Source organism: Lissotriton helveticus, chromosome 7 (assembly GCF_964261635.1).
Source record: "Lissotriton helveticus chromosome 7, aLisHel1.1, whole genome shotgun sequence".
Taxonomy (NCBI): domain Eukaryota; kingdom Metazoa; phylum Chordata; class Amphibia; order Caudata; family Salamandridae; genus Lissotriton; species Lissotriton helveticus.
This window is the reverse complement of record NC_136068.1, coordinates 297,143,771-297,215,859: the sequence shown is the minus strand read 5'-3', so window position 1 is coordinate 297,215,859 and position 72,089 is coordinate 297,143,771.

Here is a 72,089-nt window from a genome sequence, read left to right as displayed (position 1 = left end):
TATTCAACATGAGGCACGATCCAATTGACATTTTGAATCATTTTTGGTAAAGTCCAAAAAATCAATTTTCGGACTAAAAACGATGACCGCGGAGCTGTCGAACGTTCCCAAACGGGTCAATTCTGATGAAATTGTAACATTTAATCTTTTGACTGCAAATTACTGTTGGATGTGAATTATTACTCTTTCAACTAAAATAAGTGTGTTTAAAGTCATTTCTGTGCCTGAAATTGGTCAAAATTGAAGCTTCTGAGTAAGCAAAACTCTGTAAAAATGGCAATTTTGGTCACTGTGAGGGTTTAAAAAGTGGTTATTCAACATGAGGCACGATCCAATTGACATTTTGAATCATTTTTGGTAAAGTCCAAAAAATCAATTTTCGGACAAAAAACGATGACCGCGGAGCTGTCGAACGTTCCCAAAATGGTCAATTCTGATGAAATTTTAACATTTAATCTTTTGACTGCAAATTACTGTTGGATATGAATTATTACTTTTTCAACTAAAATAAGTGTGTTTAAAGTAATTTCTCTGCCTGAAATTGGTCAAAATTGAAGCTTCTGAGTAAGCAAAACTCTGTAAAAATGGCAATTTTGGTCACTGTGAGGGTTTAAAAAGTGATTATTCAACATGAGGCACGACCCAATTGACATTTTGAATCATTTTTGGTAAAGTCCAAAAAATCAATTTTCGGACAAAAAACGATGACCGCGGAGCTGTCGAATGTTCCCAAAATGGTCAATTCTGATGAAATTTTAACATTTAATCTTTTGACTGCATAATTACTGTTGGATGTGAATTATTACTTTTTCAACTAAAATAAGTGTGTTTAAAGTCATTTCTGTGCCTGAAATTGGTCAAAATTGAAGCTTCTGAGTAAGCAAAACTCTGTAAAAATGGCAATTTTGGTCACTGTGAGGGATTAAAAAGTGGTTATTCAACATGAGGCACGATCCAATTGACATTTTGAATCATTTTTGGTAAAGTCCAAAAAATCAATTTTCGGACAAAAAACGATGACCGCGGAGCTGTCGAACGTTCCCAAAATGGTCAATTCTGATGAAATTTTAACATTTAATCTTTTGACTGCAAATTACTGTTGGATATGAATTATTACTTTTTCAACTAAAATAAGTGTGTTTAAAGTAATTTCTCTGCCTGAAATTGGTCAAAATTGAAGCTTCTGAGTAAGCAAAACTCTGTAAAAATGGCAATTTTGGTCACTGTGAGGGTTTAAAAAGTGATTATTCAACATGAGGCACGACCCAATTGACATTTTGAATCATTTTTGGTAAAGTCCAAAAAATCAATTTTCAGACAAAAAACGATGACCGCGGAGCTGTCGAACGTTCCCAAAATGGTCAATTCTGAGGAAATTTTAACATTTAATCTTTTGACTGCAAATTACTGTTGGATATGAATTATTACTTTTTCAACTAAAATAAGTGTGTTTAAAGTCATTTCTCTGCCTGAAATTGGTCAAAATTGAAGCTTCTGAGTAAGCAAAACTCTGTAAAAATGGCAATTTTGGTCACTGTGAGGGTTTAAAAAGTGGTTATTCAACATGAGGCACGATCCAATTGACATTTTGAATCATTTTTGGTAAAGTCCAAAAAATCAATTTTCGGACAAAAAACGATGACCGCGGAGCTGTCGAATGTTCCCAAAATGGTCAATTCTGAGGAAATTTTAACATTTAATCTTTTGACTGCAAATTACTGTTGGATATGAATTATTACTTTTTATCTAAAATAAGTGTGTTTAAAGTAATTTCTCTGCCTGAAATTGGTCAAAATTGAAGCTTCTGAGTAAGCAAAACTCTGTAAAAATGGCAATTTTGGTCACTGTGAGGGTTTAAAAAGTGGTTATTCAACATGAGGCACGATCCAATTGACATTTTGAATCATTTTTGGTAAAGTCCAAAAAATCAATTTTCGGACAAAAAACGATGACCGCGGAGCTGTCGAACGTTCCCAAAATGGTCAATTCTGATGAAATTTTAACATTTAATCTTTTGACTGCATAATTACTGTTGGATGTGAATTATTACTTTTTCAACTAAAATAAGTGTGTTTAAAGTCATTTCTGTGCCTGAAATTGGTCAAAATTGAAGCTTCTGAGTAAGCAAAACTCTGTAAAAATGGCAATTTTGGTCACTGTGAGGGTTTAAAAAGTGGTTATTCAACATGAGGCACGATCCAATTGACATTTTGAATCATTTTTGGTAAAGTCCAAAAAATCAATTTTCGGACTAAAAACGATGACCGCGGAGCTGTCGAACGTTCCCAAACGGGTCAATTCTGATGAAATTTTAACATTTAATCTTTTGACTGCAAATTACTGTTGGATGTGAATTATTACTCTTTCAACTAAAATAAGTGTGTTTAAAGTCATTTCTGTGCCTGAAATTGGTCAAAATTGAAGCTTCTGAGTAAGCAAAACTCTGTAAAAATGGCAATTTTGGTCACTGTGAGGGTTTAAAAAGTGGTTATTCAACATGAGGCACGATCCAATTGACATTTTGAATCATTTTTGGTAAAGTCCAAAAAATCAATTTTCGGACAAAAAACGATGACCGCGGAGCTGTCGAACGTTCCCAAAATGGTCAATTCTGATGAAATTTTAACATTTAATCTTTTGACTGCAAATTACTGTTGGATATGAATTATTACTTTTTCAACTAAAATAAGTGTGTTTAAAGTAATTTCTCTGCCTGAAATTGGTCAAAATTGAAGCTTCTGAGTAAGCAAAACTCTGTAAAAATGGCAATTTTGGTCACTGTGAGGGTTTAAAAAGTGATTATTCAACATGAGGCACGACCCAATTGACATTTTGAATCATTTTTGGTAAAGTCCAAAAAATCAATTTTCGGACAAAAAACGATGACCGCGGAGCTGTCGAATGTTCCCAAAATGGTCAATTCTGATGAAATTTTAACATTTAATCTTTTGACTGCATAATTACTGTTGGATGTGAATTATTACTTTTTCAACTAAAATAAGTGTGTTTAAAGTCATTTCTGTGCCTGAAATTGGTCAAAATTGAAGCTTCTGAGTAAGCAAAACTCTGTAAAAATGGCAATTTTGGTCACTGTGAGGGATTAAAAAGTGGTTATTCAACATGAGGCACGATCCAATTGACATTTTGAATCATTTTTGGTAAAGTCCAAAAAATCAATTTTCGGACAAAAAACGATGACCGCGGAGCTGTCGAACGTTCCCAAAATGGTCAATTCTGATGAAATTTTAACATTTAATCTTTTGACTGCAAATTACTGTTGGATATGAATTATTACTTTTTCAACTAAAATAAGTGTGTTTAAAGTAATTTCTCTGCCTGAAATTGGTCAAAATTGAAGCTTCTGAGTAAGCAAAACTCTGTAAAAATGGCAATTTTGGTCACTGTGAGGGTTTAAAAAGTGATTATTCAACATGAGGCACGACCCAATTGACATTTTGAATCATTTTTGGTAAAGTCCAAAAAATCAATTTTCGGACAAAAAACGATGACCGCGGAGCTGTCGAATGTTCCCAAAATGGTCAATTCTGATGAAATTTTAACATTTAATCTTTTGACTGCATAATTACTGTTGGATGTGAATTATTACTTTTTCAACTAAAATAAGTGTGTTTAAAGTCATTTCTGTGCCTGAAATTGGTCAAAATTGAAGCTTCTGAGTAAGCAAAACTCTGTAAAAATGGCAATTTTGGTCACTGTGAGGGTTTAAAAAGTGGTTATTCAACATGAGGCACGATCCAATTGACATTTTGAATCATTTTTGGAAAAGTCCAAAAAATCAATTTTCAGACAAAAAACGATGACCGCGGAGCTGTCGAACGTTCCCAAAATGGTCAATTCTGAGGAAATTTTAACATTTAATCTTTTGACTGCAAATTACTGTTGGATATGAATTATTACTTTTTCAACTAAAATAAGTGTGTTTAAAGTAATTTCTCTGCCTGAAATTGGTCAAAATTGAAGCTTCTGAGTAAGCAAAACTCTGTAAAAATGGCAATTTTGGTCACTGTGAGGGTTTAAAAAGTGGTTATTCAACATGAGGCACGATCCAATTGACATTTTGAATCATTTTTGGTAAAGTCCAAAAAATCAATTTTCGGACAAAAAACGATGACCGCGGAGCTGTCGAACGTTCCCAAAATGGTCAATTCTGATGAAATTTTAACATTTAATCTTTTGACTGCATAATTACTGTTGGATGTGAATGATTACTTTTTCAACTAAAATAAGTGTGTTTAAAGTCATTTCTGTGCCTGAAATTGGTCAAAATTGAAGCTTCTGAGTAAGCAAAACTCTGTAAAAATGGCAATTTTGGTCACTGTGAGGGTTTAAAAAGTGGTTATTCAACATGAGGCACGATCCAATTGACATTTTGAATCATTTTTGGTAAAGTCCAAAAAATCAATTTTCGGACAAAAAACGATGACCGCGGAGCTGTCGAACGTTCCCAAACGGGTCAATTCTGATGAAATTTTAACATTTAATCTTTTGACTGCAAATTACTGTTGGATATGAATTATTACTTTTTCAACTAAAATAAGTGTGTTTAAAGTCATTTCTCTGCCTGAAATTGGTCAAAATTGAAGCTTCTGAGTAAGCAAAACTCTGTAAAAATGTCCATTTTGGTCACTGTGAGGGTTTAAAAAGTGGTTATTCAACATGAGGCACGATCCAATTGACATTTTGAATCATTTTTGGTAAAGTCCAAAAAATCAATTTTCGGACGAAAAACGATGACCACGGAGTTGTCGAACGTTCCCAAAATGGTCAATTCTGATGAAATTTTAACATTTAATCTTTTGACTGCAAATTACTGTTGGATGTGAATTATTACTTTTTCAACTAAAATAAGTGTCTTTAAAGTCATTTCTGTGCCTGAAATTGGTCAAAATTGAAGCTTCTGAGTAAGCAAAACTCTGTAAAAATGGCAATTTTGGTCACTGTGAGGGTTTAAAAAGTGGTTATTCAACATGAGGCACGATCCAATTGACATTTTGAATCATTTTTGGTAAAGTCCAAAAAATCAATTTTCGGACTAAAAACGATGACCGCGGAGCTGTCGAACGTTCCCAAAATGGTCAATTCTGATGAAATTTTAACATTTAATCTTTTGACTGCAAATTACTGTTGGATGTGAATTATTACCTTTTCAACTAAAATAAGTGTGTTTAAAGTCATTTCTCTGCCTGAAATTGGTCAAAATTGAAGCTTCTGAGTAAGCAAAACTCTGTAAAAATGTCAATTTTGGTCACTGTGAGGGTTTAAAAAGTGGTTATTCAACATGAGGCACGATCCAATTGACATTTTGAATCATTTTTGGTAAAGTCCCAAAAATCAATTTTCGGACAAAAAACGATGACCGCGGAGCTGTCGAACGTTCCCAAAATGGTCAATTCTGATGAAATTTTAACATTTAATCTTTTGACTGCAAATTACTGTTGGATATGAATTATTACTTTTTCAACTAAAATAAGTGTGTTTAAAGTCATTTCTCTGCCTGAAATTGGTCAAAATTGAAGCTTCTGAGTAAGCAAAACTCTGTAAAAATGTCCATTTTGGTCACTGTGAGGGTTTAAAAAGTGGTTATTCAACATGAGGCACGATCCAATTGACATTTTGAATCATTTTTGGTAAAGTCCAAAAAATCAATTTTCGGACGAAAAACGATGACCACGGAGTTGTCGAACGTTCCCAAAATGGTCAATTCTGATGAAATTTTAACATTTAATCTTTTGACTGCAAATTACTGTTGGATGTGAATTATTACTTTTTCAACTAAAATAAGTGTCTTTAAAGTCATTTCTGTGCCTGAAATTGGTCAAAATTGAAGCTTCTGAGTAAGCAAAACTCTGTAAAAATGGCAATTTTGGTCACTGTGAGGGTTTAAAAAGTGGTTATTCAACATGAGGCACGATCCAATTGACATTTTGAATCATTTTTGGTAAAGTCCAAAAAATCAATTTTCGGACTAAAAACGATGACCGCGGAGCTGTCGAACGTTCCCAAAATGGTCAATTCTGATGAAATTTTAACATTTAATCTTTTGACTGCAAATTACTGTTGGATGTGAATTATTACCTTTTCAACTAAAATAAGTGTGTTTAAAGTCATTTCTCTGCCTGAAATTGGTCAAAATTGAAGCTTCTGAGTAAGCAAAACTCTGTAAAAATGTCAATTTTGGTCACTGTGAGGGTTTAAAAAGTGGTTATTCAACATGAGGCACGATCCAATTGACATTTTGAATAATTTTTGGTAAAGTCCCAAAAATCAATTTTCGGACAAAAAACGATGACCGCGGAGCTGTCGAACGTTCCCAAAATGGTCAATTCTGATGAAATTTTAACATTTAATCTTTTGACTGCAAATTACTGTTGGATATGAATTATTACTTTTTCAACTAAAATAAGTGTGTTTAAAGTAATTTCTCTGCCTGAAATTGGTCAAAATTGAAGCTTCTGAGTAAGCAAAACTCTGTAAAAATGTCAATTTTGGTCACTGTGAGGGTTTAAAAAGTGGTTATTCAACATGAGGCACGATCCAATTGACATTTTGAATCATTTTTGGTAAAGTCCAAAAATTCAATTTTCGGACGAAAAACGATGACCGCGGAGCTGTCGAACGTTCCCAAAATGGTCAATTCTGATGAAATTTTAACATTTAATCTTTTGACTGCATAATTACTGTTGGATGTGAATTATTACTTTTTCAACTAAAATAAGTGTGTTTAAAGTCATTTCTGTGCCTGAAATTGGTCAAAATTGAAGCTTCTGAGTAAGCAAAACTCTGTAAAAATGGCAATTTTGGTCACTGTGAGGGTTTAAAAAGTGGTTATTCAACATGAGGCACGATCCAATTGACATTTTGAATCATTTTTGGTAAAGTCCAAAAAATCAATTTTCGGACAAAAAACGATGACCGCGGAGCTGTCGAACGTTCCCAAAATGGTCAATTCTGAGGAAATTTTAACATTTAATCTTTTGACTGCAAATTACTGTTGGATATGAATTATTACTTTTTCAACTAAAATAAGTGTGTTTAAAGTAATTTCTCTGCCTGAAATTGGTCAAAATTGAAGCTTCTGAGTAAGCAAAACTCGGTAAAAATGGCAATTTTGGTCACTGTGAGGGTTTAAAAAGTGGTTATTCAACATGAGGCACGATCCAATTGACATTTTGAATCATTTTTGGTAAAGTCCAAAAAATCAATTTTCGGACAAAAAACGATGTCCGCGGAGCTGTCGAACGTTCCCAAAATGGTCAATTCTGATGAAATTTTAACATTTAATCTTTTGACTGCATAATTACTGTTGGATGTGAATTATTACTTTTTCAACTAAAATAAGTGTGTTTAAAGTCATTTCTGTGCCTGAAATTGGTCAAAATTGAAGCTTCTGAGTAAGCAAAACTCTGTAAAAATGGCAATTTTGGTCACTGTGAGGGTTTAAAAAGTGGTTATTCAACATGAGGCACGATCCAATTGACATTTTGAATAATTTTTGGTAAAGTCCAAAATATCCATTTTCGGACAAAAAACGATGACCGCGGAGCTGTCGAACGTTCCCAAACGGGTCAATTCTGATGAAATTTTAACATTTAATCTTTTGACTGCAAATTACTGTTGGATATGAATTATTACTTTTTCAACTAAAATAAGTGTGTTTAAAGTCATTTCTCTGCCTGAAATTGGTCAAAATTGAAGCTTCTGAGTAAGCAAAACTCTGTAAAAATGTCCATTTTGGTCACTGTGAGGGTTTAAAAAGTGGTTATTCAACATGAGGCACGATCCAATTGACATTTTGAATCATTTTTGGTAAAGTCCAAAAAATCAATTTTCGGACGAAAAACGATGACCACGGAGTTGTCGAACGTTCCCAAAATGGTCAATTCTGATGAAATTTTAACATTTAATCTTTTGACTGCAAATTACTGTTGGATGTGAATTATTACTTTTTCAACTAAAATAAGTGTCTTTAAAGTCATTTCTGTGCCTGAAATTGGTCAAAATTGAAGCTTCTGAGTAAGCAAAACTCTGTAAAAATGGCAATTTTGGTCACTGTGAGGGTTTAAAAAGTGGTTATTCAACATGAGGCACGATCCAATTGACATTTTGAATCATTTTTGGTAAAGTCCAAAAAATCAATTTTCGGACTAAAAACGATGACCGCGGAGCTGTCGAACGTTCCCAAAATGGTCAATTCTGATGAAATTTTAACATTTAATCTTTTGACTGCAAATTACTGTTGGATGTGAATTATTACCTTTTCAACTAAAATAAGTGTGTTTAAAGTCATTTCTCTGCCTGAAATTGGTCAAAATTGAAGCTTCTGAGTAAGCAAAACTCTGTAAAAATGTCAATTTTGGTCACTGTGAGGGTTTAAAAAGTGGTTATTCAACATGAGGCACGATCCAATTGACATTTTGAATCATTTTTGGTAAAGTCCCAAAAATCAATTTTCGGACAAAAAACGATGACCGCGGAGCTGTCGAACGTTCCCAAAATGGTCAATTCTGATGAAATTTTAACATTTAATCTTTTGACTGCAAATTACTGTTGGATATGAATTATTACTTTTTCAACTAAAATAAGTGTGTTTAAAGTCATTTCTCTGCCTGAAATTGGTCAAAATTGAAGCTTCTGAGTAAGCAAAACTCTGTAAAAATGTCCATTTTGGTCACTGTGAGGGTTTAAAAAGTGGTTATTCAACATGAGGCACGATCCAATTGACATTTTGAATCATTTTTGGTAAAGTCCAAAAAATCAATTTTCGGACGAAAAACGATGACCACGGAGTTGTCGAACGTTCCCAAAATGGTCAATTCTGATGAAATTTTAACATTTAATCTTTTGACTGCAAATTACTGTTGGATGTGAATTATTACTTTTTCAACTAAAATAAGTGTCTTTAAAGTCATTTCTGTGCCTGAAATTGGTCAAAATTGAAGCTTCTGAGTAAGCAAAACTCTGTAAAAATGGCAATTTTGGTCACTGTGAGGGTTTAAAAAGTGGTTATTCAACATGAGGCACGATCCAATTGACATTTTGAATCATTTTTGGTAAAGTCCAAAAAATCAATTTTCGGACTAAAAACGATGACTGCGGAGCTGTCGAACGTTCCCAAAATGGTCAATTCTGATGAAATTTTAACATTTAATCTTTTGACTGCAAATTACTGTTGGATGTGAATTATTACCTTTTCAACTAAAATAAGTGTGTTTAAAGTCATTTCTCTGCCTGAAATTGGTCAAAATTGAAGCTTCTGAGTAAGCAAAACTCTGTAAAAATGTCAATTTTGGTCACTGTGAGGGTTTAAAAAGTGGTTATTCAACATGAGGCACGATCCAATTGACATTTTGAATAATTTTTGGTAAAGTCCCAAAAATCAATTTTCGGACAAAAAACGATGACCGCGGAGCTGTCGAACGTTCCCAAAATGGTCAATTCTGATGAAATTTTAACATTTAATCTTTTGACTGCAAATTACTGTTGGATATGAATTATTACTTTTTCAACTAAAATAAGTGTGTTTAAAGTAATTTCTCTGCCTGAAATTGGTCAAAATTGAAGCTTCTGAGTAAGCAAAACTCTGTAAAAATGTCAATTTTGGTCACTGTGAGGGTTTAAAAAGTGGTTATTCAACATGAGGCACGATCCAATTGACATTTTGAATCATTTTTGGTAAAGTCCAAAAATTCAATTTTCGGACGAAAAACGATGACCGCGGAGCTGTCGAACGTTCCCAAAATGGTCAATTCTGATGAAATTTTAACATTTAATCTTTTGACTGCATAATTACTGTTGGATGTGAATTATTACTTTTTCAACTAAAATAAGTGTGTTTAAAGTCATTTCTGTGCCTGAAATTGGTCAAAATTGAAGCTTCTGAGTAAGCAAAACTCTGTAAAAATGGCAATTTTGGTCACTGTGAGGGTTTAAAAAGTGGTTATTCAACATGAGGCACGATCCAATTGACATTTTGAATCATTTTTGGTAAAGTCCAAAAAATCAATTTTCGGACAAAAAACGATGACCGCGGAGCTGTCGAACGTTCCCAAAATGGTCAATTCTGAGGAAATTTTAACATTTAATCTTTTGACTGCAAATTACTGTTGGATATGAATTATTACTTTTTCAACTAAAATAAGTGTGTTTAAAGTAATTTCTCTGCCTGAAATTGGTCAAAATTGAAGCTTCTGAGTAAGCAAAACTCGGTAAAAATGGCAATTTTGGTCACTGTGAGGGTTTAAAAAGTGGTTATTCAACATGAGGCACGATCCAATTGACATTTTGAATCATTTTTGGTAAAGTCCAAAAAATCAATTTTCGGACAAAAAACGATGTCCGCGGAGCTGTCGAACGTTCCCAAAATGGTCAATTCTGATGAAATTTTAACATTTAATCTTTTGACTGCATAATTACTGTTGGATGTGAATTATTACTTTTTCAACTAAAATAAGTGTGTTTAAAGTCATTTCTGTGCCTGAAATTGGTCAAAATTGAAGCTTCTGAGTAAGCAAAACTCTGTAAAAATGGCAATTTTGGTCACTGTGAGGGTTTAAAAAGTGGTTATTCAACATGAGGCACGATCCAATTGACATTTTGAATAATTTTTGGTAAAGTCCAAAATATCCATTTTCGGACAAAAAACGATGACCGCGGAGCTGTCAAACGTTCCCAAACGGGTCATATCTGATGAAATTTTAACATTTAATCTTTTGACTGCAAATTACTGTTCGATATGAATTATTACTTTTTCAACTAAAATAAGTGTGTTTAAAGTCATTTCTCTGCCTGAAATTGGTCAAAATTGAAGCTTCTGAGTAAGCAAAACTCTGTAAAAATGGCAATTTTGGTCACTGTGAGGGTTTAAAAAGTGGTTATTCAACATGAGGCACGATCCAATTGACATTTTGAATCATTTTTGGTAAAGTCCAAAAAATCAATTTTCGGACGAAAAACGATGACCGCGGAGCTGTCGAACGTTCCCAAAATGGTCAATTCTGATGAAATTTTAACATTTAATCTTTTGACTGCAAATTACTGTTGGATGTGAATTATTACCTTTTCAACTAAAATAAGTGTGTTTAAAGTCATTTCTCTGCCTGAAATTGGTCAAAATTGAAGCTTCTGAGTAAGCAAAACTCTGTAAAAATGGCAATTTTGGTCACTGTGAGGGTTTAAAAAGTGGTTATTCAACATGAGGCACGATCCAATTGACATTTTGAATCATTTTTGGTAAAGTCCAAAAAATCAATTTTCGGACAAAAAACGATGACCGCGGAGCTGTCGAACGTTCCCAAACGGGTCAATTCTGATGAAATTTTAACATTTAATCTTTTGACTGCAAATTACTGTTGGATATGAATTATTACTTTTTCAACTAAAATAAGTGTGTTTAAAGTCATTTCTCTGCCTGAAATTGGTCAAAATTGAAGCTTCTGAGTAAGCAAAACTCTGTAAAAATGTCCATTTTGGTCACTGTGAGGGTTTAAAAAGTGGTTATTCAACATGAGGCACGATCCAATTGACATTTTGAATCATTTTTGGTAAAGTCCAAAAAATCAATTTTCGGACGAAAAACGATGACCACGGAGTTGTCGAACGTTCCCAAAATGGTCAATTCTGATGAAATTTTAACATTTAATCTTTTGACTGCAAATTACTGTTGATGTGAATTATTACTTTTTCAACTAAAATAAGTGTCTTTAAAGTCATTTCTGTGCCTGAAATTGGTCAAAATTGAAGCTTCTGAGTAAGCAAAACTCTGTAAAAATGGCAATTTTGGTCACTGTGAGGGTTTAAAAAGTGGTTATTCAACATGAGGCACGATCCAATTGACATTTTGAATCATTTTTGGTAAAGTCCAAAAAATCAATTTTCGGACTAAAAACGATGACCGCGGAGCTGTCGAACGTTCCCAAAATGGTCAATTCTGATGAAATTTTAACATTTAATCTTTTGACTGCAAATTACTGTTGGATGTGAATTATTACCTTTTCAACTAAAATAAGTGTGTTTAAAGTCATTTCTCTGCCTGAAATTGGTCAAAATTGAAGCTTCTGAGTAAGCAAAACTCTGTAAAAATGTCAATTTTGGACACTGTGAGGGTTTAAAAAGTGGTTATTCAACATGAGGCACGATCCAATTGACATTTTGAATCATTTTTGGTAAAGTCCCAAAAATCTATTTTCGGACAAAAAACGATGACCGCGGAGCTGTCGAACGTTCCCAAAATGGTCAATTCTGATGAAATTTTAACATTTAATCTTTTGACTGCAAATTACTGTTGGATATGAATTATTACTTTTTCAACTAAAATAAGTGTGTTTAAAGTAATTTCTCTGCCTGAAATTGGTCAAAATTGAAGCTTCTGAGTAAGCAAAACTCTGTAAAAATGTCAATTTTGGTCACTGTGAGGGTTTAAAAAGTGGTTATTCAACATGAGGCACGATCCAATTGACATTTTGAATCATTTTTGGTAAAGTCCAAAAATTCAATTTTCGGACGAAAAACGATGACCGCGGAGCTGTCGAACGTTCCCAAAATGGTCAATTCTGATGAAATTTTAACATTTAATCTTTTGACTGCAAATTACTGTTGGATGTGAATTATTACTTTTTCAACTAAAATAAGTGTGTTTAAAGTCATTTCTGTGCCTGAAATTGGTCAAAATTGAAGCTTCTGAGTAAGCAAAACTCTGTAAAAATGGCAATTTTGGTCACTGTGAGGGTTTAAAAAGTGGTTATTCAACATGAGGCACGATCCAATTGACATTTTGAATCATTTTTGGTAAAGTCCAAAAAATCAATTTTCGGACGAAAAACGATGACCGCGGAGCTGTCGAACGTTCCCAAAATGGTCAATTCTGATGAAATTTTAACATTTAATCTTTTGACTGCAAATTACTGTTGGATGTGAATTATTACCTTTTCAACTAAAATAAGTGTGTTTAAAGTCATTTCTCTGCCTGAAATTGGTCAAAATTGAAGCTTCTCAGTAAGCAAAACTCTGTAAAAATGTCAATTTTGGTCACTGTGAGGGTTTAAAAAGAGGTTATTCAACATGAGGCACGATCCAATTGACATTTTGAATCATTTTTGGTAATGTCCAAAAAATCAATTTTCGGACAAAAAACGATGACCGCGGAGCTGTCGAACGTTCCCAAAATGGTCAATTCTGATGAAATTTTAACATTTAATCTTTTGACTGCAAATTACTGTTGGATATGAATTATTACTTTTTCAACTAAAATAAGTGTGTTTAAAGTAATTTCTCTGCCTGAAATTGGTCAAAATTGAAGCTTCTGAGTAAGCAAAACTCTGTAAAAATGGCAATTTTGGTCACTGTGAGGGTTTAAAAAGTGATTATTCAACATGAGGCACGACCCAATTGACATTTTGAATCATTTTTGGTAAAGTCCAAAAAATCAATTTTCGGACAAAAAACGATGACCGCGGAGCTGTCGAACGTTCCCAAAATGGTCAATTCTGAGGAAATTTTAACATTTAATCTTTTGACTGCAAATTACTGTTGGATATGAATTATTACTTTTTCAACTAAAATAAGTGTGTTTAAAGTAATTTCTCTGCCTGAAATTGGTCAAAATTGAAGCTTCTGAGTAAGCAAAACTCTGTAAAAATGGCAATTTTGGTCACTGTGAGGGTTTAAAAAGTGGTTATTCAACATGAGGCACGATCCAATTGACATTTTGAATCATTTTTGGTAAAGTCCAAAAAATCAATTTTCGGACAAAAAACGATGACCGCGGAGCTGTCGAACGTTCCCAAAATGGTCAATTCTGATGAAATTTTAACATTTAATCTTTTGACTGCATAATTACTGTTGGATGTGAATTATTACTTTTTCAACGAAAATAAGTGTGTTTAAAGTCATTTCTGTGCCTGAAATTGGTCAAAATTGAAGCTTCTGAGTAAGCAAAACTCTGTAAAAATGGCAATTTTGGTCACTGTGAGGGTTTAAAAAGTGGTTATTCAACATGAGGCACGATCCAATTGACATTTTGAATAATTTTTGGTAAAGTCCAAAATATCAATTTTCGGACAAAAAACGATGACCGCGGAGCTGTCAAACGTTCCCAAACGGGTCATATCTGATGAAATTTTAACATTTAATCTTTTGACTGCAAATTACTGTTCGATATGAATTATTACTTTTTCAACTAAAATAAGTGTGTTTAAAGTCATTTCTCTGCCTGAAATTGGTCAAAATTGAAGCTTCTGAGTAAGCAAAACTCTGTAAAAATGTCAATTTTGGTCACTGTGAGGGTTTAAAAAGTGGTTATTCAACATGAGGCACGATCCAATTGACATTTTGAATATTTTTGGTAAAGTCCAAAAAATCAATTTTCGGACGAAAAACGATGACCGCGGAGCTGTCGAACGTTCCCAAAATGGTCAATTCTGATGAAATTTTAACATTTAATCTTTTGACTGCAAATTACTGTTGGATGTGAATTATTACCTTTTCAACTAAAATAAGTGTGTTTAAAGTCATTTCTCTGCCTGAAATTGGTCAAAATTGAAGCTTCTGAGTAAGCAAAACTCTGTAAAAATGGCAATTTTGGTCACTGTGAGGGTTTAAAAAGTGGTTATTCAACATGAGGCACGATCCAATTGACATTTTGAATCATTTTTGGTAAAGTCCAAAAAATCAATTTTCGGACGAAAAACGATGACCGCGGAGCTGTCGAACGTTCCCAAAATGGTCAATTCTGATGAAATTTTAACATTTAATCTTTTGACTGCAAATTACTGTTGGATGTGAATTATTACCTTTTCAACTAAAATAAGTGTGTTTAAAGTCATTTCTCTGCCTGAAATTGGTCAAAATTGAAGCTTCTCAGTAAGCAAAACTCTGTAAAAATGTCAATTTTGGTCACTGTGAGGGTTTAAAAAGAGGTTATTCAACATGAGGCACGATCCAATTGACATTTTGAATCATTTTTGGTAATGTCCAAAAAATCAATTTTCGGACAAAAAACGATGACCGCGGAGCTGTCGAACGTTCCCAAAATGGTCAATTCTGATGAAATTTTAACATTTAATCTTTTGACTGCAAATTACTGTTGGATATGAATTATTACTTTTTCAACTAAAATAAGTGTGTTTAAAGTAATTTCTCTGCCTGAAATTGGTCAAAATTGAAGCTTCTGAGTAAGCAAAACTCTGTAAAAATGGCAATTTTGGTCACTGTGAGGGTTTAAAAAGTGATTATTCAACATGAGGCACGACCCAATTGACATTTTGAATCATTTTTGGTAAAGTCCAAAAAATCAATTTTCGGACAAAAAACGATGACCGCGGAGCTGTCGAACGTTCCCAAAATGGTCAATTCTGAGGAAATTTTAACATTTAATCTTTTGACTGCAAATTACTGTTGGATATGAATTATTACTTTTTCAACTAAAATAAGTGTGTTTAAAGTAATTTCTCTGCCTGAAATTGGTCAAAATTGAAGCTTCTGAGTAAGCAAAACTCTGTAAAAATGGCAATTTTGGTCACTGTGAGGGTTTAAAAAGTGGTTATTCAACATGAGGCACGATCCAATTGACATTTTGAATCATTTTTGGTAAAGTCCAAAAAATCAATTTTCGGACAAAAACGATGACCGCGGAGCTGTCGAACGTTCCCAAAATGGTCAATTCTGATGAAATTTTAACATTTAATCTTTTGACTGCATAATTACTGTTGGATGTGAATTATTACTTTTTCAACGAAAATAAGTGTGTTTAAAGTCATTTCTGTGCCTGAAATTGGTCAAAATTGAAGCTTCTGAGTAAGCAAAACTCTGTAAAAATGGCAATTTTGGTCACTGTGAGGGTTTAAAAAGTGGTTATTCAACATGAGGCACGATCCAATTGACATTTTGAATAATTTTTGGTAAAGTCCAAAATATCAATTTTCGGACAAAAAACGATGACCGCGGAGCTGTCAAACGTTCCCAAACGGGTCATATCTGATGAAATTTTAACATTTAATCTTTTGACTGCAAATTACTGTTCGATATGAATTATTACTTTTTCAACTAAAATAAGTGTGTTTAAAGTCATTTCTCTGCCTGAAATTGGTCAAAATTGAAGCTTCTGAGTAAGCAAAACTCTGTAAAAATGTCAATTTTGGTCACTGTGAGGGTTTAAAAAGTGGTTATTCAACATGAGGCACGATCCAATTGACATTTTGAATCATTTTTGGTAAAGTCCAAAAAATCAATTTTCGGACGAAAAACGATGACCGCGGAGCTGTCGAACGTTCCCAAAATGGTCAATTCTGATGAAATTTTAACATTTAATCTTTTGACTGCAAATTACTGTTGGATGTGAATTATTACCTTTTCAACTAAAATAAGTGTGTTTAAAGTCATTTCTCTGCCTGAAATTGGTCAAAATTGAAGCTTCTGAGTAAGCAAAACTCTGTAAAAATGGCAATTTTGGTCACTGTGAGGGTTTAAAAAGTGATTATTCAACATGAGGCACGACCCAATTGACATTTTGAATCATTTTTGGTAAAGTCCAAAAAATCAATTTTCGGACAAAAAACGATGACCGCGGAGCTGTCGAATGTTCCCAAAATGGTCAATTCTGATGAAATTTTAACATTTAATCTTTTGACTGCATAATTACTGTTGGATGTGAATTATTACTTTTTCAACTAAAATAAGTGTGTTTAAAGTCATTTCCGTGCCTGAAATTGGTCAAAATTGAAGCTTCTGAGTAAGCAAAACTCTGTAAAAATGGCAATTTTGGTCACTGTGAGGGTTTAAAAAGTGATTTTTCAACATGAGGCACGACCCAATTGACATTTTGAATCATTTTTGGTAAAGTCCAAAAAATCAATTTTCGGACAAAAAACGATGACCACGGAGCTGTCGAATGTTCCCAAAATGGTCAATTCTGATGAAATTTTAACATTTAATCTTTTGACTGCATAATTACTGTTGGATGTGAATTATTACTTTTTCAACTAAAATAAGTGTGTTTAAAGTCATTTCTGTGCCTGAAATTGGTCAAAATTGAAGCTTCTGAGTAAGCAAAACTCTGTAAAAATGGCAATTTTGGTCACTGTGAGGGTTTAAAAAGTGGTTATTCAACATGAGGCACGATCCAATTGACATTTTGAATCATTTTTGGTAAAGTCCAAAAAATCAATTTTCAGACAAAAAACGATGACCGCGGAGCTGTCGAACGTTCCCAAAATGGTCAATTCTGAGGAAATTTTAACATTTAATCTTTTGACTGCAAATTACTGTTGGATATGAATTATTACTTTTTCAACTAAAATAAGTGTGTTTAAAGTAATTTCTCTGCCTGAAATTGGTCAAAATTGAAGCTTCTGAGTAAGCAAAACTCTGTAAAAATGGCAATTTTGGTCACTGTGAGGGTTTAAAAAGTGGTTATTCAACATGAGGCACGATCCAATTGACATTTTGAATCATTTTTGGTAAAGTCCAAAAAATCAATTTTCGGACAAAAAACGATGACCGCGGAGCTGTCGAACGTTCCCAAAATGGTCAATTCTGATGAAATTTTAACATTTAATCTTTTGACTGCATAATTACTGTTGGATGTGAATTATTACTTTTTCAACTAAAATAAGTGTGTTTAAAGTCATTTCTGTGCCTGAAATTGGTCAAAATTGAAGCTTCTGAGTAAGCAAAACTCTGTAAAAATGGCAATTTTGGTCACTGTGAGGGTTTAAAAAGTGGTTATTCAACATGAGGCACGATCCAATTGACATTTTGAATCATTTTTGGTAAAGTCCAAAAAATCAATTTTCAGACAAAAAACGATGACCGCGGAGCTGTCGAACGTTCCCAAAATGGTCAATTCTGAGGAAATTTTAACATTTAATCTTTTGACTGCAAATTACTGTTGGATATGAATTATTACTTTTTAACTAAAATAAGTGTGTTTAAAGTAATTTCTCTGCCTGAAATTGGTCAAAATTGAAGCTTCTGAGTAAGCAAAACTCTGTAAAAATGGCAATTTTGGTCACTGTGAGGGTTTAAAAAGTGGTTATTCAACATGAGGCACGATCCAATTGACATTTTTAATCATTTTTGGTAAAGTCCAAAAAATCAATTTTCGGACAAAAAACGATGACCGCGGAGCTGTCGAACGTTCCCAAAATGGTCAATTCTGATGAAATTTTAACATTTAATCTTTTGACTGCATAATTACTGTTGGATGTGAATTATTACTTTTTCAACTAAAATAAGTGTGTTTAAAGTCATTTCTGTGCCTGAAATTGGTCAAAATTGAAGCTTCTGAGTAAGCAAAACTCTGTAAAAATGGCAATTTTGGTCACTGTGAGGGTTTAAAAAGTGGTTATTCAACATGAGGCACGATCCAATTGACATTTTGAATAATTTTTGGTAAAGTCCAAAATATCCATTTTCGGACAAAAAACGATGACCGCGGAGCTGTCAAACGTTCCCAAACGGGTCATATCTGATGAAATTTTAACATTTAATCTTTTGACTGCAAATTACTGTTCGATATGAATTATTACTTTTTCAACTAAAATAAGTGTGTTTAAAGTCATTTCTCTGCCTGAAATTGGTCAAAATTGAAGCTTCTGAGTAAGCAAAACTCTAAAAATGTCAATTTTGGTCACTGTGAGGGTTTAAAAAGTGGTTATTCAACATGAGGCACGATCCAATTGACATTTTGAATCATTTTTGGTAAAGTCCAAAAAATCAATTTTCGGACGAAAAACGATGACCGCGGAGCTGTCGAACGTTCCCAAAATGGTCAATTCTGATGAAATTTTAACATTTAATCTTTTGACTGCAAATTACTGTTGGATGTGAATTATTACCTTTTCAACTAAAATAAGTGTGTTTAAAGTCATTTCTCTGCCTGAAATTGGTCAAAATTGAAGCTTCTGAGTAAGCAAAACTCTGTAAAAATGGCAATTTTGGTCACTGTGAGGGTTTAAAAAGTGATTATTCAACATGAGGCACGACCCAATTGACATTTTGAATCATTTTTGGTAAAGTCCAAAAAATCAATTTTCGGACAAAAAACGATGACCGCGGAGCTGTCGAATGTTCCCAAAATGGTCAATTCTGATGAAATTTTAACATTTAATCTTTTGACTGCATAATTACTGTTGGATGTGAATTATTACTTTTTCAACTAAAATAAGTGTGTTTAAAGTCATTTCTGTGCCTGAAATTGGTCCAAATTGAAGCTTCTGAGTAAGCAAAACTCTGTAAAAATGGCAATTTTGGTCACTGTGAGGGTTTAAAAAGTGGTTATTCAACATGAGGCACGATCCAATTGACATTTTGAATCATTTTTGGTAAAGTCCAAAAAATCAATTTTCGGACAAAAAACGATGACCGCGGAGCTGTCGAACGTTCCCAAAATGGTCAATTCTGATGAAATTTTAACATTTAATCTTTTGACTGCATAATTACTGTTGGATGTGAATTATTACTTTTTCAACTAAAATAAGTGTGTTTAAAGTCATTTCTGTGCCTGAAATTGGTCAAAATTGAAGCTTCTGAGTAAGCAAAACTCTGTAAAAATGGCAATTTTGGTCACTGTGAGGGTTTAAAAAGTGGTTATTCAACATGAGGCACGATCCAATTGACATTTTGAATCATTTTTGGTAAAGTCCAAAAAATCAATTTTCAGACAAAAAACGATGACCGCGGAGCTGTCGAACGTTCCCAAAATGGTCAATTCTGAGGAAATTTTAACATTTAATCTTTTGACTGCAAATTACTGTTGGATATGAATTATTACTTTTTAACTAAAGAAGTGTGTTTAAAGTAATTTCTCTGCCTGAAATTGGTCAAAATTGAAGCTTCTGAGTAAGCAAAACTCTGTAAAAATGGCAATTTTGGTCACTGTGAGGGTTTAAAAAGTGGTTATTCAACATGAGGCACGATCCAATTGACATTTTGAATCATTTTTGGTAAAGTCCAAAAAATCAATTTTCGGACAAAAAACGATGACCGCGGAGCTGTCGAACGTTCCCAAAATGGTCAATTCTGATGAAATTTTAACATTTAATCTTTTGACTGCATAATTACTGTTGGATGTGAATTATTACTTTTTCAACTAAAATAAGTGTGTTTAAAGTCATTTCTGTGCCTGAAATTGGTCAAAATTGAAGCTTCTGAGTAAGCAAAACTCTGTAAAAATGGCAATTTTGGTCACTGTGAGGGTTTAAAAAGTGGTTATTCAACATGAGGCACGATCCAATTGACATTTTGAATAATTTTTGGTAAAGTCCAAAATATCCATTTTCGGACAAAAAACGATGACCGCGGAGCTGTCAAACGTTCCCAAACGGGTCATATCTGATGAAATTTTAACATTTAATCTTTTGACTGCAAATTACTGTTCGATATGAATTATTACTTTTTCAACTAAAATAAGTGTGTTTAAAGTCATTTCTCTGCCTGAAATTGGTCAAAATTGAAGCTTCTGAGTAAGCAAAACTCTAAAAATGTCAATTTTGGTCACTGTGAGGGTTTAAAAAGTGGTTATTCAACATGAGGCACGATCCAATTGACATTTTGAATCATTTTTGGTAAAGTCCAAAAAATCAATTTTCGGACGAAAAACGATGACCGCGGAGCTGTCGAACGTTCCCAAAATGGTCAATTCTGATGAAATTTTAACATTTAATCTTTTGACTGCAAATTACTGTTGGATGTGAATTATTACCTTTTCAACTAAAATAAGTGTGTTTAAAGTCATTTCTCTGCCTGAAATTGGTCAAAATTGAAGCTTCTGAGTAAGCAAAACTCTGTAAAAATGGCAATTTTGGTCACTGTGAGGGTTTAAAAAGTGATTATTCAACATGAGGCACGACCCAATTGACATTTTGAATCATTTTTGGTAAAGTCCAAAAAATCAATTTTCGGACAAAAAACGATGACCGCGGAGCTGTCGAATGTTCCCAAAATGGTCAATTCTGATGAAATTTTAACATTTAATCTTTTGACTGCATAATTACTGTTGGATGTGAATTATTACTTTTTCAACTAAAATAAGTGTGTTTAAAGTCATTTCTGTGCCTGAAATTGGTCCAAATTGAAGCTTCTGAGTAAGCAAAACTCTGTAAAAATGGCAATTTTGGTCACTGTGAGGGTTTAAAAAGTGGTTATTCAACATGAGGCACGATCCAATTGACATTTTGAATCATTTTTGGTAAAGTCCAAAAAATCAATTTTCGGACAAAAAACGATGACCGCGGAGCTGTCGAATGTTCCCAAAATGGTCAATTCTGAGGAAATTTTAACATTTAATCTTTTGACTGCAAATTACTGTTGGATATGAATTATTACTTTTTAACTAAAATAAGTGTGTTTAAAGTAATTTCTCTGCCTGAAATTGGTCAAAATTGAAGCTTCTGAGTAAGCAAAACTCTGTAAAAATGGCAATTTTGGTCACTGTGAGGGTTTAAAAAGTGGTTATTCAACATGAGGCACGATCCAATTGACATTTTGAATCATTTTTGGTAAAGTCCAAAAAATCAATTTTCGGACAAAAAACGATGACCGCGGAGCTGTCGAACGTTCCCAAAATGGTCAATTCTGATGAAATTTTAACATTTAATCTTTTGACTGCATAATTACTGTTGGATGTGAATTATTACTTTTTCAACTAAAATAAGTGTGTTTAAAGTCATTTCTGTGCCTGAAATTGGTCAAAATTGAAGCTTCTGAGTAAGCAAAACTCTGTAAAAATGGCAATTTTGGTCACTGTGAGGGTTTAAAAAGTGGTTATTCAACATGAGGCACGATCCAATTGACATTTTGAATCATTTTTGGTAAAGTCCAAAAAATCAATTTTCGGACTAAAAACGATGACCGCGGAGCTGTCGAACGTTCCCAAACGGGTCAATTCTGATGAAATTTTAACATTTAATCTTTTGACTGCAAATTACTGTTGGATGTGAATTATTACTCTTTCAACTAAAATAAGTGTGTTTAAAGTCATTTCTGTGCCTGAAATTGGTCAAAATTGAAGCTTCTGAGTAAGCAAAACTCTGTAAAAATGGCAATTTTGGTCACTGTGAGGGTTTAAAAAGTGGTTATTCAACATGAGGCACGATCCAATTGACATTTTGAATCATTTTTGGTAAAGTCCAAAAAATCAATTTTCGGACAAAAAACGATGACCGCGGAGCTGTCGAACGTTCCCAAAATGGTCAATTCTGATGAAATTTTAACATTTAATCTTTTGACTGCAAATTACTGTTGGATATGAATTATTACTTTTTCAACTAAAATAAGTGTGTTTAAAGTAATTTCTCTGCCTGAAATTGGTCAAAATTGAAGCTTCTGAGTAAGCAAAACTCTGTAAAAATGGCAATTTTGGTCACTGTGAGGGTTTAAAAAGTGATTATTCAACATGAGGCACGACCCAATTGACATTTTGAATCATTTTTGGTAAAGTCCAAAAAATCAATTTTCGGACAAAAAACGATGACCGCGGAGCTGTCGAATGTTCCCAAAATGGTCAATTCTGATGAAATTTTAACATTTAATCTTTTGACTGCATAATTACTGTTGGATGTGAATTATTACTTTTTCAACTAAAATAAGTGTGTTTAAAGTCATTTCTGTGCCTGAAATTGGTCAAAATTGAAGCTTCTGAGTAAGCAAAACTCTGTAAAAATGGCAATTTTGGTCACTGTGAGGGTTTAAAAAGTGGTTATTCAACATGAGGCACGATCCAATTGACATTTTGAATCATTTTTGGTAAAGTCCAAAAAATCAATTTTCAGACAAAAAACGATGACCGCGGAGCTGTCGAACGTTGCCAAAATGGTCAATTCTGAGGAAATTTTAACATTTAATCTTTTGACTGCAAATTACTGTTGGATATGAATTATTACTTTTTCAACTAAAATAAGTGTGTTTAAAGTAATTTCTCTGCCTGAAATTGGTCAAAATTGAAGCTTCTGAGTAAGCAAAACTCTGTAAAAATGGCAATTTTGGTCACTGTGAGGGTTTAAAAAGTGGTTATTCAACATGAGGCACGATCCAATTGACATTTTGAATCATTTTTGGTAAAGTCCAAAAAATCAATTTTCGGACAAAAAACGATGACCGCGGAGCTGTCGAACGTTCCCAAAATGGTCAATTCTGATGAAATTTTAACATTTAATCTTTTGACTGCATAATTACTGTTGGATGTGAATTATTACTTTTTCAACTAAAATAAGTGTGTTTAAAGTCATTTCTGTGCCTGAAATTGGTCAAAATTGAAGCTTCTGAGTAAGCAAAACTCTGTAAAAATGGCAATTTTGGTCACTGTGAGGGTTTAAAAAGTGGTTATTCAACATGAGGCACGATCCAATTGACATTTTGAATCATTTTTGGTAAAGTCCAAAAAATCAATTTTCGGACAAAAAACGATGACCGCGGAGCTGTCGAATGTTCCCAAAATGGTCAATTCTGATGAAATTTTAACATTTAATCTTTTGACTGCATAATTACTGTTGGATGTGAATTATTACTTTTTCAACTAAAATAAGTGTGTTTAAAGTCATTTCTGTGCCTGAAATTGGTCAAAATTGAAGCTTCTGAGTAAGCAAAACTCTGTAAAAATGGCAATTTTGGTCACTGTGAGGGTTTAAAAAGTGGTTATTCAACATGAGGCACGATCCAATTGACATTTTGAATCATTTTTGGTAAAGTCCAAAAAATCAATTTTCAGACAAAAAACGATGACCGCGGAGCTGTCGAACGTTCCCAAAATGGTCAATTCTGAGGAAATTTTAACATTTAATCTTTTGACTGCAAATTACTGTTGGATATGAATTATTACTTTTTAACTAAAATAAGTGTGTTTAAAGTAATTTCTCTGCCTGAAATTGGTCAAAATTGAAGCTTCTGAGTAAGCAAAACTCTGTAAAAATGGCAATTTTGGTCACTGTGAGGGTTTAAAAAGTGGTTATTCAACATGAGGCACGATCCAATTGACATTTTGAATCATTTTTGGTAAAGTCCAAAAAATCAATTTTCGGACAAAAAACGATGACCGCGGAGCTGTCGAACGTTCCCAAAATGGTCAATTCTGATGAAATTTTAACATTTAATCTTTTGACTGCATAATTACTGTTGGATGTGAATTATTACTTTTTCAACTAAAATAAGTGTGTTTAAAGTCATTTCTGTGCCTGAAATTGGTCAAAATTGAAGCTTCTGAGTAAGCAAAACTCTGTAAAAATGGCAATTTTGGTCACTGTGAGGGTTTAAAAAGTGGTTATTCAACATGAGGCACGATCCAATTGACATTTTGAATAATTTTTGGTAAAGTCCAAAATATCCATTTTCGGACAAAAAACGATGACCGCGGAGCTGTCAAACGTTCCCAAACGGGTCATATCTGATGAAATTTTAACATTTAATCTTTTGACTGCAAATTACTGTTCGATATGAATTATTACTTTTTCAACTAAAATAAGTGTGTTTAAAGTCATTTCTCTGCCTGAAATTGGTCAAAATTGAAGCTTCTGAGTAAGCAAAACTCTAAAAATGTCAATTTTGGTCACTGTGAGGGTTTAAAAAGTGGTTATTCAACATGAGGCACGATCCAATTGACATTTTGAATCATTTTTGGTAAAGTCCAAAAAATCAATTTTCGGACGAAAAACGATGACCGCGGAGCTGTCGAACGTTCCCAAAATGGTCAATTCTGATGAAATTTTAACATTTCATCTTTTGACTGCAAATTACTGTTGGATATGAATTATTACTTTTTCAACTAAAATAAGTGTGTTTAAAGTAATTTCTCTGCCTGAAATTGGTCAAAATTGAAGCTTCTGAGTAAGCAAAACTCTGTAAAAATGGCAATTTTGGTCACTGTGAGGGTTTAAAAAGTGATTATTCAACATGAGGCACGACCCAATTGACATTTTGAATCATTTTTGGTAAAGTCCAAAAAATCAATTTTCGGACAAAAAACGATGACCACGGAGCTGTCGAATGTTCCCAAAATGGTCAATTCTGATGAAATTTTAACATTTAATCTTTTGACTGCATAATTACTGTTGGATGTGAATTATTACTTTTTCAACTAAAATAAGTGTGTTTAAAGTCATTTCTGTGCCTGAAATTGGTCAAAATTGAAGCTTCTGAGTAAGCAAAACTCTGTAAAAATGGCAATTTTGGTCACTGTGAGGGTTTAAAAAGTGGTTATTCAACATGAGGCACGATCCAATTGACATTTTGAATCATTTTTGGTAAAGTCCAAAAAATCAATTTTCAGACAAAAAACGATGACCGCGGAGCTGTCGAACGTTCCCAAAATGGTCAATTCTGAGGAAATTTTAACATTTAATCTTTTGACTGCAAATTACTGTTGGATATGAATTATTACTTTTTCAACTAAAATAAGTGTGTTTAAAGTAATTTCTCTGCCTGAAATTGGTCAAAATTGAAGCTTCTGAGTAAGCAAAACTCTGTAAAAATGGCAATTTTGGTCACTGTGAGGGTTTAAAAAGTGGTTATTCAACATGAGGCACGATCCAATTGACATTTTGAATCATTTTTGGTAAAGTCCAAAAAATCAATTTTCGGACAAAAAACGATGACCGCGGAGCTGTCGAACGTTCCCAAAATGGTCAATTCTGATGAAATTTTAACATTTAATCTTTTGACTGCATAATTACTGTTGGATGTGAATTATTACTTTTTCAACTAAAATAAGTGTGTTTAAAGTCATTTCTGTGCCTGAAATTGGTCAAAATTGAAGCTTCTGAGTAAGCAAAACTCTGTAAAAATGGCAATTTTGGTCACTGTGAGGGTTTAAAAAGTGGTTATTCAACATGAGGCACGATCCAATTGACATTTTGAATCATTTTTGGTAAAGTCCAAAAAATCAATTTTCGGACAAAAAACGATGACCACGGAGCTGTCGAATGTTCCCAAAATGGTCAATTCTGATGAAATTTTAACATTTAATCTTTTGACTGCATAATTACTGTTGGATGTGAATTATTACTTTTTCAACTAAAATAAGTGTGTTTAAAGTCATTTCTGTGCCTGAAATTGGTCAAAATTGAAGCTTCTGAGTAAGCAAAACTCTGTAAAAATGGCAATTTTGGTCACTGTGAGGGTTTAAAAAGTGGTTATTCAACACGAGGCACGATCCAATTGACATTTTGAATCATTTTTGATAAAGTCCAAAAAATCAATTTTCAGACAAAAAACGATGACCGCGGAGCTGTCGAACGTTCCCAAAATGGTCAATTCTGAGGAAATTTTAACATTTAATCTTTTGACTGCAAATTACTGTTGGATATGAATTATTACTTTTTCAACTAAAATAAGTGTGTTTAAAGTAATTTCTCTGCCTGAAATTGGTCAAAATTGAAGCTTCTGAGTAAGCAAAACTCTGTAAAAATGGCAATTTTGGTCACTGTGAGGGTTTAAAAAGTGGTTATTCAACATGAGGCACGATCCAATTGACATTTTGAATCATTTTTGGTAAAGTCCAAAAAATCAATTTTCGGACAAAAAACGATGACCGCCGAGCTGTCGAACGTTCCCAAAATGGTCAATTCTGATGAAATTTTAACATTTAATCTTTTGACTGCATAATTACTGTTGGATGTGAATTATTACTTTTTCAACTAAAATAAGTGTGTTTAAAGTCATTTCTGTGCCTGAAATTGGTCAAAATTGAAGCTTCTGAGTAAGCAAAACTCTGTAAAAATGGCAATTTTGGTCACTGTGAGGGTTTAAAAAGTGGTTATTCAACATGAGGCACGATCCAATTGACATTTTGAATCATTTTTGGTAAAGTCCAAAAAATCAATTTTCAGACAAAAAACGATGACCGCGGAGCTGTCGAACGTTCCCAAAATGGTCAATTCTGAGGAAATTTTAACATTTAATCTTTTGACTGCAAATTACTGTTGGATATGAATTATTACTTTTTCAACTAAAATAAGTGTGTTTAAAGTAATTTCTCTGCCTGAAATTGGTCAAAATTGAAGCTTCTGAGTAAGCAAAACTCTGTAAAAATGGCAATTTTGGTCACTGTGAGGGTTTAAAAAGTGGTTATTCAACATGAGGCACGATCCAATTGACATTTTGAATCATTCTTGGTAAAGTCCAAAAAATAAATTTTCGGACAAAAAACGATGACCGCGGAGCTGTCGAACGTTCCCAAAATGGTCAATTCTGATGAAATTTTAACATTTAATCTTTTGACTGCATAATTACTGTTGGATGTGAATTATTACTTTTTCAACTAAAATAAGTGTGTTTAAAGTCATTTCTGTGCCTGAAATTGGTCAAAATTGAAGCTTCTGAGTAAGCAAAACTCTGTAAAAATGGCAATTTTGGTCACTGTGAGGGTTTAAAAAGTGGTTATTCAACATGAGGCACGATCCAATTGACATTTTGAATCATTTTTGGTAAAGTCCAAAAAATCAATTTTCGGACAAAAAACGATGACCGCGGAGCTGTCGAATGTTCCCAAAATGGTCAATTCTGAGGAAATTTTAACATTTAATCTTTTGACTGCAAATTACTGTTGGATATGAATTATTACTTTTTAACTAAAATAAGTGTGTTTAAAGTAATTTCTCTGCCTGAAATTGGTCAAAATTGAAGCTTCTGAGTAAGCAAAACTCTGTAAAAATGGCAATTTTGGTCACTGTGAGGGTTTAAAAAGTGGTTATTCAACATGAGGCACGATCCAATTGACATTTTGAATCATTCTTGGTAAAGTCCAAAAAATCAATTTTCGGACAAAAAACGATGACCGCGGAGCTGTCGAACGTTCCCAAAATGGTCAATTCTGATGAAATTTTAACATTTAATCTTTTGACTGCATAATTACTGTTGGATGTGAATTATTACTTTTTCAACTAAAATAAGTGTGTTTAAAGTCATTTCTGTGCCTGAAATTGGTCAAAATTGAAGCTTCTGAGTAAGCAAAACTCTGTAAAAATGGCAATTTTGGTCACTGTGAGGGTTTAAAAAGTGGTTATTCAACATGAGGCACGATCCAATTGACATTTTGAATCATTTTTGGTAAAGTCCAAAAAAATCAATTTTCGGACTAAAAACGATGACCGCGGAGCTGTCGAACGTTCCCAAACGGGTCAATTCTGATGAAATTTTAACATTTAATCTTTTGACTGCAAATTACTGTTGGATGTGAATTATTACTCTTTCAACTAAAATAAGTGTGTTTAAAGTCATTTCTGTGCCTGAAATTGGTCAAAATTGAAGCTTCTGAGTAAGCAAAACTCTGTAAAAATGGCAATTTTGGTCACTGTGAGGGTTTAAAAAGTGGTTATTCAACATGAGGCACGATCCAATTGACATTTTGAATCATTTTTGGTAAAGTCCAAAAAATCAATTTTCGGACAAAAAACGATGACCGCGGAGCTGTCGAACGTTCCCAAAATGGTCAATTCTGATGAAATTTTAACATTTAATCTTTTGACTGCAAATTACTGTTGGATATGAATTATTACTTTTTCAACTAAAATAAGTGTGTTTAAAGTAATTTCTCTGCCTGAAATTGGTCAAAATTGAAGCTTCTGAGTAAGCAAAACTCTGTAAAAATGGCAATTTTGGTCACTGTGAGGGTTTAAAAAGTGATTATTCAACATGAGGCACGACCCAATTGACATTTTGAATCATTTTTGGTAAAGTCCAAAAAATCAATTTTCGGACAAAAAACGATGACCGCGGAGCTGTCGAACGTTCCCAAAATGGTCAATTCTGATGAAATTTTAACATTTAATCTTTTGACTGCAAATTACTGTTGGATATGAATTATTACTTTTTCAACTAAAATAAGTGTGTTTAAAGTAATTTCTCTGCCTGAAATTGGTCAAAATTGAAGCTTCTGAGTAAGCAAAACTCTGTAAAAATGTCAATTTTGGTCACTGTGAGGGTTTAAAAAGTGGTTATTCAACATGAGGCACGATCCAATTGACATTTTGAATCATTTTTGGTAATGTCCAAAAAATTCAATTTTCGGACAAAAAACGATGACCGCGGAGCTGTCGAACGTTCCCAAAATGGTCAATTCTGATGAAATTTTAACATTTAATCTTTTGACTGCAAATTACTGTTGGATATGAATTATTACTTTTTAACTAAAATAAGTGTGTTTAAAGTAATTTCTCTGCCTGAAATTGGTCAAAATTGAAGCTTCTGAGTAAGCAAAACTCTGTAAAAATGGCAATTTTGGTCACTGTGAGGGTTTAAAAAGTGGTTATTCAACATGAGGCACGATCCAATTGACATTTTGAATCATTTTTGGTAAAGTCCAAAAAATCAATTTTCGGACAAAAAACGATGACCGCGGAGCTGTCGAACGTTCCCAAAATGGTCAATTCTGATGAAATTTTAACATTTAATCTTTTGACTGCATAATTACTGTTGGATGTGAATTATTACTTTTTCAACTAAAATAAGTGTGTTTAAAGTCATTTCTGTGCCTGAAATTGGTCAAAATTGAAGCTTCTGAGTAAGCAAAACTCTGTAAAAATGGCAATTTTGGTCACTGTGAGGGTTTAAAAAGTGGTTATTCAACATGAGGCACGATCCAATTGACATTTTGAATAATTTTTGGTAAAGTCCAAAATATCCATTTTCGGACAAAAAACGATGACCGCGGAGCTGTCAAACGTTCCCAAACGGGTCATATCTGATGAAATTTTAACATTTAATCTTTTGACTGCAAATTACTGTTCGATATGAATTATTACTTTTTCAACTAAAATAAGTGTGTTTAAAGTCATTTCTCTGCCTGAAATTGGTCAAAATTGAAGCTTCTGAGTAAGCAAAACTCTAAAAATGTCAATTTTGGTCACTGTGAGGGTTTAAAAAGTGGTTATTCAACATGAGGCACGATCCAATTGACATTTTGAATCATTTTTGGTAAAGTCCAAAAAATCAATTTTCGGACGAAAAACGATGACCGCGGAGCTGTCGAACGTTCCCAAAATGGTCAATTCTGATGAAATTTTAACATTTAATCTTTTGACTGCAAATTACTGTTGGATGTGAATTATTACCTTTTCAACTAAAATAAGTGTGTTTAAAGTCATTTCTCTGCCTGAAATTGGTCAAAATTGAAGCTTCTGAGTAAGCAAAACTCTGTAAAAATGGCAATTTTGGTCACTGTGAGGGTTTAAAAAGTGATTATTCAACATGAGGCACGACCCAATTGACATTTTGAATCATTTTTGGTAAAGTCCAAAAAATCAATTTTCGGACAAAAAACGATGACCGCGGAGCTGTCGAATGTTCCCAAAATGGTCAATTCTGATGAAATTTTAACATTTAATCTTTTGACTGCATAATTACTGTTGGATGTGAATTATTACTTTTTCAACTAAAATAAGTGTGTTTAAAGTCATTTCCGTGCCTGAAATTGGTCAAAATTGAAGCTTCTGAGTAAGCAAAACTCTGTAAAAATGGCAATTTTGGTCACTGTGAGGGATTAAAAAGTGGTTATTCAACATGAGGCACGATCCAATTGACATTTTGAATCATTTTTGGTAAAGTCCAAAAAATCAATTTTCGGACAAAAAACGATGACCGCGGAGCTGTCGAACATTCCCAAAATGGTCAATTCTGATGAAATTTTAACATTTAATCTTTTGACTGCAAATTACTGTTGGATATGAATTATTACTTTTTCAACTAAAATAAGTGTGTTTAAAGTAATTTCTCTGCCTGAAATTGGTCAAAATTGAAGCTTCTGAGTAAGCAAAACTCTGTAAAAATGGCAATTTTGGTCACTGTGAGGGTTTAAAAAGTGATTATTCAACATGAGGCACGACCCAATTGACATTTTGAATCATTTTTGGTAAAGTCCAAAAAATCAATTTTCGGACAAAAAACGATGACCACGGAGCTGTCGAATGTTCCCAAAATGGTCAATTCTGATGAAATTTTAACATTTAATCTTTTGACTGCATAATTACTGTTGGATGTGAATTATTACTTTTTCAACTAAAATAAGTGTGTTTAAAGTCATTTCTGTGCCTGAAATTGGTCAAAATTGAAGCTTCTGAGTAAGCAAAACTCTGTAAAAATGGCAATTTTGGTCACTGTGAGGGTTTAAAAAGTGGTTATTCAACATGAGGCACGATCCAATTGACATTTTGAATCATTTTTGGTAAAGTCCAAAAAATCAATTTTCAGACAAAAAACGATGACCGCGGAGCTGTCGAACGTTCCCAAAATGGTCAATTCTGAGGAAATTTTAACATTTAATCTTTTGACTGCAAATTACTGTTGGATATGAATTATTACTTTTTCAACTAAAATAAGTGTGTTTAAAGTAATTTCTCTGCCTGAAATTGGTCAAAATTGAAGCTTCTGAGTAAGCAAAACTCTGTAAAAATGGCAATTTTGGTCACTGTGAGGGTTTAAAAAGTGGTTATTCAACATGAGGCACGATCCAATTGACATTTTGAATCATTTTTGGTAAAGTCCAAAAAATCAATTTTCGGACAAAAAACGATGACCGCGGAGCTGTCGAACGTTCCCAAAATGGTCAATTCTGATGAAATTTTAACATTTAATCTTTTGACTGCATAATTACTGTTGGATGTGAATTATTACTTTTTCAACTAAAATAAGTGTGTTTAAAGTCATTTCTGTGCCTGAAATTGGTCAAAATTGAAGCTTCTGAGTAAGCAAAACTCTGTAAAAATGGCAATTTTGGTCACTGTGAGGGTTTAAAAAGTGGTTATTCAACACGAGGCACGATCCAATTGACATTTTGAATCATTTTTGATAAAGTCCAAAAAATCAATTTTCAGACAAAAAACGATGACCGCGGAGCTGTCGAACGTTCCCAAAATGGTCAATTCTGAGGAAATTTTAACATTTAATCTTTTGACTGCAAATTACTGTTGGATATGAATTATTACTTTTTCAACTAAAATAAGTGTGTTTAAAGTAATTTCTCTGCCTGAAATTGGTCAAAATTGAAGCTTCTGAGTAAGCAAAACTCTGTAAAAATGGCAATTTTGGTCACTGTGAGGGTTTAAAAAGTGGTTATTCAACATGAGGCACGATCCAATTGACATTTTGAATCATTTTTGGTAAAGTCCAAAAAATCAATTTTCGGACAAAAAACGATGACCGCCGAGCTGTCGAACGTTCCCAAAATGGTCAATTCTGATGAAATTTTAACATTTAATCTTTTGACTGCATAATTACTGTTGGATGTGAATTATTACTTTTTCAACTAAAATAAGTGTGTTTAAAGTCATTTCTGTGCCTGAAATTGGTCAAAATTGAAGCTTCTGAGTAAGCAAAACTCTGTAAAAATGGCAATTTTGGTCACTGTGAGGGTTTAAAAAGTGGTTATTCAACATGAGGCACGATCCAATTGACATTTTGAATCATTTTTGGTAAAGTCCAAAAAATCAATTTTCAGACAAAAAACGATGACCGCGGAGCTGTCGAACGTTCCCAAAATGGTCAATTCTGAGGAAATTTTAACATTTAATCTTTTGACTGCAAATTACTGTTGGATATGAATTATTACTTTTTCAACTAAAATAAGTGTGTTTAAAGTAATTTCTCTGCCTGAAATTGGTCAAAATTGAAGCTTCTGAGTAAGCAAAACTCTGTAAAAATGGCAATTTTGGTCACTGTGAGGGTTTAAAAAGTGGTTATTCAACATGAGGCACGATCCAATTGACATTTTGAATCATTCTTGGTAAAGTCCAAAAAATAAATTTTCGGACAAAAAACGATGACCGCGGAGCTGTCGAACGTTCCCAAAATGGTCAATTCTGATGAAATTTTAACATTTAATCTTTTGACTGCATAATTACTGTTGGATGTGAATTATTACTTTTTCAACTAAAATAAGTGTGTTTAAAGTCATTTCTGTGCCTGAAATTGGTCAAAATTGAAGCTTCTGAGTAAGCAAAACTCTGTAAAAATGGCAATTTTGGTCACTGTGAGGGTTTAAAAAGTGGTTATTCAACATGAGGCACGATCCAATTGACATTTTGAATCATTTTTGGTAAAGTCCAAAAAATCAATTTTCGGACAAAAAACGATGACCGCGGAGCTGTCGAATGTTCCCAAAATGGTCAATTCTGAGGAAATTTTAACATTTAATCTTTTGACTGCAAATTACTGTTGGATATGAATTATTACTTTTTAACTAAAATAAGTGTGTTTAAAGTAATTTCTCTGCCTGAAATTGGTCAAAATTGAAGCTTCTGAGTAAGCAAAACTCTGTAAAAATGGCAATTTTGGTCACTGTGAGGGTTTAAAAAGTGGTTATTCAACATGAGGCACGATCCAATTGACATTTTGAATCATTCTTGGTAAAGTCCAAAAAATCAATTTTCGGACAAAAAACGATGACCGCGGAGCTGTCGAACGTTCCCAAAATGGTCAATTCTGATGAAATTTTAACATTTAATCTTTTGACTGCATAATTACTGTTGGATGTGAATTATTACTTTTTCAACTAAAATAAGTGTGTTTAAAGTCATTTCTGTGCCTGAAATTGGTCAAAATTGAAGCTTCTGAGTAAGCAAAACTCTGTAAAAATGGCAATTTTGGTCACTGTGAGGGTTTAAAAAGTGGTTATTCAACATGAGGCACGATCCAATTGACATTTTGAATCATTTTTGGTAAAGTCCAAAAAAATCAATTTTCGGACTAAAAACGATGACCGCGGAGCTGTCGAACGTTCCCAAACGGGTCAATTCTGATGAAATTTTAACATTTAATCTTTTGACTGCAAATTACTGTTGGATGTGAATTATTACTCTTTCAACTAAAATAAGTGTGTTTAAAGTCATTTCTGTGCCTGAAATTGGTCAAAATTGAAGCTTCTGAGTAAGCAAAACTCTGTAAAAATGGCAATTTTGGTCACTGTGAGGGTTTAAAAAGTGGTTATTCAACATGAGGCACGATCCAATTGACATTTTGAATCATTTTTGGTAAAGTCCAAAAAATCAATTTTCGGACAAAAAACGATGACCGCGGAGCTGTCGAACGTTCCCAAAATGGTCAATTCTGATGAAATTTTAACATTTAATCTTTTGACTGCAAATTACTGTTGGATATGAATTATTACTTTTTCAACTAAAATAAGTGTGTTTAAAGTAATTTCTCTGCCTGAAATTGGTCAAAATTGAAGCTTCTGAGTAAGCAAAACTCTGTAAAAATGGCAATTTTGGTCACTGTGAGGGTTTAAAAAGTGATTATTCAACATGAGGCACGACCCAATTGACATTTTGAATCATTTTTGGTAAAGTGCAAAAAATCAATTTTCGGACAAAAAACGATGACCGCGGAGCTGTCGAATGTTCCCAAAATGGTCAATTCTGATGAAATTTTAACATTTAATCTTTTGACTGCATAATTATTGTTGGATGTGAATTATTACTTTTTCAACTAAAATAAGTGTGTTTAAAGTCATTTCTGTGCCTGAAATTGGTCAAAATTGAAGCTTCTGAGTAAGCAAAACTCTGTAAAAATGGCAATTTTGGTCACTGTGAGGGATTAAAAAGTGGTTATTCAACATGAGGCACGATCCAATTGACATTTTGAATCATTTTTGGTAAAGTCCAAAAAATCAATTTTCGGACAAAAAACGATGACCGCGGAGCTGTCGAACGTTCCCAAAATGGTCAATTCTGATGAAATTTTAACATTTAATCTTTTGACTGCAAATTACTGTTGGATATGAATTATTACTTTTTCAACTAAAATAAGTGTGTTTAAAGTAATTTCTCTGCCTGAAATTGGTCAAAATTGAAGCTTCTGAGTAAGCAAAACTCTGTAAAAATGTCAATTTTGGTCACTGTGAGGGTTTAAAAAGTGGTTATTCAACATGAGGCACGATCCAATTGACATTTTGAATCATTTTTGGTAATGTCCAAAAAATCAATTTTCGGACAAAAAACGATGACCGCGGAGCTGTCGAACGTTCCCAAAATGGTCAATTCTGATGAAATTTTAACATTTAATCTTTTGACTGCATAATTACTGTTGGATGTGAATTATTACTTTTTCAACGAAAATAAGTGTGTTTAAAGTCATTTCTGTGCCTGAAATTGGTCAAAATTGAAGCTTCTGAGTAAGCAAAACTCTGTAAAAATGGCAATTTTGGTCACTGTGAGGGTTTAAAAAGTGGTTATTCAACATGAGGCACGATCCAATTGACATTTTGAATAATTTTTGGTAAAGTCCAAAATATCAATTTTCGGACAAAAAACGATGACCGCGGAGCTGTCAAACGTTCCCAAACGGGTCATATCTGATGAAATTTTAACATTTAATCTTTTGACTGCAAATTACTGTTCGATATGAATTATTACTTTTTCAACTAAAATAAGTGTGTTTAAAGTCATTTCTCTGCCTGAAATTGGTCAAAATTGAAGCTTCTGAGTAAGCAAAACTCTGTAAAAATGTCAATTTTGGTCACTGTGAGGGTTTAAAAAGTGGTTATTCAACATGAGGCACGATCCAATTGACATTTTGAATATTTTTGGTAAAGTCCAAAAAATCAATTTTCGGACGAAAAACGATGACCGCGGAGCTGTCGAACGTTCCCAAAATGGTCAATTCTGATGAAATTTTAACATTTAATCTTTTGACTGCAAATTACTGTTGGATGTGAATTATTACCTTTTCAACTAAAATAAGTGTGTTTAAAGTCATTTCTCTGCCTGAAATTGGTCAAAATTGAAGCTTCTGAGTAAGCAAAACTCTGTAAAAATGGCAATTTTGGTCACTGTGAGGGTTTAAAAAGTGGTTATTCAACATGAGGCACGATCCAATTGACATTTTGAATCATTTTTGGTAAAGTCCAAAAAATCAATTTTCGGACGAAAAACGATGACCGCGGAGCTGTCGAACGTTCCCAAAATGGTCAATTCTGATGAAATTTTAACATTTAATCTTTTGACTGCAAATTACTGTTGGATGTGAATTATTACCTTTTCAACTAAAATAAGTGTGTTTAAAGTCATTTCTCTGCCTGAAATTGGTCAAAATTGAAGCTTCTCAGTAAGCAAAACTCTGTAAAAATGTCAATTTTGGTCACTGTGAGGGTTTAAAAAGAGGTTATTCAACATGAGGCACGATCCAATTGACATTTTGAATCATTTTTGGTAATGTCCAAAAAATCAATTTTCGGACAAAAAACGATGACCGCGGAGCTGTCGAACGTTCCCAAAATGGTCAATTCTGATGAAATTTTAACATTTAATCTTTTGACTGCAAATTACTGTTGGATATGAATTATTACTTTTTCAACTAAAATAAGTGTGTTTAAAGTAATTTCTCTGCCTGAAATTGGTCAAAATTGAAGCTTCTGAGTAAGCAAAACTCTGTAAAAATGGCAATTTTGGTCACTGTGAGGGTTTAAAAAGTGATTATTCAACATGAGGCACGACCCAATTGACATTTTGAATCATTTTTGGTAAAGTCCAAAAAATCAATTTTCGGACAAAAAACGATGACCGCGGAGCTGTCGAACGTTCCCAAAATGGTCAATTCTGAGGAAATTTTAACATTTAATCTTTTGACTGCAAATTACTGTTGGATATGAATTATTACTTTTTCAACTAAAATAAGTGTGTTTAAAGTAATTTCTCTGCCTGAAATTGGTCAAAATTGAAGCTTCTGAGTAAGCAAAACTCTGTAAAAATGGCAATTTTGGTCACTGTGAGGGTTTAAAAAGTGGTTATTCAACATGAGGCACGATCCAATTGACATTTTGAATCATTTTTGGTAAAGTCCAAAAAATCAATTTTCGGACAAAAACGATGACCGCGGAGCTGTCGAACGTTCCCAAAATGGTCAATTCTGATGAAATTTTAACATTTAATCTTTTGACTGCATAATTACTGTTGGATGTGAATTATTACTTTTTCAACGAAAATAAGTGTGTTTAAAGTCATTTCTGTGCCTGAAATTGGTCAAAATTGAAGCTTCTGAGTAAGCAAAACTCTGTAAAAATGGCAATTTTGGTCACTGTGAGGGTTTAAAAAGTGGTTATTCAACATGAGGCACGATCCAATTGACATTTTGAATAATTTTTGGTAAAGTCCAAAATATCAATTTTTGGACAAAAAACGATGACCGCGGAGCTGTCAAACGTTCCCAAACGGGTCATATCTGATGAAATTTTAACATTTAATCTTTTGACTGCAAATTACTGTTCGATATGAATTATTACTTTTTCAACTAAAATAAGTGTGTTTAAAGTCATTTCTCTGCCTGAAATTGGTCAAAATTGAAGCTTCTGAGTAAGCAAAACTCTGTAAAAATGTCAATTTTGGTCACTGTGAGGGTTTAAAAAGTGGTTATTCAACATGAGGCACGATCCAATTGACATTTTGAATCATTTTTGGTAAAGTCCAAAAAATCAATTTTCGGACGAAAAACGATGACCGCGGAGCTGTCGAACGTTCCCAAAATGGTCAATTCTGATGAAATTTTAACATTTAATCTTTTGACTGCAAATTACTGTTGGATGTGAATTATTACCTTTTCAACTAAAATAAGTGTGTTTAAAGTCATTTCTCTGCCTGAAATTGGTCAAAATTGAAGCTTCTGAGTAAGCAAAACTCTGTAAAAATGGCAATTTTGGTCACTGTGAGGGTTTAAAAAGTGATTATTCAACATGAGGCACGACCCAATTGACATTTTGAATCATTTTTGGTAAAGTCCAAAAAATCAATTTTCGGACAAAAAACGATGACCGCGGAGCTGTCGAATGTTCCCAAAATGGTCAATTCTGATGAAATTTTAACATTTAATCTTTTGACTGCATAATTACTGTTGGATGTGAATTATTACTTTTTCAACTAAAATAAGTGTGTTTAAAGTCATTTCCGTGCCTGAAATTGGTCAAAATTGAAGCTTCTGAGTAAGCAAAACTCTGTAAAAATGGCAATTTTGGTCACTGTGAGGGTTTAAAAAGTGATTTTTCAACATGAGGCACGACCCAATTGACATTTTGAATCATTTTTGGTAAAGTCCAAAAAATCAATTTTCGGACAAAAAACGATGACCACGGAGCTGTCGAATGTTCCCAAAATGGTCAATTCTGATGAAATTTTAACATTTAATCTTTTGACTGCATAATTACTGTTGGATGTGAATTATTACTTTTTCAACTAAAATAAGTGTGTTTAAAGTCATTTCTGTGCCTGAAATTGGTCAAAATTGAAGCTTCTGAGTAAGCAAAACTCTGTAAAAATGGCAATTTTGGTCACTGTGAGGGTTTAAAAAGTGGTTATTCAACATGAGGCACGATCCAATTGACATTTTGAATCATTTTTGGTAAAGTCCAAAAAATCAATTTTCAGACAAAAAACGATGACCGCGGAGCTGTCGAACGTTCCCAAAATGGTCAATTCTGAGGAAATTTTAACATTAAATCTTTTGACTGCAAATTACTGTTGGATATGAATTATTACTTTTTCAACTAAAATAAGTGTGTTTAAAGTAATTTCTCTGCCTGAAATTGGTCAAAATTGAAGCTTCTGAGTAAGCAAAACTCTGTAAAAATGGCAATTTTGGTCACTGTGAGGGTTTAAAAAGTGGTTATTCAACATGAGGCACGATCCAATTGACATTTTGAATCATTTTTGGTAAAGTCCAAAAAATCAATTTTCGGACAAAAAACGATGACCGCGGAGCTGTCGAACGTTCCCAAAATGGTCAATTCTGATGAAATTTTAACATTTAATCTTTTGACTGCATAATTACTGTTGGATGTGAATTATTACTTTTTCAACTAAAATAAGTGTGTTTAAAGTCATTTCTGTGCCTGAAATTGGTCAAAATTGAAGCTTCTGAGTAAGCAAAACTCTGTAAAAATGGCAATTTTGGTCACTGTGAGGGTTTAAAAAGTGGTTATTCAACATGAGGCACGATCCAATTGACATTTTGAATCATTTTTGGTAAAGTCCAAAAAATCAATTTTCAGACAAAAAACGATGACCGCGGAGCTGTCGAACGTTCCCAAAATGGTCAATTCTGAGGAAATTTTAACATTTAATCTTTTGACTGCAAATTACTGTTGGATATGAATTATTACTTTTTAACTAAAATAAGTGTGTTTAAAGTAATTTCTCTGCCTGAAATTGGTCAAAATTGAAGCTTCTGAGTAAGCAAAACTCTGTAAAAATGGCAATTTTGGTCACTGTGAGGGTTTAAAAAGTGGTTATTCAACATGAGGCACGATCCAATTGACATTTTGAATCATTTTTGGTAAAGTCCAAAAAATCAATTTTCGGACAAAAAACGATGACCGCGGAGCTGTCGAACGTTCCCAAAATGGTCAATTCTGATGAAATTTTAACATTTAATCTTTTGACTGCATAATTACTGTTGGATGTGAATTATTACTTTTTCAACTAAAATAAGTGTGTTTAAAGTCATTTCTGTGCCTGAAATTGGTCAAAATTGAAGCTTCTGAGTAAGCAAAACTCTGTAAAAATGGCAATTTTGGTCACTGTGAGGGTTTAAAAAGTGGTTATTCAACATGAGGCACGATCCAATTGACATTTTGAATAATTTTTGGTAAAGTCCAAAATATCCATTTTCGGACAAAAAACGATGACCGCGGAGCTGTCAAACGTTCCCAAACGGGTCATATCTGATGAAATTTTAACATTTAATCTTTTGACTGCAAATTACTGTTCGATATGAATTATTACTTTTTCAACTAAAATAAGTGTGTTTAAAGTCATTTCTCTGCCTGAAATTGGTCAAAATTGAAGCTTCTGAGTAAGCAAAACTCTAAAAATGTCAATTTTGGTCACTGTGAGGGTTTAAAAAGTGGTTATTCAACATGAGGCACGATCCAATTGACATTTTGAATCATTTTTGGTAAAGTCCAAAAAATCAATTTTCGGACGAAAAACGATGACCGCGGAGCTGTCGAACGTTCCCAAAATGGTCAATTCTGATGAAATTTTAACATTTAATCTTTTGACTGCAAATTACTGTTGGATGTGAATTATTACCTTTTCAACTAAAATAAGTGTGTTTAAAGTCATTTCTCTGCCTGAAATTGGTCAAAATTGAAGCTTCTGAGTAAGCAAAACTCTGTAAAAATGGCAATTTTGGTCACTGTGAGGGTTTAAAAAGTGATTATTCAACATGAGGCACGACCCAATTGACATTTTGAATCATTTTTGGTAAAGTCCAAAAAATCAATTTTCGGACAAAAAACGATGACCGCGGAGCTGTCGAATGTTCCCAAAATGGTCAATTCTGATGAAATTTTAACATTTAATCTTTTGACTGCATAATTACTGTTGGATGTGAATTATTACTTTTTCAACTAAAATAAGTGTGTTTAAAGTCATTTCTGTGCCTGAAATTGGTCCAAATTGAAGCTTCTGAGTAAGCAAAACTCTGTAAAAATTGCAATTTTGGTCACTGTGAGGGTTTAAAAAGTGGTTATTCAACATGAGGCACGATCCAATTGACATTTTGAATCATTTTTGGTAAAGTCCAAAAAATCAATTTTCGGACAAAAAACGATGACCGCGGAGCTGTCGAATGTTCCCAAAATGGTCAATTCTGAGGAAATTTTAACATTTAATCTTTTGACTGCAAATTACTGTTGGATATGAATTATTACTTTTTAACTAAAATAAGTGTGTTTAAAGTAATTTCTCTGCCTGAAATTGGTCAAAATTGAAGCTTCTGAGTAAGCAAAACTCTGTAAAAATGGCAATTTTGGTCACTGTGAGGGTTTAAAAAGTGGTTATTCAACATGAGGCACGATCCAATTGACATTTTGAATCATTTTTGGTAAAGTCCAAAAAATCAATTTTCGGACAAAAAACGATGACCGCGGAGCTGTCGAACGTTCCCAAAATGGTCAATTCTGATGAAATTTTAACATTTAATCTTTTGACTGCATAATTACTGTTGGATGTGAATTATTACTTTTTCAACTAAAATAAGTGTGTTTAAAGTCATTTCTGTGCCTGAAATTGGTCAAAATTGAAGCTTCTGAGTAAGCAAAACTCTGTAAAAATGGCAATTTTGGTCACTGTGAGGGTTTAAAAAGTGGTTATTCAACATGAGGCACGATCCAATTGACATTTTGAATCATTTTTGGTAAAGTCCAAAAAATCTATTTTCAGACAAAAAACGATGACCGCGGAGCTGTCGAACGTTGCCAAAATGGTCAATTCTGAGGAAATTTTAACATTTAATCTTTTGACTGCAAATTACTGTTGGATATGAATTATTACTTTTTCAACTAAAATAAGTGTGTTTAAAGTAATTTCTCTGCCTGAAATTGGTCAAAATTGAAGCTTCTGAGTAAGCAAAACTCTGTAAAAATGGCAATTTTGGTCACTGTGAGGGTTTAAAAAGTGGTTATTCAACATGAGGCACGATCCAATTGACATTTTGAATCATTTTTGGTAAAGTCCAAAAAATCAATTTTCGGACAAAAAACGATGACCGCGGAGCTGTCGAACGTTCCCAAAATGGTCAATTCTGATGAAATTTTAACATTTAATCTTTTGACTGCAAATTACTGTTGGATATGAATTATTACTTTTTCAACTAAAATAAGTGTGTTTAAAGTAATTTCTCTGCCTGAAATTGGTCAAAATTGAAGCTTCTGAGTAAGCAAAACTCTGTAAAAATGGCAATTTTGGTCACTGTGAGGGTTTAAAAAGTGATTATTCAACATGAGGCACGACCCAATTGACATTTTGAATCATTTTTGGTAAAGTCCAAAAAATCAATTTTCGGACAAAAAACGATGACCGCGGAGCTGTCGAATGTTCCCAAAATGGTCAATTCTGATGAAATTTTAACATTTAATCTTTTGACTGCATAATTACTGTTGGATGTGAATTATTACTTTTTCAACTAAAATAAGTGTGTTTAAAGTCATTTCTGTGCCTGAAATTGGTCAAAATTGAAGCTTCTGAGTAAGCAAAACTCTGTAAAAATGGCAATTTTGGTCACTGTGAGGGTTTAAAAAGTGGTTATTCAACATGAGGCACGATCCAATTGACATTTTGAATCATTTTTGGTAAAGTCCAAAAAATCTATTTTCAGACAAAAAACGATGACCGCGGAGCTGTCGAACGTTGCCAAAATGGTCAATTCTGAGGAAATTTTAACATTTAATCTTTTGACTGCAAATTACTGTTGGATATGAATTATTACTTTTTCAACTAAAATAAGTGTGTTTAAAGTAATTTCTCTGCCTGAAATTGGTCAAAATTGAAGCTTCTGAGTAAGCAAAACTCTGTAAAAATGGCAATTTTGGTCACTGTGAGGGTTTAAAAAGTGGTTATTCAACATGAGGCACGATCCAATTGACATTTTGAATCATTTTTGGTAAAGTCCAAAAAATCAATTTTCGGACAAAAAACGATGACCGCGGAGCTGTCGAACGTTCCCAAAATGGTCAATTCTGATGAAATTTTAACATTTAATCTTTTGACTGCATAATTACTGTTGGATGTGAATTATTACTTTTTCAACTAAAATAAGTGTGTTTAAAGTCATTTCTGTGCCTGAAATTGGTCAAAATTGAAGCTTCTGAGTAAGCAAAACTCTGTAAAAATGGCAATTTTGGTCACTGTGAGGGTTTAAAAAGTGGTTATTCAACATGAGGCACGATCCAATTGACATTTTGAATCATTTTTGGTAAAGTCCAAAAAATCAATTTTCGGACAAAAAACGATGACCGCGGAGCTGTCGAATGTTCCCAAAATGGTCAATTCTGATGAAATTTTAACATTTAATCTTTTGACTGCATAATTACTGTTGGATGTGAATTATTACTTTTTCAACTAAAATAAGTGTGTTTAAAGTCATTTCTGTGCCTGAAATTGGTCAAAATTGAAGCTTCTGAGTAAGCAAAACTCTGTAAAAATGGCAATTTTGGTCACTGTGAGGGTTTAAAAAGTGGTTATTCAACATGAGGCACGATCCAATTGACATTTTGAATCATTTTTGGTAAAGTCCAAAAAATCAATTTTCAGACAAAAAACGATGACCGCGGAGCTGTCGAACGTTCCCAAAATGGTCAATTCTGAGGAAATTTTAACATTTAATCTTTTGACTGCAAATTACTGTTGGATATGAATTATTACTTTTTAACTAAAATAAGTGTGTTTAAAGTAATTTCTCTGCCTGAAATTGGTCAAAATTGAAGCTTCTGAGTAAGCAAAACTCTGTAAAAATGGCAATTTTGGTCACTGTGAGGGTTTAAAAAGTGGTTATTCAACATGAGGCACGATCCAATTGACATTTTGAATCATTTTTGGTAAAGTCCAAAAAATCAATTTTCGGACAAAAAACGATGACCGCGGAGCTGTCGAACGTTCCCAAAATGGTCAATTCTGATGAAATTTTAACATTTAATCTTTTGACTGCATAATTACTGTTGGATGTGAATTATTACTTTTTCAACTAAAATAAGTGTGTTTAAAGTCATTTCTGTGCCTGAAATTGGTCAAAATTGAAGCTTCTGAGTAAGCAAAACTCTGTAAAAATGGCAATTTTGGTCACTGTGAGGGTTTAAAAAGTGGTTATTCAACATGAGGCACGATCCAATTGACATTTTGAATAATTTTTGGTAAAGTCCAAAATATCCATTTTCGGACAAAAAACGATGACCGCGGAGCTGTCAAACGTTCCCAAACGGGTCATATCTGATGAAATTTTAACATTTAATCTTTTGACTGCAAATTACTGTTCGATATGAAGTATTACTTTTTCAACTAAAATAAGTGTGTTTAAAGTCATTTCTCTGCCTGAAATTGGTCAAAATTGAAGCTTCTGAGTAAGCAAAACTCTAAAAATGTCAATTTTGGTCACTGTGAGGGTTTAAAAAGTGGTTATTCAACATGAGGCACGATCCAATTGACATTTTGAATCATTTTTGGTAAAGTCCAAAAAATCAATTTTCGGACGAAAAACGATGACCGCGGAGCTGTCGAACGTCCCCAAAATGGTCAATTCTGATGAAATTTTAACATTTAATCTTTTGACTGCAAATTACTGTTGGATGTGAATTATTACCTTTTCAACTAAAATAAGTGTGTTTAAAGTCATTTCTCTGCCTGAAATTGGTCAAAATTGAAGCTTCTGAGTAAGCAAAACTCTGTAAAAATGGCAATTTTGGTCACTGTGAGGGTTTAAAAAGTGATTATTCAACATGAGGCACGACCCAATTGACATTTTGAATCATTTTTGGTAAAGTCCAAAAAATCAATTTTCGGACAAAAAACGATGACCGCGGAGCTGTCGAATGTTCCCAAAATGGTCAATTCTGATGAAATTTTAACATTTAATCTTTTGACTGCATAATTACTGTTGGATGTGAATTATTACTTTTTCAACTAAAATAAGTGTGTTTAAAGTCATTTCCGTGCCTGAAATTGGTCAAAATTGAAGCTTCTGAGTAAGCAAAACTCTGTAAAAATGGCAATTTTGGTCACTGTGAGGGATTAAAAAGTGGTTATTCAACATGAGGCACGATCCAATTGACATTTTGAATCATTTTTGGTAAAGTCCAAAAAATCAATTTTCGGACAAAAAACGATGACCGCGGAGCTGTCGAACATTCCCAAAATGGTCAATTCTGATGAAATTTTAACATTTAATCTTTTGACTGCAAATTACTGTTGGATATGAATTATTACTTTTTCAACTAAAATAAGTGTGTTTAAAGTAATTTCTCTGCCTGAAATTGGTCAAAATTGAAGCTTCTGAGTAAGCAAAACTCTGTAAAAATGGCAATTTTGGTCACTGTGAGGGTTTAAAAAGTGATTATTCAACATGAGGCACGACCCAATTGACATTTTGAATCATTTTTGGTAAAGTCCAAAAAATCAATTTTCGGACAAAAAACGATGACCACGGAGCTGTCGAATGTTCCCAAAATGGTCAATTCTGATGAAATTTTAACATTTAATCTTTTGACTGCATAATTACTGTTGGATGTGAATTATTACTTTTTCAACTAAAATAAGTGTGTTTAAAGTCATTTCTGTGCCTGAAATTGGTCAAAATTGAAGCTTCTGAGTAAGCAAAACTCTGTAAAAATGGCAATTTTGGTCACTGTGAGGGTTTAAAAAGTGGTTATTCAACATGAGGCACGATCCAATTGACATTTTGAATCATTTTTGGTAAAGTCCAAAAAATCAATTTTCAGACAAAAAACGATGACCGCGGAGCTGTCGAACGTTCCCAAAATGGTCAATTCTGAGGAAATTTTAACATTTAATCTTTTGACTGCAAATTACTGTTGGATATGAATTATTACTTTTTCAACTAAAATAAGTGTGTTTAAAGTAATTTCTCTGCCTGAAATTGGTCAAAATTGAAGCTTCTGAGTAAGCAAAACTCTGTAAAAATGGCAATTTTGGTCACTGTGAGGGTTTAAAAAGTGGTTATTCAACATGAGGCACGATCCAATTGACATTTTGAATCATTTTTGGTAAAGTCCAAAAAATCAATTTTCGGACAAAAAACGATGACCGCGGAGCTGTCGAACGTTCCCAAAATGGTCAATTCTGATGAAATTTTAACATTTAATCTTTTGACTGCATAATTACTGTTGGATGTGAATTATTACTTTTTCAACTAAAATAAGTGTGTTTAAAGTCATTTCTGTGCCTGAAATTGGTCAAAATTGAAGCTTCTGAGTAAGCAAAACTCTGTAAAAATGGCAATTTTGGTCACTGTGAGGGTTTAAAAAGTGGTTATTCAACATGAGGCACGATCCAATTGACATTTTGAATCATTTTTGGTAAAGTCCAAAAAATCAATTTTCGGACAAAAAACGATGACCACGGAGCTGTCGAATGTTCCCAAAATGGTCAATTCTGATGAAATTTTAACATTTAATCTTTTGACTGCATAATTACTGTTGGATGTGAATTATTACTTTTTCAACTAAAATAAGTGTGTTTAAAGTCATTTCTGTGCCTGAAATTGGTCAAAATTGAAGCTTCTGAGTAAGCAAAACTCTGTAAAAATGGCAATTTTGGTCACTGTGAGGGTTTAAAAAGTGGTTATTCAACACGAGGCACGATCCAATTGACATTTTGAATCATTTTTGATAAAGTCCAAAAAATCAATTTTCAGACAAAAAACGATGACCGCGGAGCTGTCGAACGTTCCCAAAATGGTCAATTCTGAGGAAATTTTAACATTTAATCTTTTGACTGCAAATTACTGTTGGATATGAATTATTACTTTTTCAACTAAAATAAGTGTGTTTAAAGTAATTTCTCTGCCTGAAATTGGTCAAAATTGAAGCTTCTGAGTAAGCAAAACTCTGTAAAAATGGCAATTTTGGTCACTGTGAGGGTTTAAAAAGTGGTTATTCAACATGAGGCACGATCCAATTGACATTTTGAATCATTTTTGGTAAAGTCCAAAAAATCAATTTTCGGACAAAAAACGATGACCGCCGAGCTGTCGAACGTTCCCAAAATGGTCAATTCTGATGAAATTTTAACATTTAATCTTTTGACTGCATAATTACTGTTGGATGTGAATTATTACTTTTTCAACTAAAATAAGTGTGTTTAAAGTCATTTCTGTGCCTGAAATTGGTCAAAATTGAAGCTTCTGAGTAAGCAAAACTCTGTAAAAATGGCAATTTTGGTCACTGTGAGGGTTTAAAAAGTGGTTATTCAACATGAGGCACGATCCAATTGACATTTTGAATCATTTTTGGTAAAGTCCAAAAAATCAATTTTCAGACAAAAAACGATGACCGCGGAGCTGTCGAACGTTCCCAAAATGGTCAATTCTGAGGAAATTTTAACATTTAATCTTTTGACTGCAAATTACTGTTGGATATGAATTATTACTTTTTCAACTAAAATAAGTGTGTTTAAAGTAATTTCTCTGCCTGAAATTGGTCAAAATTGAAGCTTCTGAGTAAGCAAAACTCTGTAAAAATGGCAATTTTGGTCACTGTGAGGGTTTAAAAAGTGGTTATTCAACATGAGGCACGATCCAATTGACATTTTGAATCATTCTTGGTAAAGTCCAAAAAATAAATTTTCGGACAAAAAACGATGACCGCGGAGCTGTCGAACGTTCCCAAAATGGTCAATTCTGATGAAATTTTAACATTTAATCTTTTGACTGCATAATTACTGTTGGATGTGAATTATTACTTTTTCAACTAAAATAAGTGTGTTTAAAGTCATTTCTGTGCCTGAAATTGGTCAAAATTGAAGCTTCTGAGTAAGCAAAACTCTGTAAAAATGGCAATTTTGGTCACTGTGAGGGTTTAAAAAGTGGTTATTCAACATGAGGCACGATCCAATTGACATTTTGAATCATTTTTGGTAAAGTCCAAAAAATCAATTTTCGGACAAAAAACGATGACCGCGGAGCTGTCGAATGTTCCCAAAATGGTCAATTCTGAGGAAATTTTAACATTTAATCTTTTGACTGCAAATTACTGTTGGATATGAATTATTACTTTTTAACTAAAATAAGTGTGTTTAAAGTAATTTCTCTGCCTGAAATTGGTCAAAATTGAAGCTTCTGAGTAAGCAAAACTCTGTAAAAATGGCAATTTTGGTCACTGTGAGGGTTTAAAAAGTGGTTATTCAACATGAGGCACGATCCAATTGACATTTTGAATCATTCTTGGTAAAGTCCAAAAAATCAATTTTCGGACAAAAAACGATGACCGCGGAGCTGTCGAACGTTCCCAAAATGGTCAATTCTGATGAAATTTTAACATTTAATCTTTTGACTGCATAATTACTGTTGGATGTGAATTATTACTTTTTCAACTAAAATAAGTGTGTTTAAAGTCATTTCTGTGCCTGAAATTGGTCAAAATTGAAGCTTCTGAGTAAGCAAAACTCTGTAAAAATGGCAATTTTGGTCACTGTGAGGGTTTAAAAAGTGGTTATTCAACATGAGGCACGATCCAATTGACATTTTGAATCATTTTTGGTAAAGTCCAAAAAAATCAATTTTCGGACTAAAAACGATGACCGCGGAGCTGTCGAACGTTCCCAAACGGGTCAATTCTGATGAAATTTTAACATTTAATCTTTTGACTGCAAATTACTGTTGGATGTGAATTATTACTCTTTCAACTAAAATAAGTGTGTTTAAAGTCATTTCTGTGCCTGAAATTGGTCAAAATTGAAGCTTCTGAGTAAGCAAAACTCTGTAAAAATGGCAATTTTGGTCACTGTGAGGGTTTAAAAAGTGGTTATTCAACATGAGGCACGATCCAATTGACATTTTGAATCATTTTTGGTAAAGTCCAAAAAATCAATTTTCGGACAAAAAACGATGACCGCGGAGCTGTCGAACGTTCCCAAAATGGTCAATTCTGATGAAATTTTAACATTTAATCTTTTGACTGCAAATTACTGTTGGATATGAATTATTACTTTTTCAACTAAAATAAGTGTGTTTAAAGTAATTTCTCTGCCTGAAATTGGTCAAAATTGAAGCTTCTGAGTAAGCAAAACTCTGTAAAAATGGCAATTTTGGTCACTGTGAGGGTTTAAAAAGTGATTATTCAACATGAGGCACGACCCAATTGACATTTTGAATCATTTTTGGTAAAGTGCAAAAAATCAATTTTCGGACAAAAAACGATGACCGCGGAGCTGTCGAATGTTCCCAAAATGGTCAATTCTGATGAAATTTTAACATTTAATCTTTTGACTGCATAATTATTGTTGGATGTGAATTATTACTTTTTCAACTAAAATAAGTGTGTTTAAAGTCATTTCTGTGCCTGAAATTGGTCAAAATTGAAGCTTCTGAGTAAGCAAAACTCTGTAAAAATGGCAATTTTGGTCACTGTGAGGGATTAAAAAGTGGTTATTCAACATGAGGCACGATCCAATTGACATTTTGAATCATTTTTGGTAAAGTCCAAAAAATCAATTTTCGGACAAAAAACGATGACCGCGGAGCTGTCGAACGTTCCCAAAATGGTCAATTCTGATGAAATTTTAACATTTAATCTTTTGACTGCAAATTACTGTTGGATATGAATTATTACTTTTTCAACTAAAATAAGTGTGTTTAAAGTAATTTCTCTGCCTGAAATTGGTCAAAATTGAAGCTTCTGAGTAAGCAAAACTCTGTAAAAATGTCAATTTTGGTCACTGTGAGGGTTTAAAAAGTGGTTATTCAACATGAGGCACGATCCAATTGACATTTTGAATCATTTTTGGTAATGTCCAAAAAATTCAATTTTCGGACAAAAAACGATGACCGCGGAGCTGTCGAACGTTCCCAAAATGGTCAATTCTGATGAAATTTTAACATTTAATCTTTTGACTGCAAATTACTGTTGGATATGAATTATTACTTTTTAACTAAAATAAGTGTGTTTAAAGTAATTTCTCTGCCTGAAATTGGTCAAAATTGAAGCTTCTGAGTAAGCAAAACTCTGTAAAAATGGCAATTTTGGTCACTGTGAGGGTTTAAAAAGTGGTTATTCAACATGAGGCACGATCCAATTGACATTTTGAATCATTTTTGGTAAAGTCCAAAAAATCAATTTTCGGACAAAAAACGATGACCGCGGAGCTGTCGAACGTTCCCAAAATGGTCAATTCTGATGAAATTTTAACATTTAATCTTTTGACTGCATAATTACTGTTGGATGTGAATTATTACTTTTTCAACTAAAATAAGTGTGTTTAAAGTCATTTCTGTGCCTGAAATTGGTCAAAATTGAAGCTTCTGAGTAAGCAAAACTCTGTAAAAATGGCAATTTTGGTCACTGTGAGGGTTTAAAAAGTGGTTATTCAACATGAGGCACGATCCAATTGACATTTTGAATAATTTTTGGTAAAGTCCAAAATATCCATTTTCGGACAAAAAACGATGACCGCGGAGCTGTCAAACGTTCCCAAACGGGTCATATCTGATGAAATTTTAACATTTAATCTTTTGACTGCAAATTACTGTTCGATATGAATTATTACTTTTTCAACTAAAATAAGTGTGTTTAAAGTCATTTCTCTGCCTGAAATTGGTCAAAATTGAAGCTTCTGAGTAAGCAAAACTCTAAAAATGTCAATTTTGGTCACTGTGAGGGTTTAAAAAGTGGTTATTCAACATGAGGCACGATCCAATTGACATTTTGAATCATTTTTGGTAAAGTCCAAAAAATCAATTTTCGGACGAAAAACGATGACCGCGGAGCTGTCGAACGTCCCCAAAATGGTCAATTCTGATGAAATTTTAACATTTAATCTTTTGACTGCAAATTACTGTTGGATGTGAATTATTACCTTTTCAACTAAAATAAGTGTGTTTAAAGTCATTTCTCTGCCTGAAATTGGTCAAAATTGAAGCTTCTGAGTAAGCAAAACTCTGTAAAAATGGCAATTTTGGTCACTGTGAGGGTTTAAAAAGTGATTATTCAACATGAGGCACGACCCAATTGACATTTTGAATCATTTTTGGTAAAGTCCAAAAAATCAATTTTCGGACAAAAAACGATGACCGCGGAGCTGTCGAATGTTCCCAAAATGGTCAATTCTGATGAAATTTTAACATTTAATCTTTTGACTGCATAATTACTGTTGGATGTGAATTATTACTTTTTCAACTAAAATAAGTGTGTTTAAAGTCATTTCCGTGCCTGAAATTGGTCAAAATTGAAGCTTCTGAGTAAGCAAAACTCTGTAAAAATGGCAATTTTGGTCACTGTGAGGGATTAAAAAGTGGTTATTCAACATGAGGCACGATCCAATTGACATTTTGAATCATTTTTGGTAAAGTCCAAAAAATCAATTTTCGGACAAAAAACGATGACCGCGGAGCTGTCGAACATTCCCAAAATGGTCAATTCTGATGAAATTTTAACATTTAATCTTTTGACTGCAAATTACTGTTGGATATGAATTATTACTTTTTCAACTAAAATAAGTGTGTTTAAAGTAATTTCTCTGCCTGAAATTGGTCAAAATTGAAGCTTCTGAGTAAGCAAAACTCTGTAAAAATGGCAATTTTGGTCACTGTGAGGGTTTAAAAAGTGATTATTCAACATGAGGCACGACCCAATTGACATTTTGAATCATTTTTGGTAAAGTCCAAAAAATCAATTTTCGGACAAAAAACGATGACCACGGAGCTGTCGAATGTTCCCAAAATGGTCAATTCTGATGAAATTTTAACATTTAATCTTTTGACTGCATAATTACTGTTGGATGTGAATTATTACTTTTTCAACTAAAATAAGTGTGTTTAAAGTCATTTCTGTGCCTGAAATTGGTCAAAATTGAAGCTTCTGAGTAAGCAAAACTCTGTAAAAATGGCAATTTTGGTCACTGTGAGGGTTTAAAAAGTGGTTATTCAACATGAGGCACGATCCAATTGACATTTTGAATCATTTTTGGTAAAGTCCAAAAAATCAATTTTCAGACAAAAAACGATGACCGCGGAGCTGTCGAACGTTCCCAAAATGGTCAATTCTGAGGAAATTTTAACATTTAATCTTTTGACTGCAAATTACTGTTGGATATGAATTATTACTTTTTCAACTAAAATAAGTGTGTTTAAAGTAATTTCTCTGCCTGAAATTGGTCAAAATTGAAGCTTCTGAGTAAGCAAAACTCTGTAAAAATGGCAATTTTGGTCACTGTGAGGGTTTAAAAAGTGGTTATTCAACATGAGGCACGATCCAATTGACATTTTGAATCATTTTTGGTAAAGTCCAAAAAATCAATTTTCGGACAAAAAACGATGACCGCGGAGCTGTCGAACGTTCCCAAAATGGTCAATTCTGATGAAATTTTAACATTTAATCTTTTGACTGCATAATTACTGTTGGATGTGAATTATTACTTTTTCAACTAAAATAAGTGTGTTTAAAGTCATTTCTGTGCCTGAAATTGGTCAAAATTGAAGCTTCTGAGTAAGCAAAACTCTGTAAAAATGGCAATTTTGGTCACTGTGAGGGTTTAAAAAGTGGTTATTCAACATGAGGCACGATCCAATTGACATTTTGAATCATTTTTGGTAAAGTCCAAAAAATCAATTTTCGGACAAAAAACGATGACCACGGAGCTGTCGAATGTTCCCAAAATGGTCAATTCTGATGAAATTTTAACATTTAATCTTTTGACTGCATAATTACTGTTGGATGTGAATTATTACTTTTTCAACTAAAATAAGTGTGTTTAAAGTCATTTCTGTGCCTGAAATTGGTCAAAATTGAAGCTTCTGAGTAAGCAAAACTCTGTAAAAATGGCAATTTTGGTCACTGTGAGGGTTTAAAAAGTGGTTATTCAACACGAGGCACGATCCAATTGACATTTTGAATCATTTTTGATAAAGTCCAAAAAATCAATTTTCAGACAAAAAACGATGACCGCGGAGCTGTCGAACGTTCCCAAAATGGTCAATTCTGAGGAAATTTTAACATTTAATCTTTTGACTGCAAATTACTGTTGGATATGAATTATTACTTTTTCAACTAAAATAAGTGTGTTTAAAGTAATTTCTCTGCCTGAAATTGGTCAAAATTGAAGCTTCTGAGTAAGCAAAACTCTGTAAAAATGGCAATTTTGGTCACTGTGAGGGTTTAAAAAGTGGTTATTCAACATGAGGCACGATCCAATTGACATTTTGAATCATTTTTGGTAAAGTCCAAAAAATCAATTTTCGGACAAAAAACGATGACCGCCGAGCTGTCGAACGTTCCCAAAATGGTCAATTCTGATGAAATTTTAACATTTAATCTTTTGACTGCATAATTACTGTTGGATGTGAATTATTACTTTTTCAACTAAAATAAGTGTGTTTAAAGTCATTTCTGTGCCTGAAATTGGTCAAAATTGAAGCTTCTGAGTAAGCAAAACTCTGTAAAAATGGCAATTTTGGTCACTGTGAGGGTTTAAAAAGTGGTTATTCAACATGAGGCACGATCCAATTGACATTTTGAATCATTTTTGGTAAAGTCCAAAAAATCAATTTTCAGACAAAAAACGATGACCGCGGAGCTGTCGAACGTTCCCAAAATGGTCAATTCTGAGGAAATTTTAACATTTAATCTTTTGACTGCAAATTACTGTTGGATATGAATTATTACTTTTTCAACTAAAATAAGTGTGTTTAAAGTAATTTCTCTGCCTGAAATTGGTCAAAATTGAAGCTTCTGAGTAAGCAAAACTCTGTAAAAATGGCAATTTTGGTCACTGTGAGGGTTTAAAAAGTGGTTATTCAACATGAGGCACGATCCAATTGACATTTTGAATCATTCTTGGTAAAGTCCAAAAAATAAATTTTCGGACAAAAAACGATGACCGCGGAGCTGTCGAACGTTCCCAAAATGGTCAATTCTGATGAAATTTTAACATTTAATCTTTTGACTGCATAATTACTGTTGGATGTGAATTATTACTTTTTCAACTAAAATAAGTGTGTTTAAAGTCATTTCTGTGCCTGAAATTGGTCAAAATTGAAGCTTCTGAGTAAGCAAAACTCTGTAAAAATGGCAATTTTGGTCACTGTGAGGGTTTAAAAAGTGGTTATTCAACATGAGGCACGATCCAATTGACATTTTGAATCATTTTTGGTAAAGTCCAAAAAATCAATTTTCGGACAAAAAACGATGACCGCGGAGCTGTCGAATGTTCCCAAAATGGTCAATTCTGAGGAAATTTTAACATTTAATCTTTTGACTGCAAATTACTGTTGGATATGAATTATTACTTTTTAACTAAAATAAGTGTGTTTAAAGTAATTTCTCTGCCTGAAATTGGTCAAAATTGAAGCTTCTGAGTAAGCAAAACTCTGTAAAAATGGCAATTTTGGTCACTGTGAGGGTTTAAAAAGTGGTTATTCAACATGAGGCACGATCCAATTGACATTTTGAATCATTCTTGGTAAAGTCCAAAAAATCAATTTTCGGACAAAAAACGATGACCGCGGAGCTGTCGAACGTTCCCAAAATGGTCAATTCTGATGAAATTTTAACATTTAATCTTTTGACTGCATAATTACTGTTGGATGTGAATTATTACTTTTTCAACTAAAATAAGTGTGTTTAAAGTCATTTCTGTGCCTGAAATTGGTCAAAATTGAAGCTTCTGAGTAAGCAAAACTCTGTAAAAATGGCAATTTTGGTCACTGTGAGGGTTTAAAAAGTGGTTATTCAACATGAGGCACGATCCAATTGACATTTTGAATCATTTTTGGTAAAGTCCAAAAAAATCAATTTTCGGACTAAAAACGATGACCGCGGAGCTGTCGAACGTTCCCAAACGGGTCAATTCTGATGAAATTTTAACATTTAATCTTTTGACTGCAAATTACTGTTGGATGTGAATTATTACTCTTTCAACTAAAATAAGTGTGTTTAAAGTCATTTCTGTGCCTGAAATTGGTCAAAATTGAAGCTTCTGAGTAAGCAAAACTCTGTAAAAATGGCAATTTTGGTCACTGTGAGGGTTTAAAAAGTGGTTATTCAACATGAGGCACGATCCAATTGACATTTTGAATCATTTTTGGTAAAGTCCAAAAAATCAATTTTCGGACAAAAAACGATGACCGCGGAGCTGTCGAACGTTCCCAAAATGGTCAATTCTGATGAAATTTTAACATTTAATCTTTTGACTGCAAATTACTGTTGGATATGAATTATTACTTTTTCAACTAAAATAAGTGTGTTTAAAGTAATTTCTCTGCCTGAAATTGGTCAAAATTGAAGCTTCTGAGTAAGCAAAACTCTGTAAAAATGGCAATTTTGGTCACTGTGAGGGTTTAAAAAGTGATTATTCAACATGAGGCACGACCCAATTGACATTTTGAATCATTTTTGGTAAAGTGCAAAAAATCAATTTTCGGACAAAAAACGATGACCGCGGAGCTGTCGAATGTTCCCAAAATGGTCAATTCTGATGAAATTTTAACATTTAATCTTTTGACTGCATAATTATTGTTGGATGTGAATTATTACTTTTTCAACTAAAATAAGTGTGTTTAAAGTCATTTCTGTGCCTGAAATTGGTCAAAATTGAAGCTTCTGAGTAAGCAAAACTCTGTAAAAATGGCAATTTTGGTCACTGTGAGGGATTAAAAAGTGGTTATTCAACATGAGGCACGATCCAATTGACATTTTGAATCATTTTTGGTAAAGTCCAAAAAATCAATTTTCGGACAAAAAACGATGACCGCGGAGCTGTCGAACGTTCCCAAAATGGTCAATTCTGATGAAATTTTAACATTTAATCTTTTGACTGCAAATTACTGTTGGATATGAATTATTACTTTTTCAACTAAAATAAGTGTGTTTAAAGTAATTTCTCTGCCTGAAATTGGTCAAAATTGAAGCTTCTGAGTAAGCAAAACTCTGTAAAAATGTCAATTTTGGTCACTGTGAGGGTTTAAAAAGTGGTTATTCAACATGAGGCACGATCCAATTGACATTTTGAATCATTTTTGGTAATGTCCAAAAAATTCAATTTTCGGACAAAAAACGATGACCGCGGAGCTGTCGAACGTTCCCAAAATGGTCAATTCTGATGAAATTTTAACATTTAATCTTTTGACTGCAAATTACTGTTGGATATGAATTATTACTTTTTAACTAAAATAAGTGTGTTTAAAGTAATTTCTCTGCCTGAAATTGGTCAAAATTGAAGCTTCTGAGTAAGCAAAACTCTGTAAAAATGGCAATTTTGGTCACTGTGAGGGTTTAAAAAGTGGTTATTCAACATGAGGCACGATCCAATTGACATTTTGAATCATTTTTGGTAAAGTCCAAAAAATCAATTTTCGGACAAAAAACGATGACCGCGGAGCTGTCGAACGTTCCCAAAATGGTCAATTCTGATGAAATTTTAACATTTAATCTTTTGACTGCATAATTACTGTTGGATGTGAATTATTACTTTTTCAACTAAAATAAGTGTGTTTAAAGTCATTTCTGTGCCTGAAATTGGTCAAAATTGAAGCTTCTGAGTAAGCAAAACTCTGTAAAAATGGCAATTTTGGTCACTGTGAGGGTTTAAAAAGTGGTTATTCAACATGAGGCACGATCCAATTGACATTTTGAATAATTTTTGGTAAAGTCCAAAATATCCATTTTCGGACAAAAAACGATGACCGCGGAGCTGTCAAACGTTCCCAAACGGGTCATATCTGATGAAATTTTAACATTTAATCTTTTGACTGCAAATTACTGTTCGATATGAATTATTACTTTTTCAACTAAAATAAGTGTGTTTAAAGTCATTTCTCTGCCTGAAATTGGTCAAAATTGAAGCTTCTGAGTAAGCAAAACTCTAAAAATGTCAATTTTGGTCACTGTGAGGGTTTAAAAAGTGGTTATTCAACATGAGGCACGATCCAATTGACATTTTGAATCATTTTTGGTAAAGTCCAAAAAATCAATTTTCGGACGAAAAACGATGACCGCGGAGCTGTCGAACGTTCCCAAAATGGTCAATTCTGATGAAATTTTAACATTTAATCTTTTGACTGCAAATTACTGTTGGATGTGAATTATTACCTTTTCAACTAAAATAAGTGTGTTTAAAGTCATTTCTCTGCCTGAAATTGGTCAAAATTGAAGCTTCTGAGTAAGCAAAACTCTGTAAAAATGGCAATTTTGGTCACTGTGAGGGTTTAAAAAGTGATTATTCAACATGAGGCACGACCCAATTGACATTTTGAATCATTTTTGGTAAAGTCCAAAAAATCAATTTTCGGACAAAAAACGATGACCGCGGAGCTGTCGAATGTTCCCAAAATGGTCAATTCTGATGAAATTTTAACATTTAATCTTTTGACTGCATAATTACTGTTGGATGTGAATTATTACTTTTTCAACTAAAATAAGTGTGTTTAAAGTCATTTCCGTGCCTGAAATTGGTCAAAATTGAAGCTTCTGAGTAAGCAAAACTCTGTAAAAATGGCAATTTTGGTCACTGTGAGGGATTAAAAAGTGGTTATTCAACATGAGGCACGATCCAATTGACATTTTGAATCATTTTTGGTAAAGTCCAAAAAATCAATTTTCGGACAAAAAACGATGACCGCGGAGCTGTCGAACATTCCCAAAATGGTCAATTCTGATGAAATTTTAACATTTAATCTTTTGACTGCAAATTACTGTTGGATATGAATTATTACTTTTTCAACTAAAATAAGTGTGTTTAAAGTAATTTCTCTGCCTGAAATTGGTCAAAATTGAAGCTTCTGAGTAAGCAAAACTCTGTAAAAATGGCAATTTTGGTCACTGTGAGGGTTTAAAAAGTGATTATTCAACATGAGGCACGACCCAATTGACATTTTGAATCATTTTTGGTAAAGTCCAAAAAATCAATTTTCGGACAAAAAACGATGACCACGGAGCTGTCGAATGTTCCCAAAATGGTCAATTCTGATGAAATTTTAACATTTAATCTTTTGACTGCATAATTACTGTTGGATGTGAATTATTACTTTTTCAACTAAAATAAGTGTGTTTAAAGTCATTTCTGTGCCTGAAATTGGTCAAAATTGAAGCTTCTGAGTAAGCAAAACTCTGTAAAAATGGCAATTTTGGTCACTGTGAGGGTTTAAAAAGTGGTTATTCAACATGAGGCACGATCCAATTGACATTTTGAATCATTTTTGGTAAAGTCCAAAAAATCAATTTTCAGACAAAAAACGATGACCGCGGAGCTGTCGAACGTTCCCAAAATGGTCAATTCTGAGGAAATTTTAACATTTAATCTTTTGACTGCAAATTACTGTTGGATATGAATTATTACTTTTTCAACTAAAATAAGTGTGTTTAAAGTAATTTCTCTGCCTGAAATTGGTCAAAATTGAAGCTTCTGAGTAAGCAAAACTCTGTAAAAATGGCAATTTTGGTCACTGTGAGGGTTTAAAAAGTGGTTATTCAACATGAGGCACGATCCAATTGACATTTTGAATCATTTTTGGTAAAGTCCAAAAAATCCATTTTCGGACAAAAAACGATGACCGCGGAGCTGTCGAACGTTCCCAAAATGGTCAATTCTGATGAAATTTTAACATTTAATCTTTTGACTGCATAATTACTGTTGGATGTGAATTATTACTTTTTCAACTAAAATAAGTGTGTTTAAAGTCATTTCTGTGCCTGAAATTGGTCAAAATTGAAGCTTCTGAGTAAGCAAAACTCTGTAAAAATGGCAATTTTGGTCACTGTGAGGGTTTAAAAAGTGGTTATTCAACACGAGGCACGATCCAATTGACATTTTGAATCATTTTTGATAAAGTCCAAAAAATCAATTTTCAGACAAAAAACGATGACCGCGGAGCTGTCGAACGTTCCCAAAATGGTCAATTCTGAGGAAATTTTAACATTTAATCTTTTGACTGCAAATTACTGTTGGATATGAATTATTACTTTTTCAACTAAAATAAGTGTGTTTAAAGTAATTTCTCTGCCTGAAATTGGTCAAAATTGAAGCTTCTGAGTAAGCAAAACTCTGTAAAAATGGCAATTTTGGTCACTGTGAGGGTTTAAAAAGTGGTTATTCAACATGAGGCACGATCCAATTGACATTTTGAATCATTTTTGGTAAAGTCCAAAAAATCAATTTTCGGACAAAAAACGATGACCGCCGAGCTGTCGAACGTTCCCAAAATGGTCAATTCTGATGAAATTTTAACATTTAATCTTTTGACTGCATAATTACTGTTGGATGTGAATTATTACTTTTTCAACTAAAATAAGTGTGTTTAAAGTCATTTCTGTGCCTGAAATTGGTCAAAATTGAAGCTTCTGAGTAAGCAAAACTCTGTAAAAATGGCAATTTTGGTCACTGTGAGGGTTTAAAAAGTGGTTATTCAACATGAGGCACGATCCAATTGACATTTTGAATCATTTTTGGTAAAGTCCAAAAAATCAATTTTCAGACAAAAAACGATGACCGCGGAGCTGTCGAACGTTCCCAAAATGGTCAATTCTGAGGAAATTTTAACATTTAATCTTTTGACTGCAAATTACTGTTGGATATGAATTATTACTTTTTCAACTAAAATAAGTGTGTTTAAAGTAATTTCTCTGCCTGAAATTGGTCAAAATTGAAGCTTCTGAGTAAGCAAAACTCTGTAAAAATGGCAATTTTGGTCACTGTGAGGGTTTAAAAAGTGGTTATTCAACATGAGGCACGATCCAATTGACATTTTGAATCATTCTTGGTAAAGTCCAAAAAATAAATTTTCGGACAAAAAACGATGACCGCGGAGCTGTCGAACGTTCCCAAAATGGTCAATTCTGATGAAATTTTAACATTTAATCTTTTGACTGCATAATTACTGTTGGATGTGAATTATTACTTTTTCAACTAAAATAAGTGTGTTTAAAGTCATTTCTGTGCCTGAAATTGGTCAAAATTGAAGCTTCTGAGTAAGCAAAACTCTGTAAAAATGGCAATTTTGGTCACTGTGAGGGTTTAAAAAGTGGTTATTCAACATGAGGCACGATCCAATTGACATTTTGAATCATTTTTGGTAAAGTCCAAAAAATCAATTTTCGGACAAAAAACGATGACCGCGGAGCTGTCGAATGTTCCCAAAATGGTCAATTCTGAGGAAATTTTAACATTTAATCTTTTGACTGCAAATTACTGTTGGATATGAATTATTACTTTTTAACTAAAATAAGTGTGTTTAAAGTAATTTCTCTGCCTGAAATTGGTCAAAATTGAAGCTTCTGAGTAAGCAAAACTCTGTAAAAATGGCAATTTTGGTCACTGTGAGGGTTTAAAAAGTGGTTATTCAACATGAGGCACGATCCAATTGACATTTTGAATCATTCTTGGTAAAGTCCAAAAAATCAATTTTCGGACAAAAAACGATGACCGCGGAGCTGTCGAACGTTCCCAAAATGGTCAATTCTGATGAAATTTTAACATTTAATCTTTTGACTGCATAATTACTGTTGGATGTGAATTATTACTTTTTCAACTAAAATAAGTGTGTTTAAAGTCATTTCTGTGCCTGAAATTGGTCAAAATTGAAGCTTCTGAGTAAGCAAAACTCTGTAAAAATGGCAATTTTGGTCACTGTGAGGGTTTAAAAAGTGGTTATTCAACATGAGGCACGATCCAATTGACATTTTGAATCATTTTTGGTAAAGTCCAAAAAAATCAATTTTCGGACTAAAAACGATGACCGCGGAGCTGTCGAACGTTCCCAAACGGGTCAATTCTGATGAAATTTTAACATTTAATCTTTTGACTGCAAATTACTGTTGGATGTGAATTATTACTCTTTCAACTAAAATAAGTGTGTTTAAAGTCATTTCTGTGCCTGAAATTGGTCAAAATTGAAGCTTCTGAGTAAGCAAAACTCTGTAAAAATGGCAATTTTGGTCACTGTGAGGGTTTAAAAAGTGGTTATTCAACATGAGGCACGATCCAATTGACATTTTGAATCATTTTTGGTAAAGTCCAAAAAATCAATTTTCGGACAAAAAACGATGACCGCGGAGCTGTCGAACGTTCCCAAAATGGTCAATTCTGATGAAATTTTAACATTTAATCTTTTGACTGCAAATTACTGTTGGATATGAATTATTACTTTTTCAACTAAAATAAGTGTGTTTAAAGTAATTTCTCTGCCTGAAATTGGTCAAAATTGAAGCTTCTGAGTAAGCAAAACTCTGTAAAAATGGCAATTTTGGTCACTGTGAGGGTTTAAAAAGTGATTATTCAACATGAGGCACGACCCAATTGACATTTTGAATCATTTTTGGTAAAGTGCAAAAAATCAATTTTCGGACAAAAAACGATGACCGCGGAGCTGTCGAATGTTCCCAAAATGGTCAATTCTGATGAAATTTTAACATTTAATCTTTTGACTGCATAATTATTGTTGGATGTGAATTATTACTTTTTCAACTAAAATAAGTGTGTTTAAAGTCATTTCTGTGCCTGAAATTGGTCAAAATTGAAGCTTCTGAGTAAGCAAAACTCTGTAAAAATGGCAATTTTGGTCACTGTGAGGGATTAAAAAGTGGTTATTCAACATGAGGCACGATCCAATTGACATTTTGAATCATTTTTGGTAAAGTCCAAAAAATCAATTTTCGGACAAAAAACGATGACCGCGGAGCTGTCGAACGTTCCCAAAATGGTCAATTCTGATGAAATTTTAACATTTAATCTTTTGACTGCAAATTACTGTTGGATATGAATTATTACTTTTTCAACTAAAATAAGTGTGTTTAAAGTAATTTCTCTGCCTGAAATTGGTCAAAATTGAAGCTTCTGAGTAAGCAAAACTCTGTAAAAATGTCAATTTTGGTCACTGTGAGGGTTTAAAAAGTGGTTATTCAACATGAGGCACGATCCAATTGACATTTTGAATCATTTTTGGTAATGTCCAAAAAATCAATTTTCGGACAAAAAACGATGACCGCGGAGCTGTCGAACGTTCCCAAAATGGTCAATTCTGATGAAATTTTAACATTTAATCTTTTGACTGCAAATTACTGTTGGATATGAATTATTACTTTTTCAACTAAAATAAGTGTGTTTAAAGTAATTTCTCTGCCTGAAATTGGTCAAAATTGAAGCTTCTGAGTAAGCAAAACTCTGTAAAAATGGCAATTTTGGTCACTGTGAGGGTTTAAAAAGTGATTATTCAACATGAGGCACGACCCAATTGACATTTTGAATCATTTTTGGTAAAGTCCAAAAAATCAATTTTCGGACAAAAAACGATGACCGCGGAGCTGTCGAATGTTCCCAAAATGGTCAATTCTGATGAAATTTTAACATTTAATCTTTTGACTGCATAATTACTGTTGGATGTGAATTATTACTTTTTCAACTAAAATAAGTGTGTTTAAAGTCATTTCTGTGCCTGAAATTGGTCAAAATTGAAGCTTCTGAGTAAGCAAAACTCTGTAAAAATGGCAATTTTGGTCACTGTGAGGGTTTAAAAAGTGGTTATTCAACATGAGGCACGATCCAATTGACATTTTGAATCATTTTTGGTAAAGTCCAAAAAATCAATTTTCGGACAAAAAACGATGACCGCGGAGCTGTCGAACGTTCCCAAAATGGTCAATTCTGATGAAATTTTAACATTTAATCTTTTGACTGCATAATTACTGTTGGATGTGAATTATTACTTTTTCAACTAAAATAAGTGTGTTTAAAGTCATTTCTGTGCCTGAAATTGGTCAAAATTGAAGCTTCTGAGTAAGCAAAACTCTGTAAAAATGGCAATTTTGGTCACTGTGAGGGTTTAAAAAGTGGTTATTCAACATGAGGCACGATCCAATTGACATTTTGAATAATTTTTGGTAAAGTCCAAAATATCAATTTTCGGACAAAAAACGATGACCGCGGAGCTGTCAAACGTTCCCAAACGGGTCATATCTGATGAAATTTTAACATTTAATCTTTTGACTGCAAATTACTGTTCGATATGAATTATTACTTTTTCAACTAAAATAAGTGTGTTTAAAGTCATTTCTGTGCCTGAAATTGGTCAAAATTGAAGCTTCTGAGTAAGCAAAACTCTGTAAAAATGGCAATTTTGGTCACTGTGAGGGTTTAAAAAGTGGTTATTCAACATGAGGCACGATCCAATTGACATTTTGAATAATTTTTGGTAAAGTCCAAAATATCCATTTTCGGACAAAAAACGATGACCGCGGAGCTGTCAAACGTTCCCAAACGGGTCATATCTGATGAAATTTTAACATTTAATCTTTTGACTGCAAATTACTGTTCGATATGAATTATTACTTTTTCAACTAAAATAAGTGTGTTTAAAGTCATTTCTCTGCCTGAAATTGGTCAAAATTGAAGCTTCTGAGTAAGCAAAACTCTAAAAATGTCAATTTTGGTCACTGTGAGGGTTTAAAAAGTGGTTATTCAACATGAGGCCCGATCCAATTGACATTTTGAATCATTTTTGGTAAAGTCCAAAAAATCAATTTTCGGACGAAAAACGATGACCGCGGAGCTGTCGAACGTTCCCAAAATGGTCAATTCTGATGAAATTTTAACATTTAATCTTTTGACTGCAAATTACTGTTGGATGTGAATTATTACCTTTTCAACTAAAATAAGTGTGTTTAAAGTCATTTCTCTGCCTGAAATTGGTCAAAATTGAAGCTTCTGAGTAAGCAAAACTCTGTAAAAATGGCAATTTTGGTCACTGTGAGGGTTTAAAAAGTGGTTATTCAACACGAGGCACGATCCAATTGACATTTTGAATCATTTTTGATAAAGTCCAAAAAATCAATTTTCAGACAAAAAACGATGACCGCGGAGCTGTCGAACGTTCCCAAAATGGTCAATTCTGAGGAAATTTTAACATTTAATCTTTTGACTGCAAATTACTGTTGGATATGAATTATTACTTTTTCAACTAAAATAAGTGTGTTTAAAGTAATTTCTCTGCCTGAAATTGGTCAAAATTGAAGCTTCTGAGTAAGCAAAACTCTGTAAAAATGGCAATTTTGGTCACTGTGAGGGTTTAAAAAGTGGTTATTCAACATGAGGCACGATCCAATTGACATTTTGAATCATTTTTGGTAAAGTCCAAAAAATCAATTTTCGGACAAAAAACGATGACCGCCGAGCTGTCGAACGTTCCCAAAATGGTCAATTCTGATGAAATTTTAACATTTAATCTTTTGACTGCATAATTACTGTTGGATGTGAATTATTACTTTTTCAACTAAAATAAGTGTGTTTAAAGTCATTTCTGTGCCTGAAATTGGTCAAAATTGAAGCTTCTGAGTAAGCAAAACTCTGTAAAAATGGCAATTTTGGTCACTGTGAGGGTTTAAAAAGTGGTTATTCAACATGAGGCACGATCCAATTGACATTTTGAATCATTTTTGGTAAAGTCCAAAAAATCAATTTTCAGACAAAAAACGATGACCGCGGAGCTGTCGAACGTTCCCAAAATGGTCAATTCTGAGGAAATTTTAACATTTAATCTTTTGACTGCAAATTACTGTTGGATATGAATTATTACTTTTTCAACTAAAATAAGTGTGTTTAAAGTAATTTCTCTGCCTGAAATTGGTCAAAATTGAAGCTTCTGAGTAAGCAAAACTCTGTAAAAATGGCAATTTTGGTCACTGTGAGGGTTTAAAAAGTGGTTATTCAACATGAGGCACGATCCAATTGACATTTTGAATCATTCTTGGTAAAGTCCAAAAAATAAATTTTCGGACAAAAAACGATGACCGCGGAGCTGTCGAACGTTCCCAAAATGGTCAATTCTGATGAAATTTTAACATTTAATCTTTTGACTGCATAATTACTGTTGGATGTGAATTATTACTTTTTCAACTAAAATAAGTGTGTTTAAAGTCATTTCTGTGCCTGAAATTGGTCAAAATTGAAGCTTCTGAGTAAGCAAAACTCTGTAAAAATGGCAATTTTGGTCACTGTGAGGGTTTAAAAAGTGGTTATTCAACATGAGGCACGATCCAATTGACATTTTGAATCATTTTTGGTAAAGTCCAAAAAATCAATTTTCGGACAAAAAACGATGACCGCGGAGCTGTCGAATGTTCCCAAAATGGTCAATTCTGAGGAAATTTTAACATTTAATCTTTTGACTGCAAATTACTGTTGGATATGAATTATTACTTTTTAACTAAAATAAGTGTGTTTAAAGTAATTTCTCTGCCTGAAATTGGTCAAAATTGAAGCTTCTGAGTAAGCAAAACTCTGTAAAAATGGCAATTTTGGTCACTGTGAGGGTTTAAAAAGTGGTTATTCAACATGAGGCACGATCCAATTGACATTTTGAATCATTCTTGGTAAAGTCCAAAAAATCAATTTTCGGACAAAAAACGATGACCGCGGAGCTGTCGAACGTTCCCAAAATGGTCAATTCTGATGAAATTTTAACATTTAATCTTTTGACTGCATAATTACTGTTGGATGTGAATTATTACTTTTTCAACTAAAATAAGTGTGTTTAAAGTCATTTCTGTGCCTGAAATTGGTCAAAATTGAAGCTTCTGAGTAAGCAAAACTCTGTAAAAATGGCAATTTTGGTCACTGTGAGGGTTTAAAAAGTGGTTATTCAACATGAGGCACGATCCAATTGACATTTTGAATCATTTTTGGTAAAGTCCCAAAAAATCAATTTTCGGACTAAAAACGATGACCGCGGAGCTGTCGAACGTTCCCAAACGGGTCAATTCTGATGAAATTTTAACATTTAATCTTTTGACTGCAAATTACTGTTGGATGTGAATTATTACTCTTTCAACTAAAATAAGTGTGTTTAAAGTCATTTCTGTGCCTGAAATTGGTCAAAATTGAAGCTTCTGAGTAAGCAAAACTCTGTAAAAATGGCAATTTTGGTCACTGTGAGGGTTTAAAAAGTGGTTATTCAACATGAGGCACGATCCAATTGACATTTTGAATCATTTTTGGTAAAGTCCAAAAAATCAATTTTCGGACAAAAAACGATGACCGCGGAGCTGTCGAACGTTCCCAAAATGGTCAATTCTGATGAAATTTTAACATTTAATCTTTTGACTGCAAATTACTGTTGGATATGAATTATTACTTTTTCAACTAAAATAAGTGTGTTTAAAGTAATTTCTCTGCCTGAAATTGGTCAAAATTGAAGCTTCTGAGTAAGCAAAACTCTGTAAAAATGGCAATTTTGGTCACTGTGAGGGTTTAAAAAGTGATTATTCAACATGAGGCACGACCCAATTGACATTTTGAATCATTTTTGGTAAAGTGCAAAAAATCAATTTTCGGACAAAAAACGATGACCGCGGAGCTGTCGAATGTTCCCAAAATGGTCAATTCTGATGAAATTTTAACATTTAATCTTTTGACTGCATAATTATTGTTGGATGTGAATTATTACTTTTTCAACTAAAATAAGTGTGTTTAAAGTCATTTCTGTGCCTGAAATTGGTCAAAATTGAAGCTTCTGAGTAAGCAAAACTCTGTAAAAATGGCAATTTTGGTCACTGTGAGGGATTAAAAAGTGGTTATTCAACATGAGGCACGATCCAATTGACATTTTGAATCATTTTTGGTAAAGTCCAAAAAATCAATTTTCGGACAAAAAACGATGACCGCGGAGCTGTCGAACGTTCCCAAAATGGTCAATTCTGATGAAATTTTAACATTTAATCTTTTGACTGCAAATTACTGTTGGATATGAATTATTACTTTTTCAACTAAAATAAGTGTGTTTAAAGTAATTTCTCTGCCTGAAATTGGTCAAAATTGAAGCTTCTGAGTAAGCAAAACTCTGTAAAAATGTCAATTTTGGTCACTGTGAGGGTTTAAAAAGTGGTTATTCAACATGAGGCACGATCCAATTGACATTTTGAATCATTTTTGGTAATGTCCAAAAAATCAATTTTCGGACAAAAAACGATGACCGCGGAGCTGTCGAACGTTCCCAAAATGGTCAATTCTGATGAAATTTTAACATTTAATCTTTTGACTGCAAATTACTGTTGGATATGAATTATTACTTTTTCAACTAAAATAAGTGTGTTTAAAGTAATTTCTCTGCCTGAAATTGGTCAAAATTGAAGCTTCTGAGTAAGCAAAACTCTGTAAAAATGGCAATTTTGGTCACTGTGAGGGTTTAAAAAGTGATTATTCAACATGAGGCACGACCCAATTGACATTTTGAATCATTTTTGGTAAAGTCCAAAAAATCCATTTTCGGACAAAAAACGATGACCGCGGAGCTGTCGAATGTTCCCAAAATGGTCAATTCTGATGAAATTTTAACATTTAATCTTTTGACTGCATAATTACTGTTGGATGTGAATTATTACTTTTTCAACTAAAATAAGTGTGTTTAAAGTCATTTCTGTGCCTGAAATTGGTCAAAATTGAAGCTTCTGAGTAAGCAAAACTCTGTAAAAATGGCAATTTTGGTCACTGTGAGGGTTTAAAAAGTGGTTATTCAACATGAGGCACGATCCAATTGACATTTTGAATCATTTTTGGTAAAGTCCAAAAAATCAATTTTCGGACAAAAAACGATGACCGCGGAGCTGTCGAACGTTCCCAAAATGGTCAATTCTGATGAAATTTTAACATTTAATCTTTTGACTGCATAATTACTGTTGGATGTGAATTATTACTTTTTCAACTAAAATAAGTGTGTTTAAAGTCATTTCTGTGCCTGAAATTGGTCAAAATTGAAGCTTCTGAGTAAGCAAAACTCTGTAAAAATGGCAATTTTGGTCACTGTGAGGGTTTAAAAAGTGGTTATTCAACATGAGGCACGATCCAATTGACATTTTGAAAAATTTTTGGTAAAGTCCAAAATATCAATTTTCGGACAAAAAACGATGACCGCGGAGCTGTCAAACGTTCCCAAACGGGTCATATCTGATGAAATTTTAACATTTAATCTTTTGACTGCAAATTACTGTTCGATATGAATTATTACTTTTTCAACTAAAATAAGTGTGTTTAAAGTCATTTCTGTGCCTGAAATTGGTCAAAATTGAAGCTTCTGAGTAAGCAAAACTCTGTAAAAATGGCAATTTTGGTCACTGTGAGGGTTTAAAAAGTGGTTATTCAACATGAGGCACGATCCAATTGACATTTTGAATAATTTTTGGTAAAGTCCAAAATATCCATTTTCGGACAAAAAACGATGACCGCGGAGCTGTCAAACGTTCCCAAACGGGTCATATCTGATGAAATTTTAACATTTAATCTTTTGACTGCAAATTACTGTTCGATATGAATTATTACTTTTTCAACTAAAATAAGTGTGTTTAAAGTCATTTCTCTGCCTGAAATTGGTCAAAATTGAAGCTTCTGAGTAAGCAAAACTCTAAAAATGTCAATTTTGGTCACTGTGAGGGTTTAAAAAGTGGTTATTCAACATGAGGCCCGATCCAATTGACATTTTGAATCATTTTTGGTAAAGTCCAAAAAATCAATTTTCGGACGAAAAACGATGACCGCGGAGCTGTCGAACGTTCCCAAAATGGTCAATTCTGATGAAATTTTAACATTTAATCTTTTGACTGCAAATTACTGTTGGATGTGAATTATTACCTTTTCAACTAAAATAAGTGTGTTTAAAGTCATTTCTCTGCCTGAAATTGGTCAAAATTGAAGCTTCTGAGTAAGCAAAACTCTGTAAAAATGGCAATTTTGGTCACTGTGAGGGTTTAAAAAGTGATTATTCAACATGAGGCACGACCCAATTGACATTTTGAATCATTTTTGGTAAAGTCCAAAAAATCAATTTTCGGACAAAAAACGATGACCGCGGAGCTGTCGAATGTTCCCAAAATGGTCAATTCTGATGAAATTTTAACATTTAATCTTTTGACTGCATAATTACTGTTGGATGTGAATTATTACTTTTTCAACTAAAATAAGTGTGTTTAAAGTCATTTCCGTGCCTGAAATTGGTCAAAATTGAAGCTTCTGAGTAAGCAAAACTCTGTAAAAATGGCAATTTTGGTCACTGTGAGGGATTAAAAAGTGGTTATTCAACATGAGGCACGATCCAATTGACATTTTGAATCATTTTTGGTAAAGTCCAAAAAATCAATTTTCGGACAAAAAACGATGACCGCGGAGCTGTCGAACATTCCCAAAATGGTCAATTCTGATGAAATTTTAACATTTAATCTTTTGACTGCAAATTACTGTTGGATATGAATTATTACTTTTTCAACTAAAATAAGTGTGTTTAAAGTAATTTCTCTGCCTGAAATTGGTCAAAATTGAAGCTTCTGAGTAAGCAAAACTCTGTAAAAATGGCAATTTTGGTCACTGTGAGGGTTTAAAAAGTGATTATTCAACATGAGGCACGACCCAATTGACATTTTGAATCATTTTTGGTAAAGTCCAAAAAAATCAATTTTCGGACAAAAAACGATGACCACGGAGCTGTCGAATGTTCCCAAAATGGTCAATTCTGATGAAATTTTAACATTTGATCTTTTGACTGCATAATTACTGTTGGATGTGAATTATTACTTTTTCAACTAAAATAAGTGTGTTTAAAGTCATTTCTGTGCCTGAAATTGGTCAAAATTGAAGCTTCTGAGTAAGCAAAACTCTGTAAAAATGGCAATTTTGGTCACTGTGAGGGTTTAAAAAGTGGTTATTCAACATGAGGCACGATCCAATTGACATTTTGAATCATTTTTGGTAAAGTCCAAAAAATCAATTTTCAGACAAAAAACGATGACCGCGGAGCTGTCGAACGTTCCCAAAATGGTCAATTCTGAGGAAATGTTAACATTTAATCTTTTGACTGCAAATTACTGTTGGATATGAATTATTACTTTTTCAACTAAAATAAGTGTGTTTAAAGTAATTTCTCTGCCTGAAATTGGTCAAAATTGAAGCTTCTGAGTAAGCAAAACTCTGTAAAAATGGCAATTTTGGTCACTGTGAGGGTTTAAAAAGTGGTTATTCAACATGAGGCACGATCCAATTGACATTTTGAATCATTTTTGGTAAAGTCCAAAAAATCAATTTTCGGACAAAAAACGATGACCGCGGAGCTGTCGAACGTTCCCAAAATGGTCAATTCTGATGAAATTTTAACATTTAATCTTTTGACTGCATAATTACTGTTGGATGTGAATTATTACTTTTTCAACTAAAATAAGTGTGTTTAAAGTCATTTCTGTGCCTGAAATTGGTCAAAATTGAAGCTTCTGAGTAAGCAAAACTCTGTAAAAATGGCAATTTTGGTCACTGTGAGGGTTTAAAAAGTGGTTATTCAACATGAGGCACGATCCAATTGACATTTTGAATCATTTTTGGTAAAGTCCAAAAAATCAATTTTCGGACAAAAAACGATGACCACGGAGCTGTCGAATGTTCCCAAAATGGTCAATTCTGATGAAATTTTAACATTTAATCTTTTGACTGCATAATTACTGTTGGATGTGAATTATTACTTTTTCAACTAAAATAAGTGTGTTTAAAGTCATTTCTGTGCCTGAAATTGGTCAAAATTGAAGCTTCTGAGTAAGCAAAACTCTGTAAAAATGGCAATTTTGGTCACTGTGAGGGTTTAAAAAGTGGTTATTCAACATGAGGCACGATCCAATTGACATTTTGAATCATTTTTGGTAAAGTCCAAAAAATCAATTTTCAGACAAAAAACGATGACCGCGGAGCTGTCGAACGTTCCCAAAATGGTCAATTCTGAGGAAATTTTAACATTTAATCTTTTGACTGCAAATTACTGTTGGATATGAATTATTACTTTTTCAACTAAAATAAGTGTGTTTAAAGTAATTTCTCTGCCTGAAATTGGTCAAAATTGAAGCTTCTGAGTAAGCAAAACTCTGTAAAAATGGCAATTATGGTCACTGTGAGGGTTTAAAAAGTGGTTATTCAACATGAGGCACGATCCAATTGACATTTTGAATCATTTTTGGTAAAGTCCAAAAAATCAATTTTCGGACAAAAAACGATGACCGCGGAGCTGTCGAACGTTCCCAAAATGGTCAATTCTGATGAAATTTTAACATTTAATCTTTTGACTGCATAATTACTGTTGGATGTGAATTATTACTTTTTCAACTAAAATAAGTGTGTTTAAAGTCATTTCTGTGCCTGAAATTGGTCAAAATTGAAGCTTCTGAGTAAGCAAAACTCTGTAAAAATGGCAATTTTGGTCACTGTGAGGGTTTAAAAAGTGGTTATTCAACATGAGGCACGATCCAATTGACATTTTGAATCATTTTTGGTAAAGTCCAAAAAATCAATTTTCAGACAAAAAACGATGACCGCGGAGCTGTCGAACGTTCCCAAAATGGTCAATTCTGAGGAAATTTTAACATTTAATCTTTTGACTGCAAATTACTGTTGGATATGAATTATTACTTTTTTAACTAAAATAAGTGTGTTTAAAGTAATTTCTCTGCCTGAAATTGGTCAAAATTGAAGCTTCTGAGTAAGCAAAACTCTGTAAAAATGGCAATTTTGGTCACTGTGAGGGTTTAAAAAGTGGTTATTCAACATGAGGCACGATCCAATTGACATTTTGAATCATTTTTGGTAAAGTCCAAAAAATCAATTTTCGGACAAAAAACGATGACCGCGGAGCTGTCGAACGTTCCCAAAATGGTCAATTCTGATGAAATTTTAACATTTAATCTTTTGACTGCATAATTACTGTTGGATGTGAATTATTACTTTTTCAACTAAAATAAGTGTGTTTAAAGTCATTTCTGTGCCTGAAATTGGTCAAAATTGAAGCTTCTGAGTAAGCAAAACTCTGTAAAAATGGCAATTTTGGTCACTGTGAGGGTTTAAAAAGTGGTTATTCAACATGAGGCACGATCCAATTGACATTTTGAATCATTTTTGGTAAAGTCCAAAAAATCAATTTTCGGACTAAAAACGATGACCGCGGAGCTGTCGAACGTTCCCAAACGGGTCAATTCTGATGAAATTTTAACATTTAATCTTTTGACTGCAAATTACTGTTGGATGTGAATTATTACTCTTTCAACTAAAATAAGTGTGTTTAAAGTCATTTCTGTGCCTGAAATTGGTCAAAATTGAAGCTTCTGAGTAAGCAAAACTCTGTAAAAATGGCAATTTTGGTCACTGTGAGGGTTTAAAAAGTGGTTATTCAACATGAGGCACGATCCAATTGACATTTTGAATCATTTTTGGTAAAGTCCAAAAAATCAATTTTCGGACAAAAAACGATGACCGCGGAGCTGTCGAACGTTCCCAAAATGGTCAATTCTGATGAAATTTTAACATTTAATCTTTTGACTGCAAATTACTGTTGGATATGAATTATTACTTTTTCAACTAAAATAAGTGTGTTTAAAGTCATTTCTGTGCCTGAAATTGGTCAAAATTGAAGCTTCAGAGTAAGGAAAACTCTGTAAAAATGGCAATTTTGGTCACTGTGAGGGTTTAAAAAGTGGTTATTCAACACGAGGCACGATCCAATTGACATTTTGAATCATTTTTGATAAAGTCCAAAAAATCAATTTTCAGACAAAAAACGATGACCGCGGAGCTGTCGAACGTTCCCAAAATGGTCAATTCTGAGGAAATTTTAACATTTAATCTTTTGACTGCAAATTACTGTTGGATATGAATTATTACTTTTTCAAC